Source organism: Lontra canadensis, unplaced genomic scaffold, assembly GCF_010015895.1.
Source record: "Lontra canadensis isolate GAN:19392208 unplaced genomic scaffold, GSC_riverotter_1.0 scaffold3, whole genome shotgun sequence".
NCBI classification, from domain to species: domain Eukaryota; kingdom Metazoa; phylum Chordata; class Mammalia; order Carnivora; family Mustelidae; genus Lontra; species Lontra canadensis.
Window position 1 is genome coordinate 23,000,361 of NW_022630997.1, and position 69,966 is coordinate 23,070,326.

At 38.1% G+C, this 69,966-nt stretch overlaps 2 protein-coding genes across 6 annotated transcripts in view; one reads left to right on the forward strand and one right to left on the reverse strand.

Annotated features, from left to right (window-relative positions):
- The first annotated feature begins 22,699 nt into the window (after positions 1–22,699).
- Positions 22,700–57,597, forward strand: LOC116854357 (protein FRA10AC1). 5 transcript variants are annotated; one of them, XM_032836154.1, is made up of 15 exons: positions 22,700–22,796; positions 22,974–23,041; positions 24,718–24,794; positions 26,119–26,214; positions 26,343–26,388; positions 29,441–29,517; positions 30,774–30,857; positions 31,420–31,504; positions 35,997–36,042; positions 38,485–38,598; positions 39,781–39,823; positions 43,692–43,810; positions 48,473–48,511; positions 53,877–53,955; positions 56,448–57,597. In XM_032836154.1, exons 3-15 carry the CDS (start codon positions 24,718–24,720, stop codon positions 56,488–56,490), a joined length of 948 nt encoding a protein of 315 aa, XP_032692045.1. In that variant the 5' UTR covers positions 22,700–22,796; positions 22,974–23,041; the 3' UTR covers positions 56,491–57,597. The 5 variants fall into 5 exon arrangements, 4 of the variants coding, with proteins under 4 accessions (XP_032692045.1, XP_032692042.1, XP_032692057.1 ...); XM_032836151.1 differs by having other exon boundaries at positions 22,701–22,872; XR_004380152.1 differs by lacking the exon at positions 39,781–39,823 and having other exon boundaries at positions 22,701–22,872; positions 56,448–56,472.
- A 2,932-nt stretch (positions 57,598–60,529) lies between these two features.
- The window catches only part of PDE6C (phosphodiesterase 6C), a 40,958-nt gene continuing 31,521 nt past the window's right edge, over positions 60,530–69,966 (reverse strand). Inside the window, exons 15-21 of the mRNA XM_032836198.1 lie at positions 68,405–68,505; positions 66,526–66,633; positions 66,357–66,420; positions 63,435–63,509; positions 63,237–63,320; positions 62,707–62,863; positions 60,530–60,842 (exon numbers count right to left, since the gene is read on the reverse strand). Of these exons, the coding sequence (XP_032692089.1) occupies positions 60,787–60,842; positions 62,707–62,863; positions 63,237–63,320; positions 63,435–63,509; positions 66,357–66,420; positions 66,526–66,633; positions 68,405–68,505 (645 nt within the window). The 3' untranslated portion in view covers positions 60,530–60,786. The remainder of the gene's footprint in view (positions 60,843–62,706; positions 62,864–63,236; positions 63,321–63,434; positions 63,510–66,356; positions 66,421–66,525; positions 66,634–68,404; positions 68,506–69,966) is intronic.

A 69,966-nucleotide genomic window follows, 5' to 3' on the forward strand; every position in this document is an offset into this window, starting at 1 on the left:
TTACTGGCTGCATGACCTTGGGAAAATGTTTAAACTTCCTTATCCTCAGTTTTCTCACCTATAAAATGGAGATACTAGTACTCATCTCACAGGATCTTTATGAAAAGGAATAGAGATAACTATGTGCAAGCTTAACACACAGCAAGCTCTTATCATTCGGATCTGTCTCTCAGTCTCTGAAGTACACTTACGAGAGCATCCCTCCTGAAGCTGTCAGAATGAGTGAGGGGAGGGGGCGCCTGGGTGGCTCAGTGGGTTAAGCAGCTGCCTTTGGCTCAGGTCATGATCCCAGGGTCCTGGGATGGAGCCGCACATTGGGCTACCTGCTCAATGGAGAACCAGCTTCCCCCTCTCCCTCTGCCTGCCACTCTGCCTACTTGTGCTCTCTGTCAAATCAATCAATCAATCAATCAATCAATCTTAAAAAAAAAAAAAGAATGAGTGAGGAGAGAAATCAGGCCTGGCCATGGGGGAGAACAGCCTGGAGTGGCTGCCTTCCCGACCCAGGCTCTACTCTCAACCCCAGGCCTCTGTGATGGGTTTCCTCTGGCTAGTCTGAGGGTAAATCAGAGGATCCTGAAGAAACACAGTCCAGTGGTGGCCTTCCTTCCTATCCTCACTCTAGAGAGCAACCACATTTCAAAGGGGCTCTCAAATGATGTCATCAATTCCCTGAGACGACTGTTCAGGTTTTCTAGGAAAACCCCACTTTCCCCTTTTGTCACTTTTCTGGACCTACGTTGAAGTGATTTGTGCTGGACATGGGCCCTCCTTTTTTTTTTTTTTTAAGATTTTATTTATTTATTTGACAGCGAGAGAGATCACAAGTAGGCAGAGAGAGAGGAAGAAGCAGGCTCCCTGCTGAGCAGAGAGCCTGATGTGGGGCTCAATCCCAGAACCCTGGGATCATGACCTGAGCCAAAGGCAGAGGCTTTTACCCACTGAGCCACCCAGGTGCCCCAGACATGGGCCCTCCTTAAAGGGACTGTTCATCATCTGATATTTGACTATAATCATGCCACTCAGAACTAAGTAAATGCTGGATTTTTTTTTTTTTTTTTTACTGTGAACAACTGGATCTTATTCTTACTCAGCATAATTATCTAAGTTCATTCATTCAACAAATGTGTGCTAAGTGTGATTTCTAGGTGAGGCACAGCCCAGCACTGGACATTCAGTACAGGGCAAGACCCACAGAGTTCTGCCTTCAGGCATCACATAGTCTAGAGGAGGGGTCAAGAATTAAATAAGAGGAAGCACTTGGGGGCCGAAGGCAGTGTCAGGGGAAAGTCAGGTCGGTGGAGCAGTGATAATAGCACAGAGACTCGACTGAGGTGTCAGGAAAGTTTAAACTAAACCCAGAGGGCTCCATTTCTGTTTTGGTCCATCCTGGCAGCCTCCCCAAGGTCCCCAGATTCCTTGTGGATGTCAGGTGGCTCTCTACTGAGATGGTCCCACTCTAGTACATGTGTCCCTCTGCTCCCAAAGATCTGGGAAAACTCCTCAATCCTTGGCCTCTGAATCCTCCCCACAATTGCCAGGGCTTCTGAGGGATGGTTTCTAGGGTAAACCAGGGAACACAGACCATAATGTGAAACAAGAGAAAAATACGGGAGGAAAAGGTTTTCATGCCTCTGTTAGGAAAGGAAAATCTTTTCTCTTCTAATCTCTTAGATTTTCTACCTGAGCCCTGAAAAATAAACTGACAAAAGGCAGATTAATAAGAGTTTAAAAAAAAAAAAAACAGAATTTAATTATATACTTATGCACAGGACTTCACAAACAAACATGACTTAAGGAGGTGTTAGAATTTGGGGCTCAGGTATCACCTTAACAAACGGTGACACTGTCTGGAAAAGAGGTTAGACAAAGGAAAATGGGTTTGGGGCTTCTGGAATGTGGATAAGTTATAAGAGGAAACAGATGGTAAATAAGAGTTGTTTAGGGGCTCCTGGGTGGCTCAGTCAGTTAGTTGTCTGCCTTTGGCTCAGGTCATGATCCTGGGGTCCTGGAATCAAGCCCCTATATAGCTCAGCAGGGATCCTACTTCTCCCTCTCCCTTCCTTGTGCATGCTCTCTCTCTCTTTGGCTTTCTACTCAAATAAATAAATAAAATCTTAAAAAAAAAAAGGTTTAATAAGGTTTGTTATATAGATAAGAGTGCTCTCAGGTGATAAGAATTGTCCCAGAACATTTCTTTCTCTGGTACTGGAGAGGTAGGCACATTCACAAGTGAAAATTTATATTACATTTACAAAGGGAAATGTGTGCCCTGAATTTAGACAGGAAGGGAAAGGGCAAAGAGGTAATTCTTTTCAGCTCAAAACAAACCTTATTCCAAAGTGGTATATATTGGGGTGACATACTCTGATCTCTTTCACTGGTCCCTGTGTGGTTATTGAGCACTGTGCTAAAAACTTTTCACATATATTTCATTCCATCGTTTTATTCCTCATTATAACTCTGTGAGGCTGGTGTTCTTAGGTTCAGGTCAGGGAACTGAAACACTGTTGCTCCTGAAAGGGGGTATTTAAAAAGAAGTAAGAACTGGGACCCTTGGTAGGAATGGTAAGTCCTCCTCACCTGGGAATATGGGTCCCAGGAAGAGCTCCATCAGCATGAACTGAGTAGAGCAGAGAGGGAAGGTGTGAAGACAGGAGTAAGGGGAGGAGGGTAGCCCCTCAGCTAGTCTCTCTCAACTTACCAGGACCCTTCCAGGCTCTCCTCCCACCAACCCCAGTCACAGTCCAGCTGCCTGCACCCTCCTCTCTTGTACCTGCCTGCTCCCAGGAATTTGGGGGGCTTGGTGGCTGGTTTCCATCACTCTCTCTGGTCCCTAAAATCCAGATCCTCAGGCACTTGACAAAATACAAGGAATACTTCACAGTATTAGCCTTAAACATCAATGTTCAAAAAACAATAATCTATTAGCAGCAGCAGAATTTGATTCCCTCTACAGGCAGAGTAAACCTGAAGCAAAATGTAAAGTTGGTTTTTCATCCTTTTTTGTATTCCTTTTCTCCTTCCCACCTGGCCACACACTAACAGGGCCCTTCAACCTGGGTTTGCTATTCTATCTCCCTGTCTCAGCTACTAGGAAATTATCTGATAGGATATGATGTATGAATGACACTAAGTGGTTCCTCTAAGGCCATTTGTATCAAAATAGGGCACAGCTGCTTTAAGCTAGTGGATTTTGGACTGCATTTTTTGGACTGTGCATTGAATTCCCTAAACTTTCCCTCTCCCTGCCTCTCCTCCCCATAAATACACTTTGACCAGAACAACTCCACGTGTTCACGAAGATTCAGGGTCCCACTGAATTTCATTTGAATGATCAGTTATTTAGGAGATGCCCTGAGCCCAAAGAAATGAAGTTTTAAAAATGGCAGAGGCAATTGTGCTGTTAAGAACTCCGAAGCTACTAAACACATTAAGGGTCCCCATTCTGCTCTTTCCAGCTGTGCAATCTTGTGCACATCACTTGATTTCATGGAGCCGTGGGGTCCACACTTATACCCAGACCTTGTTGGAGAGTTGGAAACAGTAAGAGAGATCCTGTAAAGGGACATGCATTTGTGAAAGGTTGCTGTGAACCATTTTTCAGGCATTGCCAGCATGCGATGGAGAAGTTTGGGGGCCATGGGGGGAACCCCTGAACTCCTCAAATCATGCTGATTAAGTGGCCACCTAGTCACATGACTATTGATTTAACTCTTACTGTAGAAACACTGGCTTCCTCATTGACTTAAACTCCTTGCATTTGTCAAAATTCCTTTAGCCACCCATCTGGTTCTCCAGTGTCTAATAAAAATTTGTAAGTTTTGTGAAAACTCAGCAGGAACACTTTTTATGGAATGTTTTCTCCAGGGGAGCAGATTGTGTTGCCCCTCTGGGTTAGTCCTCAACTGAATTCAGCTCTTGGCCCTGTAGCCCTCATGCAGAAAGGCAAGGAAAGCAGAGCTGAGCTGTGGGGAACAGTGCCAATTGGACTGCCTCATGCTTCTGACTCATTAGCATGTCAACAGAAGCATCTCCTCTCTCCCCATATTTTTTTGCAAGGAAATGTTATTAGTGAAGCAAGGTCCAGGCAGAAGTATTGCACTGACATTGTGATCAGGCTTAAAGACAAAGCAGAGAGAGACATCCACATATGCCTTGGTCACTGGATCAAAGGGAAAAAAATAACATTAGAAAAAAATGGGAAGGGAAAGTCTAGGTTCCCAAAGCGCAAATATCACATGATGATAGATAACTATTACCTACTAAATCTTTGCTGTTCTTGACATTCTGCTTCTACGGAAATTAACTTGTTGAATCTGTGATTGCTATAAAGTCAGGGTAGGCTAATGGCCATCACAAAAACTCCCCAAATCTCAGTGACTTAACAGAGTAGAGGCTGACTGCTTACTCACAGCACACCCTCCTCAGGACCTTGGAGTCCTCCACTGGACTCTGCCTCCCAGCAGCAGATGAGGGGAGAGGGAGAGAGTGCAGGCGGGGAGGTTCTGGAGCAAGGTTTTCTTCAGGTCTAGCCCTGGATGTGGTGTGTATCACTTCAGCCCGCATTCCATTGGTCTGAACTCAATGTCATTGTCCTTTACAGGAGAAAAAGGAGACAAGATCTGGGGACTACACAGCATGTGCCTTAACAACCATGGCATCCTTTCTCAAAGATTTTTTGAGATTCCCTTGTTTAATGACCTCTGCTGTGTTGTGGCTGCAGGGACATCTACCATAGTGTAGATTTGGGGACAGGGAATTAAACCCTACACCATTGCCTCCATTTTGCGCTGGACAGTAGTGACCCCACAATGTCACCTGTTGCTTCATTTCCCTATTCTGTGTTCCAGGCACCTAGACCCGTAAATAACCCTGTAAACTACCCTGTTCTCCAGGCCTTCTCACTCATGATTCCTTTAGCCCAGAGGCGTCTAGAATCACTGGAATGGGCCTAGACATTGGGAGTTTCTTTTATGTATTTGAAAGAGAGACATGGAAAGAGAGAGAGAGAGAGAGAGCACAAGCTGGAGGAAGGGGAGAGGGAGAAGCAGATTCCCAGCTGAGCACAAGAGCCCAACACCTGCACGATCCCAGGACTCTGGGATCATGAAGTGAGCAGAAGGTAGACGCTTTACCGACTGAGCCACCCAGGCACTCTGGGAAATTTTTAAGCTCCTTAGGTGGATCTGTTTTATGGCCAGGAAAAAGAACCAATGAAAAGATTTGTTGAATGAATGTACTCTTTAACCAAACAAGATCGGTAAGATTTTGAGGAGTCCACTCTCATGACCAGGATTATCTCTCTAATTATCCTAGGCTGACATGGGTATCTTTTAAAGGGCTTTTTAACACCTTTAATCTATTCTTCTCATAGATCTAATAGTCCATGTTAGGTGATTGACTGGCCTGGGCCACGTTACCCTAACAATTTGGAAGATTGGCTATTCCCAATGTGCTGTCACAGCTCTCTAGTGCTCCCTGAGTCCATCACCGCTCTATAGGACAATAAAGTGATGGCAGTGGGTTCTGGGTTGTGCCCCAAGTCTAAATGTGGTACACACAGCACCTTTTAAGTTATCTCTGTATTCCAAAGGAGTACCAAGGAGAAGGCCCAGGTTGCCCGTGGGCAGCTCCCTGCCACACAGCACCATCATGTACATAAGACTTGCAGATTTCAAGGCTCTCTACCAGATTGGCACCACTATGATGAGTCACTAGAGGAAAACGATGACAGTGCAAATGGAAAACACTACTGTGAGTGCTGGGCCAGGGACGATGTCTTCATCAAGCCATCAGTTGTGACAGTGGGGGACTTCCCCATAAGGAAGACTGATGATGAGATGTGATGCCCAAAGGGGGGCATCCCCCTGCCCCAGATCCTAACTCGTCCACTTCTTACCCCTCCCTGTGCATGCCTATGGCCCTCCTCCCTGATCCCATTTCTATTTTGTTCACCTTTTCCTTGCCATTGAATTTCGAATGTTGTGCATTATATTTGTTAGAAATCCAAGGAAAACAAAAAACTACTCTGTTGTTGGTGATACTTTCTGCTTTCCTAGGATACCTATCTGCTCTTCTCCTTCTCATCCTTGAAGGTTCTACTCAAACGTTACCTCCTTGAACTCAAACTCAGGGTTTCTAGGCTCTCCAGGAGAGAAGACAGTCAAAACAAGGGTTCTCAGCATGGGGTGAGGCTGATGCTGGACTTGCTGGTCTGGCCACGCAGGCACCCTGGACATGTCTTAAGATAGGCTCTATGTGTGTGAGTGTTTATAAACTGGTCAGTGACTAATGCTGGAAGCACTGATCTGTTTGGTACAGAATCTCTTAGGATTGTCAATGGCTGTCTGTCTTGGTGCTGTAGCAATACCTAAAAAAAACTAAAGGCTCCTTCTACACAACTTCATTTCTTTTGCACCAGTATTAATCTGTACCAACAGCCAATGACAGAGTCCTTAGGTGGATGGACCAGACTTTCTGGCTTCTCCTTCTTGGAGGCCATATTAACTAATTAACAAAGAACAGGTTGCTCTCACTCTTACTGATGTGCCGGGCACACTAGTAAGAAGAGCAGATGGACCCTTGATCAAGAATGAAACCTCAAAATCGTTATGTTTTTCTTTTATTGATGTATAATTGATGTAAGACATTGTATTAGTTTCAGGGGCACCACATAATGACTCAATATGTGTACACATTGGGAAGCAAACACCACAGTAAGTCTAGCTCTGTCCGTTACTATGCAGAGTTAGGAATCTTTACGGTCTAAATCCTAACACAAATGTGGCCTCATTCTGAACCAAAGGCAGAGGAAGCAAGACTACCAATTAAATTGTTGAAACAGAGACCTATAATCTGATACCTCATTTTCTTCCTCATATCTCTGATGTGCAGAACTCCTTCAATGAATGTGCCCTGAGGGCTCGTGACAGGTTGGGCACTCTTGCCAGTGCTGGATGGTGCTGGGTCCGTGGCAGGAAATGGTGTGGGGAGGTCCAGGCCTTCAAGGAACTGCTGGTCTGCAGCCGGAAGGTCTTGCTTCATTCTCAGAATTTCTCTTTTGCAGGTATCTGGCTGTGTTAGGAGGACTTTAAAAGCAGTGTTAACATTTCCCCCTGGAGAACAGAGCAGTAATAATCAGTATAGGAAGAAAGGGATGGTTGCTACTCTGGTACCCATGAACTGAAGGATAAATGTCTTGGTTTCATGTCTGTTTTCTCCACGTGAGAAGCAGTTCGCTTCCCTGATTCCATACCGTTGAGGGTGACTTTTCCATTCTTCTCTCTTGGAAACATAATTTAATGGGAAGCATCTATTGGTGGGCTGCAGGTATGAAGAATTCTAGGATGATGTATTTAATTTCCCCCTTGAAATCAAATCACATTTATTAAGTGTTTTTTATATATAGGAGGCACGGAACAAGGTGCTTCACATACATTATCTCACTTAGTCTCCTGTAAGCCTTCCAGTTGCCCCATGAGTGAGGCATCATTAGCCAGCTTTCACAGAGAAGATAAAAGAGGAAAGAGGAAATGGTAGCTCAGGGCTCTGAAAAGTGCTAATTCACTTCCAGGGGATGAATGCGCTTACTGTCTACTTTCTATTCGATGGATTTCAGTAAGCATGTTTAATATTAATACCTGTCACGTATTTGCATAATCCTTTCAGCTTTTCAAAGCACCATAATGTCTTCCAGATCTTGTTTGATGCTCATGCTAGTTCTGCACTGTTAACAGTCTAGAACTCCTCGATGGCGTTTCTTTTCTAGCCTGAATGTCTGCAGAGAAACTTGCTTTTTCAGCCAATAGAAACCTTGCTTCCAGAAATCAAATCTACATCTTATCTGCTGGGTCTCCCTGGAATGGCGTAGTCGACTGCTTAGCACAAGCAGCAGACATTGGCACTCATAGCGGGGCTGATTGCTATGGTTACATCTGCCCCCAACATTCTCAAAAACTCCAGATTTTAGAAATGTAAGTGCCTTTACTACCCTGCCTTTGTCCAGATCTTCCTGCTACTCAGTTCACCCCAGTTAATGACAGCCAAAGAAAAAAGAAAGAAAAAGAAGGGAAAAGCACATTTGTGGGCTTGTGCACTAAGGTGCATTTATTCTCAAAAAACAAACAAACGAAACCCCCCCCTCAAAACCAGAAACCAGCCTAAATGAAGCAGGGAGGGGTGATGAGAGATGAAACATAAAGCAGGTGCTTACTTAATTGCTGCAGCTGGTGTCAAGCATTTGGCATAATTTTTCTCCTCGTTTTATTGGCACTGGTATTCATTTAACTTCTAGCTGAAGCATCTGAAAGGAGTCTAGGAACCCACTCTGTTCTTGGTTTTACAGAAAAGCAAGCAAAACAGTTTTCTTAAAATATTGTAAGTAAATAACAATCCTAGGATTTTTTTTTTTTTTGGCTTCAAAACGATTCATTGATTATAGAAAGGGAAATTGGCTTGAATGCCATTTTCCATCTTATTTGATTCTGCCCTAATTGCCATGGGTCAAATTTTTAATTTGTTACCAAAGACTTGATTCAACTTGTTCAGACTCATTTGTGTGATATGGATTTCAGAACTGTGTGTGTGAGCTCAAAGCTTTCCAAGGTGTTTTCTTTGGAAAAGCAACTTGTTAGATTCTCCACCTGATGTGGCAACATTCATTTTGCTGTTTGTCTTTTCTCCTTTACATGGTGAAGGGACAAGTCGCAAAAATGTTGGCTGCAAGTTACTTTATGCTCTGTCATTCCACAAATGTTTGTAAGGCGTAAACACGGGGCCAAAACCTTTTGAAGAATAAACGACGTGCCAAAAACAATACAAAGAATCGTGAGGTATACAAAGATAAGGTCTTTTCCTTTCAGCAGATTGGGTCATGGAAAGAAAGGGAAACGAGTACCAGGAATAACATAACGTAGTTCCAAGGGAACTTACAGTAGTGTGCCAAAGAAAAGCACATGCAGACCCGTTACTTCTGATGGCAGATCTAGCTTAAAGGAAAAAATTCTTCTTTTTCCCCTTTCTTAAAGTAATTTGATTTAAAGAATGCTGTTCAATTACTGCATTTAAGGTGATATTTGAATTACTACACATTTACTATAACTTTTTAAAGATTTTATTTATTTGGCAGAGAGATAGAGCCATAGAGCACAAGTGGTGGTTGTGGGGGGAAGCGGTATCAGATGGAGAAGGAGAAGCAGGGTCCCTGTCGAGCAGGGAGCCCAATGCGGCTCAATCCCAGGACCTTGGGATCATGACCTGGGCTGAAGGCAGATGCTTAACCACCTAAACCACCCAGGCCTTCCCCTCCAACACTTACCATAATTTTATTGCCTTCTATTGACTCTAATCTGTATATATGAGATATATATTTGTATATTTTACATATTTTATAATAAGTATGTAATTACATCTTATAGAAATATGTTTATATTTTATATATTCTCTCTATATAATTAATACTTTTTAATTATTTATTATTATTTATTATACTATTTTATTAAATTTTTTTTAATTTTGGAACTTTATCTCAGGTTGCATTTCATGGGGGGGAAGACAGGTTGTAGTGCAGAGAGGCCTTTAAGAGACCTGGTCCTGGTCTTGTTTTCTCCTTCACCACTTGTGTTTAGGATCTGTGAGGGCTTAGCCCAGAACCTTGCCCTAACCTTAGCATAATGCCTCCCATTTTCTCAAAGGAGCCAAGGAAGCTGGAGGCATGAGGGAGTAGCAGAGATCCCAGAAGTGGGACAGGAAGTACAGGACTGGAGGGGAGACATCCCAGAGCTCTGCTCTGTCAGCCTTCTCTTTAAATACCACAGTATCGGGGCTCCTGGGTGGCTCAGTGGGTTAAGCCTCTGCCTTCGGCTCGGGTCATGATCCCAGGGTTCTGGGATCGAGCCCCACATCGGGCTCTCTGCTTGGCAGGGAGCCTGCTTCTCCTTCTCTCTCTGCCTGCTGCTCTGTCTACTTGTGATCTCTCTCTCTGTGTCAAATAAATAAATAAAATCTTAAAAAAAAATACCACAGTATTTGTAGAAGACCACGAGGTCAGGACCACTCACCATTTGTGGGGGGTATGATTCCTCTTAATTACCAGTGGGTATAGCCCTGGCTCTGGAAGATGGGGAGCATGGTCTAGCAAAAAATAGCGGAAAGATCTACAGGGTGGCTAAAGTCTGTGCTGAGCTGTGTCCACAAAGCCTTGGAGACAAAAGAAATGAGTTCTAAAGGATGGATGGAAGGAAACGGGATGGTGTGGAGTGAGTGAGGAATGCCATGTCTCTCTGGGGTTCTTTACTAATGGCACAGCCAGCAATTCATCCAGGCCCTAGTTGACCATATGCCTAGAGATTGCTGCTGGTCCCCCAGCGATCCCCTCCCTTCACACGTGACTGTCCTTCCTCGGACACTCCACTCACCATGTTGCTTCCTAGGCCGTGATTTCTCATGAATCCCTGTTACTTTTCACATCTCATCTCGACTTTTCAGCTCGGGGTTTGTTCTTTTAGCCCGGGAGGCACAGTAATAAAATAGGAGATCTAGCTTCTGATTTGGTCTTTGCAGCTTTCAAACTGTGACTCTGGGCATGTTCTTCAACTTCCCTTGCCTTCATTTACCTGATCTATAAAATGACTGGGGACTCCAAATGTAAATGGTCTCCTAGAACTGTTTGTCCACCATGACCACCCTTGCCAGGGGTGCCCAGATTCTGATTTGCTGGCCCACGCTCCCGATAGCATCTATACTCCCAAGCGGTCTTGGATCACAAGTTTGGGTTTTAAAAATGTCATCGCCCTAGCTTGTCAAGACCATCTCCGGTTATTCTCTGTGGCAATCTTCTACTCCAGACGCATGGGTAGCCTCAAGGACTCTGAACAAACTCAAATGATTCCATCCTAGCTGCTCTGGCTCTGGACCATAGCAACTGCCAGAAAGCAGCTTCTGGTGCTTCACCGCCCTGTGGCTGTCAACTCCCAGATTCAAGCCTGTCTTACCCAAAAGTCCTCGCTGACTAACACTTCCTACCAACGGCCAACTCTTGCTTCCACTGTGGCAAGTATAACAGCCATGTTCTTGGCTCCAGTGGCCTTTGGCAATCTGTTTTAAAATTCCAATCATCCTTCCAAAAGTGCTTCAAAAAAAGAAAAAAAAAAACCCACGATTGTTATTATACCTATGTACAGTGTTGGAGGCTTCCCCCCCCTGCATTGTATCATAGATATTCTCTCTTGTTGTCTCAAAGTCTGCACAAGGTGTAAATGAATGCCTTGGGACTCTGTTAATGTATCCCCTCATGTGGGGCAATTAAGTGTTTAGTTTTTCAATATTATACATACCTCAGTACATGGTGCTTTTGAATTTTTTTTTTGTCACCTCAGATGTGTTGTTATTGTAGGACAGAAATGTTCTTACCTGCTTATAGCATCTTGTGGTTTAGAAATCCCCACACAGGTCTTACTGACACTCTGGCACACATCCAGGACACTTGTCCCAGCCTCCTTCTCTGCTCTTTCAGCCTTCCCATGTGCCCACACTCAACAGATGGCCTGCCCAGGGCACCACATAGCTTGGTTTCAAAGATCCCTGCCTCTTCAGCTCCTGCCTAATCCAGTGGTTCTCCAGCTTCAGGTACACTGGAATCACCTGGAGGGCTTGTTAAAGCAAAGATTGCCCCATCCTCCAGAGTTTCTGAAGTAGTGGTCCGTGGTGGAGCAAGAAAATTGTGTTTCTAGCCAGTTCCTGATGGTATTCATGCTGCTGGGACAGGGTCCACACCTGGCTAACTCGGCCTGTAATTCTTCCCTCTGATGTCAGGGGAAATGGTTTAGCTTCTCTAACTCATACCCACCCAACTATCCATCCTCTGAAACTCCTTCTCATCTTCTCTGAGACTGGACTCCTATTCCCATTTTCTTCCAGTGCCTCCTATATCTGTGCCACTGAAACTGTCCTTACCCAGTCCTTCAAGCTCCCTCCCGTCACTGCCCCTTCAATAGTCACCTTCCTCTTAACAACATTACCCAGTTCTAGTTAGAACTACCAACCCCAGTGGCTTTCCTTCTGCCGCACATTTTTCTGAACTTAAATTTGGTCTTTACTTGCTACTTCTACTTCTTATCCATGTATTTGCTTTCAAATTACCAGAAATTTCCCAAGCTACTCTCTTGAGACTATCTGAAAAATTGAAAATAACCCTTCTTCCCAAATCCCATGGCCTTTATTATATAACAATAGCAATTGATATTCATTGACTTCCAACTGTGTTCCAGGCATTGTGCTAAGCACTGAATATATAGTTTGTATATATAAATATAATCTCATTGTGAAGATTATCCTCATTTCAACCCTATGGGGTAGATATTATTTTATAGATTTAAAAAACTATGCTCTGAGAGGTTAAATAACTTGCACCACAGCTTATGTGAAGGAACCAGAATCACACCCATTTCTGATTCCACATCCCATGTTTTACACATTACTCTAGAACATGCATCAGTATCTCTGAGCACCTATTAAAATGCCAATTCCTGGGTGCCCGGGTGGCTCAGTTGGTTAAGCGACTGCCTTTGGCTTGGGTCATGATCCCAGAGTGCTGGTATTGAGTCCTGCATTGGGCTCCTGGCTCCTGCCTGCTTCTCCCTTTGACCCTCTCTCCTCTCAAGCTGTTTTTCACTTTCTCTCTCTCTCAAATAAATAAATAAAAATCTTAATTGTCAGTTCCTGCTTGAAGAACCAGAGTTCCAAACCAGGTGTGGCTGAGGCCTGGGAATCTGAATTCTTAATAATGCCCCAAGTGATTCTGATGTAAGCGTTCCCAGATCCACACACATTTTGACATAATTGGCCACTTCCTTTCTTTAAACATTTCCTTCGGTTGCTATGATACAACATTTTTTTTTTTTCTGGTTCTGTGGGCTCTGAGTCTGTTGTTCTCCATCTCCTTCTTCCTCTCCTGGCCGTATCAGTGGCCTCAGACTCTGTCCCCCGCCTTCTCTTCTCCCTGCTGTCTGTCCCCGTGCGCCCATCCACTTGCAGCACTCCAACTTGGGCAGATGGTCCCCAATCCAGCCATTCTGGTGCCAGCATCCTGGTGAGAGTCATGGAGCAGCGTGATACGATTTCGGAACAATGGTGAACTATTGCCAGGCTCTGGAGAGAATCGTGAGGCAGATGATACATTGATCTGGGTGCCCCATTACCCGACACGACCCTTGGGTCTCTCCCTTTGCCTGTAAGAGACCTGTGCCTTGCAGCTTTGTCATCAAATCAGTTCAGCAAAAAGCTGATCATTGTACACAGTCACCCTAATGTGTTAATTCTCATTTGCCCCTCATTTACATTTTTAAAGCCTTTTATCTTTTTTGGGGGGTTCAATCATTGTTCACAAGTTGAAGGCATTTCAGGCTTCACTTAGCAGATGGGGGTAGTCAGAGGGAAACTGGGTCAGAAGAAGGAGGACAAGCTGGTTTGGGAGCAACCCTTCTCTTCTCCTTTGCATTTTTTGAAGCTTAGATTCAAAAGGCAACCAGTTCTGCCACTGGGAAGTCAGGACCTGGCCTTTGTTGCCTCCCAAGCACTGGGGCAGGGATAAGCAGTAACTGTAGCTGCTGTGGAAGCTAGAGGCACAGAGGGTGCCTAGAAGCACAGAGGGTGAGGACAGACTGTAGAGTTGGCTGCTCTCTTGGCTTCCTGCCACCCTCCACACTCGGAGTAGCTGGCTCTTCTTCATTTTCAAGTCTCGGCTGAAATGTTCTCTTCACAGCGGCCATCCTGACCACCCTACTTACCCAAATCCTTCTTGGGGATTCTCTACGTTGACAGCTATTTGCCTTCGTTGTGGTTATTAGTTTGTAATTATTTTATTTGTCTATTTATTATTCTTCCTGCCCTATTTGGACAGGAAGGCTCCAGAGGACAGACATCAGTCGGCCCAATCCCCACTGTGCTCAGAGCATAGTGCCGGCTCAGAATCCATAGTAAGTATTTGTAGCAGAAATGGCTGGATGGCTGTACCTCCACCACACGGCACCCCATGAGCAGTGCTTGAGCTAAAATAACTGTCCCCAGGAGCCATCAGAGTGCTGACGGACTAGAGGCAACCTGAGAGCAGCTGGTGCCCCTCACTGGTGGGGGAGTGGTGCCGGGGGTGCTCTGAGAGCGGCATCAGGAAAAATTATGAAAGACACTGAGATAGGCAGAAAAGGGTTACGAGGCTGGCACCCTATTGAGTTATTGGGACTTCGATCATCTTTGAGCTATTTTACAACTTGTTAGGTTGTACAAAACCGATAGCATACAAATGATTCTTACCAATAGAGATGCAAATGCGTTTTGTCAGGTGAAAGCGCAATTGATTATTGCCCTTGGATATTGACCAGTTTTACATCTATTTGTAAATTCCTGTCAGCTTTTCTGATTGCCTTTATGGGTGGGTTCTTTGGATTCTTCTTCGTAACTGATGGTAAACTCCAGCTGGTTGTCTCATGAATTAGGTAAATAAAATCTCTGATATGTTTTTATATCTGTATATTTGTAGTCATGATTTTGGCTTTTAAAAATTATCTTTTTAATTAAAGGGTACTATCAAGAAAGCGATAAGATAGCATGTAGAATGGGAGGAAATATTTGTGAATCACATATCTGATAAGAAATGAATACCTGGATTCCATACAAAACCCAAACTCAACAACAGAAAAAAAACAAAGAATGCAATTCAAAAATGGGCAGAGGACTCCAACAGACAATTCTCCAAAGAAGATACAAAAATGTCCAATATGCACATGAAAAGATACTCAATATCATTAATCATAAGAGAAACAAAATCAAAACTACAATGAGCTACCACTTCACACATACTAGGATGGCCCTAATAATAATAAGTTTTTAAAAAATTTATTTGACACAGAGAGAGAGCACAAGTAAGCAGAGCAGCAGGCAGAGAGAGAGGGAGAAGCAGGCTCTCTGCTGAGCAAAGCCTGATGTGGGGCTCAATCCCAGGACCCTGGGATCATGACCTGAGCCGAAGGCAGCCGCTTAACCAACTGAGCCACCCAGGCACCCCTTAATTTTCAAACATAACAAATATTGATGAGGATGTGGAGAAAGTAAGAATGTAAAATGGTAACTGCTGTGGTGAACAGATTAGTAGTTTCTCAAAAGGTTAACATAGAACTCCCATATGACCCAGTAATTCTACTTCTACATATATATCAAAAGGAATCAAAAGCAGGGACTTGAGCAGATGTTCATACTGTCATTATTCACAATAGCCAAAAGGTAGAAGCAACCCAAGTACCTTGTCAATGGATGAATGAATGAATAACAAAATGTGATATATATGCAACAGATAGTATTCAGCCATTAAAAGGATATAAATTGTGGCACATCAGCATATAGGTGGACCTCTGGGCCATGGCCATGTCTGTTGGTGCAGGTAGAAAAGAGCACCCAGCAGAGCCTCAGGAGTCTGAGAAGGCATAGACTCTGAGGAAAAGGGAAAACTGAGTGTGGTGTGATGGAAGCCAAGACAGACTAGTGACCTTACTGTTGACGTCTTGTAACTCACTGTCCAGTGACTGGGGGCCACTTCAGCTGCTGTCTAATTCTTGTCATGTGAGGGCATCATCCAACAGAGTAATACTTTTGGTTATAAACAGAACCTTGTCAACAACACACCTCATTGTCAGAAATTGTGCTAAATAGTATAGGCTGAGTAAGGAGACCGTCTAATAGGAAACAAATCAGGATGCAGTTAGAAGAAACTTTTATTCAAAGATATTTACAAGGGAGGAAAGGGACTATTGCAACAGCGGGAACCTACAAGTGTCTCAGGGGTCAGGGCACATAAAGGTTGTCTTCTGCAGAGAGGCATGAGCAAGGCTGGAAAGAAGCGAGTGTGGGGAAAATGGAATGAAACAGTGGCATGATCAGATGGTAGATCAGAGAGGATTTTATGCTAAGGCCAGTCTGTTCTCAGGAGGGGCTTGGTGCTGGCTCAGGCTGTGGGTGGGTCAAAGTTCAGGGGCTTGGAAGATGGAAAGAAGCTTACCCAAAGTTTGGTTAATAAGCATTGTGTTCTAATTGATCAGTGGAATAAGCAGTTCAGCTCATCATTTAAGAGGCAAAGAATGGGATTTTGGAAGGTCTGTGTGTAGCTTTGTCACAGGTTAAACAGGGGTTATCTGAGTCTTATCTAAGACTTATGGAAAGAATGGTTCTTCGCAGTAAGCTGTTTTCCAGAACACAAAAATGAGGGGATTCCTTTAATTGTCCTTGTTTTCTAGGTTGTCAGCATGTTCTGGGATGTGAGTTCCTTCCCCCAAGTCTGGGAGTCACCCTGCCTTTCTCAGCCAGCATAGATATTCCTGACCAGGGACTTAGGGACCACTCCTTGCTGTGGCCCAAGCTGTGACATCTCCAAGCCCCCTTTCCTGAGTATTTATTTAACGCTTTGATTCCTTCTCCCTGACTTGCCAGGAGCCTATCTTGTCCCCAAGAGATTAAACCCAAGATAGCTTCATATCTATGTTTCCGAACCACCACCTCCAAAGAGGATAATGGACCACCCCTTAGAAATTGGCATCCTATGGGCTGCTGAATACGCCTCACAGAAGTGTTTTATTCCAAATGCTGTTTTTCTTTGATTTTTAAACTTGAATTAGATGCCAATATTAAAAATCAGCCTACTGAATCTGAAAATCCAGATTTCCAGCCTCTCTGGAAAAATGGATTGCTCAGGTAATTCTGGCCTACATTTCTATTGTAAGCCACCCTACAGCATTTAACAGAATTCCTGACAATAAAGTGTGTCATTGAAAAAGTTCTATTTATGGATCCAAATATGACTTTGGGTGCTGTTGCTCATGCTCATGGCATGAGCTCTCCATCTCCTGTTTACCACTCACTGCTCCTCTGAGCCTATTCAGTCATTTGTGTTATTGTGTGTGTTGAAGTGTTTCTATTTCCTACCACCAGTGATCACTTTCAGTACCTGAACAACTAGTCAAAGAGGTTTTACTTTCAAGAGATTATGTAATTAAGGCATCATTTAGGAAAATTGCTTCTACTTATATATAATTGCCTGAGCACATAATAATGCTGAGATGTGTCCTTAACCATGCCCCAGACCTATTTCAGCAGACATTTTCCTTGACTATACCAGCATTCCTTCTACGTGGGCAACGTGTGTTCATACACTGTGGAATCATGGGATTTGGTCAATTCCTCCTTGGTTTTTGGTTTTGCCTTATAAAAAGAGAGGCTTTTGGTGGTCACTGGTGAATGTGGAAGGCCTGGGAAGTCATACTGTCCTTTCCTTTGGATGCAAAGTCAATGCAGTTTGTAGCATAGAGTTAAATCTGTGATTTAAGCATTTGGAACATAAACACAAAGTCCTCTCTCTCTTAAGCATTTCCAGTCTTCCTATTCTCAGGTCTAGAAGCCTCTCCCTGGCACTCCCACAGCCTTTTGGGTCTCTCCCAATCACTGCCCACAGCGATGAAATCTAATGACTTGTGTCTGTGTCTGTGCCCCCTAGAGATCTTGGGCCTTGATGGGGGAATTATGTATTTTCCATGATGATGGGCCCAGGCCTAGCCAGCCCTTGAGGCAGAATCCAGAGATATGACACCCATCAACCTTCATTAGTCTAGCGAATCTCTCTACTTTGCACGTGCCTGAGCAAGGCATGAAATCTTTAGACACACAGATATTATATGACAAAAAATAAGTGCATCAGTTTTCCGGTGACATTTAGTGTTCCTGGTGTCTGCTTCTCATCTCGTCTGATCTGGCGTCTCCCTATCTCTTAATCACAAGGCTCCTTACCCACGACTGCCTCAGAGAGGAATTTGATAGACATCCTGTCTCCATTCTCGCCTCCTGGGAGCAGGCCTAAAGATGACAATCAATTCATTTGGTAATTGGTATCTTGCTGTCTCTCTACTTAACTTCCCAAAGTCCATCCAACCTCAGTGTTGGTGCTCTGGCAGTTTCCTTTGGGCATTTACACAAGTAAGTGGCTGACCTCTGACCAGCTTGTGAAAGATACCTATTGGACTGTGTCTCTATTCACGGACAGAGCTCTACCATGGAGGCTGCAGGGCTGCCCTCTGCCTGACCCTGACTTGTAAACGTCCGGGAAGCACAGACTGACCTTGCTGAGGATTCTAGGCCTGGGGGCTTTCAGTCCTTTGGGTGCTGACTAAGCACTTACAGAGCCCCCCCCCCAACCCCCACCCCCTGGCTGCCCCCATCTCAGGGCCTAGGAAATTTGTCTTTGACTATGTAGCATTTATATGCCATGATTTCCTAGGAAATCCCACCTCTCTATTGCCCAACCTATTCTGTCATGCCTGACACTCCTTTAATCACTGACACTACCATTAACCCATTAAAGCCAAAATTTTTAAAAACCTCTAGGAATAGTTTGATTTTTTAAAAATGCAAATTTTTTATTGAAGTATAATATTCACACATAAAAGTACGCAAACCAGGGGCACCTGGGTGGCTCAGTCGGTTAAGCATCTGACTTCTGATTTCCGCTCAGGTCCTGATCTCAGAATCATGAGATTGAGCCCCACACCCTGCTCCACAGGGAGTCTGCTTGCTATTCTCTGTCTCCTTTCCCTCTGCCCCTCTCCCCATCCTTTCTCTCTCTCTCTAAAATAAATAAATCCTTAAAAAATGTACACAAAGCATAAGTACAAATGAACCACTCGTACTGAATGCAAGGATCAAGAAACAGAATATTGCCATCTTCCCCAGAAGCCCTCCCCACCACTGCCTTGTACCCCCTTCTTGTTACTTGCTCTTGACCCATCAGGGAAACCATTTATCCTGACTCTATATAGATGAGATTGTAATATGTGTATTCTTTTGCATATGCAATGTTTCTTTTGCTCAGTATTATATTTATGAGATTCATCTCTATGGTCTTCCATTGTGTGAATAAGCTACAATTTACTCAACTATTCTAATGCTGATGGACACTTGGGTTGTTTCTAGTTTTTTATTTATAAATAGTGCAGTTATTTGTAACTAGTGTTCCATAGTTCAGGTCTTTCAATGAACATATGTATAGTCTTATGTTGAAAATACACTGAGGAAAAATAAAAAAACTTAAAATTAAAAAAATTGAAAAAGAAAATACACTGAGGAATAGAATACATGAGACACAGGATATATTCATCAGTGCTAGATCCATCCTTTCCATTTAACCATTCTGGAGCATGTGTAATGGGGTATGTTGTGTTCCTAGTTTCCATTTCTTTGATAACTACTAAAGATGAGCAGTTTGTTTTATATGCATTGGCCATTTGGATATCATTTTTTGGTGAACTATTCATTGGAGACTTTGGCTAAATTTTCTATTAGGTTTTCACCTTTTACTTAAAGGCTTTTAAAGTTCTTCATATAATCTGATAATTTGTGAAATATGCATACTGCAATATTTTCCCTTACTTCGTGAATTAAGTTTTCATTGTTCAATAGCTTTCAGAATGAACAGAAGTCGTTAATTTGTTGCTTTTTTCCTTTATGGTTAGCCCTTTGTGTGTTCTGTCTAGGAAGATTTTTTTTAAGATTTTATTTATTTATTGACAGAGAGATGGAGAGAGCACAAGTAGGCAGAGGGTCAGGCAGAGGGAAAGGGAGAAGCAGGCTCTCCACTGAGCAGGGAGCCCCATGCAGGGCTTGATCCCAGGACCCTGGGATCATGACCTGGGCCGAAGGCAGTTGCTTAACTGACTGAGCCACCTAGGTGCCCTAGGAAGATTTTTTATGCCCTAAGGAAGACATCATCAAATATCATGAAGATGTTTTCCTGTGTTCTTTGAAACTGACTTTTGCGTATGGTGTAAAGTAGGAATCAGTATTTTCTTACATATTATTTAATTGACCCAGAACTATTTATTGAAAAGTCCACCCTTAAAACTATGTCATTAATTATGGGATTATATATGAGTGGATCTGTTTCTGGGTTATATTCAAGCAGCAGTTAATTTTTAAACTTATTCTCAAGAAAGAATGCTTGTAATCTGCTTCTTTCCTCAAGTAGTATTCATTACATACTCCTTATGAACTAGGCATCATGCTAAGCATTTTTGCTACATCATTTAATTTTAAAACTCATTAACCCCCTGTAAGATAGCTACTAGTATAATCTCTGTTTTGTAGATGAAGAAATTAAGACTCGGAGAATGAAAAATTTGCCCAAGATTTCCCACCTAGTAAGTGGAAGACAGTCTGGCTGACTTTGATATGTGTCTCTTTACCATACTATTTCCCAGAGCAGCTTTCTGAGCGGGCGAAAAGAGTATGTATGTTGACAGTGAAAGGTAATGAGGAGGAGTGAGACTAACTTCCCTCACTCCCACCACATCCCTATCATAGTATTTTGTTGCTTTATTTGAGTTATATGGCACATGGCACTGGTGTACATTTAAATTTTCACATTCATTGAAATAATACACTTTATAGATTAGGAACTATAGGCTTATGCCATTTGCTAGGTAGTTGGCATATAATAGAATATATATTTCCAACCTGAGGCTTGAACTCACAACCCCGAAATTAAGAGTCTCATGTTCTACTGACTGAGCTAGCCAGGCGCCCCCACAGAATATATTGCTGTTTTTATACTATAAATTCTTTATTACTTGTTAACCTTTGAGAGTAAGGATTGGCTTTTATATATTTGTAACCCTTATATATTTGCAACTCTACCCAGAGCAAGCACTACAATTAATATTTATGTTTTTATAGTTGTTGAGCTGATTACTAACTTGAGATTTTCTGTTCAGGTAGCTTTTCTATCCTGTACAAATTATTTTTAGTTCAGATTGCATGATTCATCCCTAACATATATTTCCTATTTTTTTTCTCTTTCAATAATTGCTGCCTCAAAGGGAAAAATACAAATCTTTAGCTGAATGATCTGGCACAACAAATCTGAAATTCTTAAAGTGTTAGAACCAGAAGCTACTTTCCACACAATCAATGAGTTAAAAGAGAGGGAGAAATTGATAGATAGAGACACAGAGACAAAAAGCTGAGTCTTGTAGAGAGACAAGCATTCCTAGTTCTAGACCTTCACCAAGTCTGTGGTTTTAAGTTCTGTGCTTTAATTTCTCACGTGCAAAATGGGGCTAATAACAGGGCTTGTTTTTAAGAGTAAAATGAAGAAGTGGACAAAAACATACCAAGAATGGTAGAAAAATGCTATTAAATGTCAAATACTGGTAGAAAGTAAATTGAATACCAGGTACAGATGTATTTTATGTATTTTAGTGATAATAAAATAACTAAATATAGATTTTAGATTTTTACTAAAATAAGGAACTGCTTGACAAAGTAATTCATTATAGTATAAGTATAATGTTAAATTGTGAGTCTTCCTATTACTTCAAATTTTTTGAGTAAATGTCTTTATTGAAGCATAATCTGGAGCCCCTGGGTGGCTCAGTCAGTCTAGCATTGATCTTGATTTCAACTCAGGTCATCAACTCAGGGTCCTGAGCTCAAACCCTGCATCTGGCTCTGTGCCATGTGTGCAACCTGCTCAAGGCTCAGTCTCCTTCCTCCTCTGACCTTCCTTTGCCCACTCAAAAAAAAAAAAAAAAAGAAAAGTATGATCTGATTGTATTTTGAAATAACTGAATTTACACTACTTTGACTTACAGATTTTTAAGATCACATTCACTGCATTGAGTAAAACAGGATTTATCTATAATTTACTGTCAGAAATAGAAGGGGGCCTTGAATATCGTTATCTTCTGTTTAGCGCAGAAGAAGTAAAATGATATGTATGTTAAGTGCCAACGTTTTCTCTGAAATGGGCCCACTGTAAAAGTCAGTGGCGTGCCAGTTCAATTCACCAAATATTTAATTAGCGCTTCTGATTTCCAAGGAACTGTGTAGGGGGCTGAGGAGGCAGCAAGGATGAACAGCATCCTCTGAAGGCAGGCAAGACCTGAACCCAGTAACTAGTCTGCAAAGCAGAATGAGAAACATAGAAAAGGTACAACACAGGGAGAACCTAGTGGAGCTCAAATAATTAAAATTTCCTGCTTACTTTTTCCCCCCCTTTTTCTTCTTTTTTTAAAAGAAATCTTTTGGATCCGTTTTCACATGTGCCAGGTGGTTGTCTGCAGACAATCTGCGACCCTGTGAAATCTCCTATTCCCTCTTCTTCCTTTCCTCCCATATTCCATGAGCTCTTCTGCCACTAGCACTGCATTTGGAATAGTATCTATTGTGTGGGTGGTGAAACGATGGAAAGTTATTTTTGTTCTAATTATGAGAACTGTTTTATGGAGTGGGGGAGGAGAGGCAGATCAGAGACACGCAACGAGGATGCTCCGAAAAGGCGTTACTAAGGTTACTAGAAAGAGGACGGCAGGTGATATTCAGGCGGGGTTTTTTCTAAAACAAAACATTTTCAAACGACGGGCGTGGGCGTAGTGTGAGCAGTGCCACACGACAGTAGATGACGGGCTCCCGAAGGGAAGGAAAAAATTGAGGGCTGCAACTTGAGATAGCAGGGAGCCTCTGCTTCCCCTCCCGGACCTGTTCTCCGTCTTCTTTGTTTCCCGGGGCTGGTTCTGGCGTAGCACAAGGTCGCCGCGCCCGAGTACGGTGTTATTTAAATGTGACACGCGGCCGAGCCAGCCCGGAAGCAGCGGCCAATCGGGATCCGTAGGAAGAGGCGGGGAGCAGGCTGCGGCGGCTGTCTCTGTGGCGAGGCTGCGCGGCCGGCGCGAACCAGACGGGCCCTGCAGCGGCTCACTGAGGCCGGGGTCGTCGCTGCAGCCTCCGGGAAAAAGGAAGAGGACTCTGCAGGGCGTACTTGGCAGAGCAGGGAGGAGGGAAGTGGTGTGTGATAAGAACCTTGAGTGTAGCCGGGGTTGGGGAGAAGGACCTCCAAACTTGTTCCTCTTTTGCTGTTAGTTGATTACTTTTTTTTTTCTTGGTAGGTTCTAGAGACACCCGGCGTCTCTTCTCGAAATTCTCTCGGCCCTTGTCAGTCGATTCGTAGCCCGAAGTGAGTGAGAGCTTCTTAGTGCAGTCACTGATTTTTGATGGGTATGGGAAGAAGGAAGATGCCAGAGAAAAAGGGGGAGGGGGAGCAAGGATAGGAGGTGGTGTCGCGGGTTATGGGAACAACATGACTTTAGTAGTAGTCAGCATTTACAGGATTTTTACCGTACTGGACTCTGTTCTAAAACTCTATATGCTGTAGCTTATTTAACGTCCTATCCTATGAGACCGGTACTCTTATTAGCCTCATTATATAGAAGGGGAAACTGAGGCTCAGGTTAAGGAACATGCACAACGAAAGACATGAAAATTTCAGAGCCAGGATTTGTACTCTGGTAGGCTGATGCCAGAGTATTTCTCTAAGCTCCACACAATGGTTGACTCCCATCAAGATGTAAAGAAAATGACATAAAGGGTGAGAAGCCGGTGTGGCTTGAATAGATGGAATAAGACAGCTGGAGCAAGGAGTTGACATGATAAAGGGTGTGAGATCTGCAGGTGTTGACAGATGTAAGGGAGGCTAGAGTTGGAACTGTGGCCTTCTAACCTTTATCTCTAACCTGGGCTAGGACCTTCCTCTCTAGAATTCTGGGGGACAGGGAAGAGGGTGTACACCCACACACCTAAGTTTGAAAAAGTTCACAGACTTTATTCAGGGTAGCCAGGACTAGGGCTGTCATACCTTGTCTTAGGTCCAGTGCATTAAAGTTTAGGGAGTTCTTTCCTCATTTTCCTGCTGCACTTGTAAATATTACAGTTTAAAATTTTTGATAGGTTGTTTGACCGGGACTAGTTCCTTGTAGCCATATGATTTGCCTATGACATCAAAAGTCAAATCATCCTCTGATTCCCCATTAACATGTGTCCCAAATTCAATATAATGCTGCAGCCAGAGGCTTCCAACACAACGGAGTGACAACTGAGCTCTGTCAGTATTTCTAAGAATTTCAGTTAAAAATATGAGCTGGAACAAGATAAAGTTAACTAGGCCAAAGAGCAAGGTTGTTTACTTTGTGGAAACTAGGTTTAAAAGAAAAAGGAAATCTCAACATATGTTGAAAAAAAAGATAGGAAAGTTTTAATGACTTGATAGTGACTGTTCACAAATACAGTGAATCTAATGGAATATAATCATGTTAACATATTCCAGAGGCAGTTTAGAGTAGTTGAAATCATGAGCTTAAGAATCAGGTAGTTCAGTTTAGCCGTTTATTTACTCTATAGTTGATTTACTTTGTTTGTCCTTGATTTCTTCATCTGTAAAATGGAGATCATAGTTCCTAACTTGCAGAAGTGGAAGCAGTGTTTGTTAAGGACCTGCCATAACATCTGGGACAAAGTTGATAAATACAACTGTTAGTACTCCGAGTCAGAAGTGAAGCATTGCTGAACTTGTGAGCAATCAGACAGCAACTTCTAGATTTCATTTTCAATGAGAATGTCAAAGAGTAGCCTCCTGGTAATTAAGGTGTAAAGTGTTGATTCATTTCTGAAAGTTTAGTCTGTTATTTCAAAGTGAGTGAAAGTTTTAGATGCTGGATAGCCCATGAATGGTGATATACCCACCATGATCCTTTACAATTATTATGGCTTTTCAAGATAACTTATTTTTGAACTATTCTGTTTCCCGAACTATGGGCAACTTAAGTTCTAAGTAACTGACATTATGATCCTTTACAGATGCATGGTCATGGAGGCTATGACTCAGATTTTAGTGATGATGAACATGGTGGAGAATCTAACAAAAGGAAAAAAAGGTAAGTAATTTTTTATTGATTTGTGTTTCATATCCTTTCTAGATTGCAATGAGGTATAAATAAATAATACTGAAAGTTTTTGGATTGTGTTTGCATGTGAAGACAACAATGCTCTACTGAATGAATTTTCGTTTATTAAACTAGAATTAATTGACTTGAGAATTTGAGAACATTTAGGTGAAAAATAAGAAAATAGTGTTTATGCTGTGAAGGGATTTATGGGAAGGGAAGTGGGGGAAAAGGGGAATCAATGAAAACTCTTGGATTTCTCTCTTGCATCTATTTTTCATTCAGCTATTAAGGATTTTACTTGCAAACGTCATAGTGAAGAGAAGGGACTTGGTTGGTGGTCCCTTTGCAAGTATGTGACTTCAAAGTGAGGTTAACATGGAGAGTGATATTGTGATATGGTGCATTTTTATGGTTTTGTAAATGAGCAGTCTGAGTGCTCAAAGGAAGGAGCTCATGGAAATTTTTATTGAATTAGAAGGGGCAAGAACTGTCAGCAAATAAAGCCTGGGCCTTATAAGGAGGTCGCACCTTGATGTTGCTGTGTGAAGGGACATTGTTTTCAGCTTTTAGTGTTTAGAAACTGATTTTATCTGTTAACTTAGGAGTGGTTAACTGATTCATATTAACCAAACTTAGAAAAATTGCTATATTATTTCACACCGAGAGCAATATATTGGGTATACTAAATGGGACTGAACATTTTTGTTGGGTACTCCGTCTTCATGGATGACCAAAAGAACAGAAATAATGACAATAAATTATATTGTATGGTTCTTTACATTTTCAAGATTTTTCATTCAAAAATATTACATTGTCAGACTAGAATTAGAGCAAATCTAGTTGAAAAGTTTCTAATCTAGGGTTCTACCTATCTTCAGAACTAGGGCTGATTATCTGTAGTCTGTCTCACTTATAATCCACCCTTATTTTTTTATATTATTGATTACCAAAAGCTTCATTATCTCTACAAATGGGAAAATTGTGGCACGAAGAGATTAAGTAACTTAAATTTACTTAAGGTTAAGATAGTGCATGGCAGAGTCCAGGTTTGGATACCAGAACGTGGGTGATCTGACACCAGAATCCATTTATTTGTTAGTTTCACTTTCTCCATTTTATAAATAATAAAGTTAAGATAGTAATTAAGCTACTTAAGGAGACATAAAATGTCTCATTAAAGATCTGTGAGTCTTTTTTAAGTTAAGACTTGAATTTTTAAAAACCTGTTCCTGTTACGAAAATATGAAGAAACAGGAAACATCCTTTGAGGAAAAATGAGCTCTTTTAATAATTTTTCTTCTTCACAAACCAGGACAGTTGAAGATGATTTATTGCTCAAAAAGCCATTTCAGAAAGAAAAACATGGAAAAGTGGCCCATAAACAAGTTGCAGCAGAATTGCTGGATAGGTATGTACTTTAGTGTAAATTACTTTTTTTCAGTTTAAGATGTTTTTATAAACTCAGGGACTTGGGGATTTAATTCTGTTAATTAGAATATAGACATTTGAATTTGCTTAAAATTTATCTTTTTACAGGGAAGAAGCAAGAAATAGAAGGTTTCACCTTATAGCTATGGATGCTGTATCCTTTTTATATCTCTAGATTTTTTTAATAAAATATTTTAAAATCTACTTTTTTATTTCATAAAATCTTGTGAAGTCAGGTAGACCTATATTATATTTTTAAAGGTAACTGTTTATTGATATGTAACCTTGTCATTTATACTTTTGAGTACAATTTTCTTTTTTTAATACATAAGGAGGACTCAGAAACAAAAATAATAAAACATATTACTAATGATCTATGAATAGGTTTAGAAAGTCCATGAACCTGCAGATATTTTTCCAACTTATTTTTGCCAAGCTGTCAACATTTCTCATTTTAATACTGGTCTTATCTTTAGTCTCATTTTAACTCTTACTCTCTTACTGCTTGGTTCTTGGCTGTTTAAGGTCTTTGTAAAACTTGTATCTAGAAGTATACGTGTTTGTGGTCTGTCCTCAGGCCTCATTCATCTTTCAGGCGTGCCTTGGGGCTGTCGTTAAGTTATATCTTGCTTCTCTATTATAGCCCTGTCTCATCTCAGCTTTTTGGTAAGGCTGTGGCTCGTTACACTGACTGCTGCCACTGGCCATCCATATTACTATTGGGAATATTGGAGAATGAAAGAGAAGACGAACAAGACCTGACATGTTTCTGGGTATTTATTACTATAGTCAGGATTAAGAGAAGGGGACAATGGCAGTTAGATACATCCCCTAACTGTTGACATCTGTTTTACTTTGTTACCATTTCCTAATCCTTTGCTTTAAGTTATAGAAATTCTCTTACCACCAATTTATTCTTCTTATCTTCTAACTCAATAGCTTAACTTTCCCATGGATCTCATCTGTCACTTGTTCCTTTGGCATTTCAGCATCTCTTGTGCCTTCTATGACACCACTTATTTGGGGGTGTTGGGGTATCTAGTCACAGACTGATGAGGGTGAAAGTGTAGGTCCCTTTTTCTGGCATGGGTGGAGGTGGGGCCATGGTTATTTCTAGAATTTTTCACTGGAGTAGCGTAGGTATTGTCTCTAAGTTACCTGTCTTGTTGGGGTGCCCTCTGTCTTGGTTATTCAGTTAGAGAGAGCAGGCTTTGTTGGGACTTTCCTTGTCTGTGCTTGTTGGCATTTTCAGCTTGCCAGCTTCTTCATTTTCAAGTCTGAATTTATGAGTCAAAAAGAAAACCCGGAGAGCTAACCACCATGTGTAACCATGGGTCTTGAGCTCCCTAGCTGTTATGCCTTCATCTCCTCACCTTTCAGGATCTTCGTATATTTGTTTTAGATACAATTTCCAAGGTTTTTAGTTGTCCTTAGTGGGAAGAACAGGGAGAAGTACACCTTTGTCTACTCTAGTTTCCTGGAAGCAAGGTCCCATTCAGCGCCTGTTTTTGTAAATAAAGCTTTATTGGCACATAACTGTGCTTATTCATTGAGGTGTTATCTGTGCCTACTTTTCATGCTAAAATGACAGAGCTAAGCTGTTGTGACAGGTGCCATATTGCCTGCATATTGACTATTGACAGAAAGAATTTGTTAATCGAAAAGATTGAAGTGACTTGCCATGGACATATGACCAGTTAGAGATAGACCAAGAGCTAGAAAGGATGCAAATCTCTGGATATCTAGCTTTTCTCTTTTTTCCTTTTCTGAAAGGTTAACTGGTTTGTTGCCAGTCTTGGAAGTATCGTATTATGGCTCAATATTCCGTTAGAACGTACTGTGATGAATTAAGTCATTATTTATCTTTGATATAGTAGGGTATAGTCAGGCAGTACTGTGGATGAGGTCAGTTCTGTTATTTGCATGTCCAGCTCTGGAGAGAATACTGTTCAGCTTTTCAAAACAAAAAGTAAGATGCTCATATATCTTGTTATATTGCATTAAAAATAAACATGACTGAATTCTTTTTTTTAAAGATTTTATTTATTTATCTGACAGACAGAGATCACAGGTAGGCAGAGAGGCAAGCAGAGAGAGACGAGAAAGCAGGCTCCCTGCTGAGCAGAGAGCCCAATGCGGGGCTCGATCCCAGGACCCTGGGATCATGACCTTAGTCGAAGGCAGAGGCTTTAACCCACCGAGCCACCCAGGCGCCCCTGAATTCTTAAATATTAAAAGAAAGTATTAAAAAAGAACATCTGAGTTCTTATATTCATAGGTTTTTGAAAGCCTAATGTTAGGATTTAATACTATAAAAGTTGTATCTTCTATTTTAGAGGCTTTATCATTACTGGAATAATTAAATTATATGTTAAGATAATAAAAGGTAAATTATACTTCTTTCTTTATTTATTTTTTAAAGATTTTATTTATTTATTTGTCAGAGTTAGAGAGAGAGAGCACAAGCAGGCAGAGTGGCAGGCAGAGGCAGAGAGAGAAGCAGGCTCCCTGCTGAGCAAGGAGCCCCATGTGGGACTTGATCCCAGGACGCTGGGATCATGACCTGCACTGAAGGCAACAGCTTAACCAACTGAGCCACCCGGGTGTCCCAAATTATACTCCTTTAAATTTTAGACACTATAACTTTTCATATTATGATTAAAGTGAATATTGCTGTGAATCTGTGTGTATTTCAACAATAGAAGCTCTCTTTCTCCCCAGGTAGAACTATATTTTATCACAAGAGTAGTATATGCTTGAAAAATGTTAAAAACAATAGGAACAGTATTAGGTAGAAGGTGAAAGCCCCTCTGCTCTACAGTATTGACTCCTAACAGTTAATATTTACCCTTTTAGATATATTTTTAAAAAGATTTATTTATTTCAGAGAAAGAGAGAGCATGTGAGTGGGGGGAGGGGCAAAGCAAGAGAGGGAGACGAGCAAACTGCACTGGTCATGGAGCCCCACATGGGGCTCAGTCCCAGGACACTGAGATTGTGATCTGAACTGAAACCAGGAATTGGATGTTCAACTGATTGAGCCAGGTGCCCCCTTTTAGATATTTTTTTAATTCATAAGCATATATAGTAGGTTTTGCATATTAAAAAAACTAAGTAGATTTATACTGTTTTTCTTTACTTACTCATTTATCATAGACACAGAACAACTCCTAAGCAAATCAAATCCTTAATTTCTTGCATTTCAGTATCAAAGGCACACAAAATTTGTAAATGACTATATTTTATACTATGGTGGCAAAAAAGAAGACTTCCGGCGATTGGGGTAAGTGTCATGAAGTTCACATAGAACGGGAAGAAAGTGTGGATGTCTTTAAAGACTCACAGCTACCGTGTCTTCAGATTCTGTCCTTCTCTCCAGCTTTCCATTCCAGTTTCCATATAATATCCTGAAGTGGAGAGGCTATCCATAACTTCTTGCCAAGTATCTCATCATGAACCCCATTTCTCTGGCATTTGGCCTCAGGTAGCCTGCTAAGCCAGGTCTGCACTTGGTGATAACAGGTTATGTGACGAACGCTCATGTGCCTGATTATGCAGTAAATTTAAAAAAAAATTTTTGAACAAGGATCTTTGAAATAATTTATTTTTTAGACCTCAGTGTTTGGGATTAGTTTTTAAAAAAAGGTAGGGCAAACAGGAAAAAACCCAACTCTTTCCTATATTTGAGGCTCTTCTATCAGAGCCTCTTGGTTGTGTGTGGGTTTTTTTCCCCTGACTTAATAATTTTCTGAGTTTGGTAAAGCCTTAAAAAACTTTGTATGATCTCATCTACCCCAGATTTATCTCCCCCTCTCAATTTAGCCTGTTTTCCCCAACAATCCTTGTTCTTCCCCCAAACTGTTAGCATCTTAAAATATCATTCCCTCCCCCCATTCTCTTCTGCCCTTACTCAGTCTCTCTAGGAAGCTATAGTAAAATGAGGTATAGAAAACTCTTTACACAGTTTTCAAATGTGATGAAAATGGGGTTATTGACTTTTTTAGATAAAACTTGCTTTCATTATTTTTCCCTTTCCACTTAGTGTTTATTCAAGTTTATTCAGGTTCCTCCTCCTGCCTTTGGTGATTTAGCATCATCTGTATAATTGAAGCCAGCACCATGGGTGAATGGATGCCTTATCCATTTAACTTGCTTCTGGAGCAGCATTCTTTATAAGTGTCTTTTGAAAATATGGAATTCTTTCTCTTTTTTTAAGATTTATTATTTTATTTGAGACATAGAGAGAGAGGGAGAGAGAGGAGGAGCAGGGAGGAGAAGAAGCAAGGAGCCTGATGCATGGCTCAATCCCAGGATGCTGGGACCATGACCTGAGCAGAAGGCAGATGCTTAACAGACCCAGCCACCCAGGTGCCTCAATATAGAAATTGTTTTTATAAGTATATGTACATTCACACGTAAAACTATCTTTATCTTCATGTATTTTTTCTCAAGTGCTAAAAAAACCTCACAGAACTGTTTAACCTCCTAAATTTGACCAATTTTGTGTTTATGTGTAATTGGAATAGTTTTATTTTCCAGGGAAAATGACAAGACAGACATGGATGTTATACGAGAAAATCATAGATTCTTATGGAATGAGGAGGATGAAATGGACATGAATTGGTAATTTTTGCCGTCTAAGATGTAATGCATGAATTGCTTTAGTCCCGTCTCTCCTGCTGTTTCCACGTCTTACATTCAGCCCCGGCATGGAGGAGTTCTGAATGGAGGACATAAAAACATGCCTAGTATTGAGTCTGATTTGGTTCTTTTGGTCATTTTTAGCAGTTTTAACTGACTTCTCATTGCTTGACTTTGTCTTGAAAAGAAAATATATTACACTTTTACCGTATTGTTTGTCGTCCTGTAATATGGTTTTTAAAAATTTTTAAAAATATTTTGGGGAAAAAGTAATACCTGAAAGTGGTTTTAAAAATGTAAACATTGCAAAACGTGAAAAAGAGTAAGGCTCCTCTCCTCTGACTGTCAATCTTCCTGTTTCCTTCCCCGAGAGAGCCACTATTAATAGTTAATGTTCAGGTATTCTATGCACATGTAAGTAATAGGCCTCTTTTAAAACATTAATATTTATATTATATGTGTTGTTTATTTGACATTGCTTTCACGTGGCAGACTGTGGTTGAATTTCTAAATGTAAAAGATTTATGTTTTTTTACGGATCTAGGGAGAAGAAACTTGCAAAGAAATACTATGATAAATTATTCAAGGAATACTGCATAGCAGATCTCAGTAGATACAAAGAAAATAAGGTATGCCTTCCAAATATTTATAGAAAGTTCTTATTTAAGTACCGTATTACTTTTTATTATACTATCACACCCCATATTATTCTTTTAAAGGTGCTAAATGAGCTAGGTTGCCCTGCATCTATGAAGTGTCATTTGGACAGTTTAACTTCTGCAGCTATGAAATTTACAAAGGGCACCTTAGTCAAGGGTGCTTTGTGAGCTGAGGCATGAATAGTCTGAAATTAAACACAAGTGGCTACTGGATCCTGTTTCATCCTAACTCTGGCCTAGAGCCTCTACTGATTATAATGAATGATTTGACACTGCAGAATGATGTCTTGTTTCACAGATGATGTTTGAAATTGATAGGCTTTTTTTTTTTTTTAAATAAATTACCATCTATAAAGAGGCAGATGTACATCTTCTTTTATACCAATGTCTGTGCTAGTAGAATTAACTCTTATCAGTGCTATTTTGTAATGGCAGATTTCCATTCCTGCTTTACATTAGTTACTTTAGTTGATAGTAAAGTGATTTTTATTTCTATCTCAAATTTCACATTCACAGCTAGAGAAAGTAACCTGGAACAGATTATCTCAGTTTGAAATAGGGGAGGGAATGTTGCATAAATCTATGTTTTGGATAGTGTACATTCATATTAAGACAGAGAATCTATTTTAAAAGTTTTTTTAGATTTATTTATTATAAGAATTTCTTTTTCATTTAATTAGTTAAATCTCGAACCATGATTTGTTTCATATTTTTTCCATAATGCTTTTAATATGTGGGTTGCTTCACAATATTCTTATAGATAAGAGTGTCCAGTTTTACAACCTTGTTTACAAACCCATCCCAAAGACTTCCTTGGTTTCTTAAGAGCCATCTCTCCTCTCTGTACTAGTTATTGATCACAACAAATCCAAAAGGCACCACAGCAATTGGAGTTACTTGAAGTTACTACACTGCAAGTCAAGTATGAAATACAAATCTTTCTAGGAACATAATAAACCAGCTTTTTCTATGCTAGCTTATTTGTTGATTGCTGTTCAGTATTTATTAAGGACTGTGAATTAAAACATGACTGCCCTTCAAAAAAATCCCTATAATTTAGTTGAGAGGAGGAAGTACACATAAAACAATAACCAAGTATTTATATTCTCCATTTGAAAACCATATATTATTGGAGATCATACTTTAAAGAGGATAATCTTGAAACAAATTACATTTTCCTATTAGAACATGATGAGTAGTTAGATATGAGGGTAAATCTAAGTAAGAAATCAGAAATAGGAAACGTGGAGTGAGGCAGGTTTTTTTTGTTTTGTTTTGTTTTTAAGGCCCGATTTTTAGGGGTAGTTTTTAAGTTCACAGCAAAATTGAGGGGAGGGTACAAAGATTTCCCATATGCCCTTTACCCCATATATATGAGCGGTATCTTTTCTAAGGTAAAGATGACTATTTTTTTTGGCACACCATGTTTGAGTTAAGAATAGTGCCTTTGATTTCCTTGCTAGGATGCATTTTCTCATAATTTTATTTATACAAAGACAGTGTTTTACTCACTTGTAGTTAATCAGCTCCTTGCTGATTAACCAGTGCCTAATTAGTGCCTAACCAGTGATTAATCAGTGCTGATTATCCAGTGCCTATTACTTGGGGCATTTTTAGTGAATTCCAGCCTCTGTCCCATACACCTGTTCCCTTCCTTACTACTTCTTCCCTTTCATCATTGAGAATTTGGTTGGATTGTTGAATCAGTTAGGATTAGAACCTGCTGCAAGGACTGAAGCACTCCTGAGTAACTGACTTAAATGAGCTAGAAGTTTATTTTTCTTCTGCATAGAAGTCCAAGTAGATGGTCTTGGAGCTTCGTGTTTTCAGGAAGTTAGGATCCATCTGTCTTACTGCTTGCATGTGTGATCTCTCTGTGCTAGCGGGTAGAGTAAGAGAAGGAGGCTTAGCACCAAATCCTGAGTAATTCCAGTGTTTAATCCAACCTATCAGCAGGAAAATGTATGTTGGGCAAGAATATAAAAACACATTGAGGCAAAACCTCTATACAATCTTAAACTAGTAGGACATACTATGTTTGTTTTATTTCTTATCCCCCTGTAAGATTATAACTTTCCTGATAATAGACACTATTTTAATAATCATCTTATATCTTCAGCAGAGTGCCAAGCCCAGTAAGTAGTTGCTTAATAATTATTTGTTGAATAGATTAATGAGTGGAAGGAAAAGTTGAGAAACTATTGCTGTACACATTTGTCTGTGCTTCAGTGGGCATCCCAACATATATGTTGGATGGCAGGCAATCTTAACATACATAAATGGGCTTAAAAGTAGAATAAAACAGAGTTATTTTGAACGTTTTATTTTTTTTCTAGGCTGGGGAGGGAGGTTTTTTTTTGGATTTTAATCAGAGTATTTTCAAATATTTGAGCCCCTAGTTGCATTTAAACTATAAAATTGCCTAATTCAAATAATAAGTGATAAAAATAGACAAAGTTAACCAGGCATTGAACAGTTCATCTGAATTATCTCTCATAATACAACAACCTATTAGACTGGGGTTTTTATACATAAAAAGAAAGTAGACTGAGAAGTTAAGAGACTTTTCAAGGCCACAGAGCTTAATTAATGAATGGTAGAGCTTCTGTTGGGTCTGCATGATTCTAGAACTGAGCTTTTAACCATTATAGTAAACTGAATAGAAAAATGAAATCATTTATTAAAACTACAGAAAATTAGCCCATGAATATGAAAGATCTCAAAAAGGCAGTGAAGAAAAATTATTTTTAGCCAAAAGAACAGTTATGTTTAGGAATCCGGAGGAAAGTTTAGGGCTCCAAAGGGTCCCCTTTCTCTTTTCTCTTCATTACTTTGCCAGTGGGGAAAGAGCCATACATGAATCAATGATTGTGGTTGTTTTCCAATAAAACGTCATAAAAAAGGCAGCAGGCCATGGTTTACTAATCCCTAGGATACTATGTACCAGGTACTATTCTAAATACTTTGTGCTTATTATCCCACTCAAACTTCTTAATCCAAAGAAGTAGGTATTGTATTTTCTCTACATTACATATGAGGAAGCTGAGGCACAAGAACATTAAATACCTCGTCCAGTATTATAAAGCCATTAAGTGGTGCAGCTAAGATGTAAATCCAGACAATCCAACTCTTTTGAACTATAGTATATTGCCTCTTTGCTGTATCATATCCTCTTTTTTTTCTGTCAGTGTCATAAAACAAGATAAATATTTTTTATTAATTTAGGTATCTTGTGGCCTAGCACCTGTACCTTTTAATAGGTAGTTTAAAAGTAAATAAGATTAATTCCTTAATAGGGAAGTTGGTAATTATTCAAATTTTTTTTTAAACACCTGGAATCCTATAAGGAGGAAAAAAAAATCTCTCACAATGAGAATTATGTTTGCTTCTTTTTTTTTTTTAACTTTTTATTTTAATCACCCTGTGTTCATCACAAGTGCACTTCTAATCTGCATCACCTGTTTCACCGCCCCCGTCCGGCCCCCAACCTCCCTGCTGGTAACTATCAGTTCTCTATAGTTAAGAGTCTGTCTTTTGGTTTGTCTTTCTCTTTTTTTTTTTTTCCCTTTGCTCATCTGTTTTGATTCTTAAATTCCACATGTGAGGGAAATCATATGGTATTTTTCTTTCTTTGACTGACTTATTTCACTTAGCATTATACTCTAGCTCCTTCCATGTTGTTGCAAATGGCAAGATTTCATTTTTTGTAGCTAAATAATACTCCATTTTATGAAGAAGAGGTCCTGTAGTGCCCTGTAGTTTAGTGTCACCTGTTCTCCAGGGCTTGGTGCTTCTGGGAGTGTCTCCAATGTATACTACACGCATTCTGCTTTTGTGTCCTGACCACTTTGTCCTTCAGGCCAGTCATCTGCGAAGGTTCTCTTTGCCTGTCATAGGCAGTGTTTTAACTAGGTGGGCTCTGGTCTGCTTGTGAAATGAGACCTGTCACTGCCACTACTAGAACCAAGGCTTGCAAGACTGCTGGGTAGGGAGACATGGTGTGGAAGGGATTTGGGCTAGTTGTCTCGGGGGAGAGGGCCCCCTGTGCTGGGATGGAGGCAAATGTGTCTGGGAAGCAGGGCTTCTCTGGAGCGTGGAGGCCAGCAGGATTTTGTGTGAGCAAGTTAGGTAGTGAGTGTCAGCCCTGTGCTGGTTTCCACAGGTGGCCCTGTGTTTATGCTGAGGGGCAGGGGAGGGAAATGGTGCTGGCCAGTTTCTTTATCCCCAGAGGGGTCTTTCTGTGAACACTGCCTTCGTGGGACATGCTCAGAGATGAGCAGCTAATTTCTGCACCCTGTTCCCCACGCACTCTTCAGATCACTGTTTCTATGCTGTGTGTCCATGGGGTGTTTGCCCTGTCTTTGGTCCAAGAGTGGCCCCGGTGTCCTCTATGTTTAGATGTATATACAATTTCAATAGTGTTTAAATTTATGCTGGTATAAATGTAATTTTTTTCTCATAGTTTGGATTTAGGTGGCGAGTAGAAAAAGAAGTAATTTCAGGAAAAGGTAATTCTTTTTTTAAAGTTTTACTTTTTGGGCGCCTGGGTGGCTCAGTGGGTTAAGCCTCTGTCTTTGACTCAGGTCATGGTCTCAGGGTCCTGGGATTGAGCCCCACATTGGACTCTCTGCTAGGCAGGGAGCCTGCTTCCCCTTCTCTCTCTGCCTGCCTCTCTGCCTACTTGTGATCTCTCTCTCTGTGTCAAATAAATAAAATCTTAAAGTTTTACTTTTTTTTAAGATAAGGTTTTTTGTTATTGAATTGAAGTCATTGAGTAAGATTATTTCTCATGTATACAATAAATGGTTATCTATATAAGTAAAATTAGAGACAGTATATTCATGATTTATGACTAGCAAAGGTCAAAATATAATGCTTTAGTGATGTTTACCTTTAAATTTTTGCTTTTAGAACATTCAATGGAGATTAAGTAGAAAATATTTAAAGAGTTAAAGGAAACTAATAAAGGATGAATACTTGAGTTTTTACTTTTATCAACTTTTGAGATAATGAGTAGGTATTACTGTATTCAGTCTAATCACGTTTTGAATGTAGAGATTAAATATCACTTTGAACTAATAGAATTTTTGAACAGGCTAGTTCTTACTTTGGGATGTCATTGAGATTAACCCTGAATATTTAGTCTTATGGCAAAAGATCAAACATTTGGTAGGCAATCAATAAATGCTTTTTCTGTGCATTGTTGTAATCTACTCATAAATCTCTGAAAAATTAATGTCTCTGTACTGTCTCATGATATAAAAGCTCTTTATTCATAATTGCATTTTAAAGTGTTAATGCTTCTGAAAACTACATAAGAGCATTTAGGAAATAATTTTAAACTAATAACTTAAAGAACTTTTAAACTGAAAATAAAGGTTGTACTTTAAAATGATTAAACATTGATGCCATCATTGTGGATCATTTACATCTTCCATGAATTGGGTATATGAGTGAAGTCTAAAACTCGATCCACAATAAAAAAAAAATTAAGGAGTAGGAATTTTTTTTTTTTTTTTTTTTTAGATGAAGGATCAGCCCTGAAGATACTCTAAAGGAGAAGGAAAAAGAACAAATTTAAAGCTAGTTTTAAGGGTGCCTGGGTAGCTCAGTCATTCAGCGTCTGCCTTCAACTCAGGTCATGATCTCAGGGTCCTGGGATCAAGCCCTGCGTCTGGCTCTCTGCTCAGCAGGAAGCCTCCTTCTCCCTCTCCCACTTCCCCCTGCTTGTATTCCCTCTCTCCCTCTCTCTCTTTCTCTGTCAAATAAATAAGTAAAATCTTTTTAAAAATAAAGCTAGTTTTAACTTTTCTTAGTATGACAGTTTAGTTTGTGTTTTTATCCAAACAATGAAAAATTATGAAATGTCTCACAGTTTTAAAATTTTGTACTTTTATTAAAATGGAATTTTCAGGTGATGGTAAGTAATGCTGCCTTTGAAAAAATTGATGAGCATTCTTTAAGTTCCTATAACTGAAAAAAGAGATAAGTTGGTAAGAGAAAGCTATTGCTCTGATTTAGAATTATTCTTTTGTTGTTGTTGTTACTGAACATGCACAGATTTCATGAACTATTCATTTGGAATGAGTAAAAAAATGCCAATTTAGAAAAGTTATAGGCTGTTTGGACTGATAATTTTCAAAATTCATTTCGATAATTTCTTTTTTATAAAAACTTTAGATTGTTTCTGTTGGTGCAAATTATTGAGATAAAAATTCTTTTTTGTTTGTGCAAATACAAGGTTCATCTGCTGTGAAAGTAAATAGTTGTTGAGTAGTTTATTTTTTTTTTGAGGATATCAGTGTTAGTCCTTTTTTACAGAATGGTTTAATGCAAATACAGTGAACGTGATAATGTGCTGTTGATTTTAGTGTCAGGTAACTCTTAAACTTAGAGCATTGGGTTTGATTACTTAGTCTACTTCATCTCAGAGTGCTTCCATTTTAAAATATGCTTTAAGTGCCATTTTATGCTGGTACTTAAAATAGAAGCCATAATGTTAATACTTAAAATAAGAATTTTAATAAATTTAAAAATTATTATTAAATATTAAAAAGGATTCACCCAGGTGTAAATACGTGTACTATGGAAATGTATTTATTCTTTTAGGGTATTATTGAGTTTATTTTTTTAGTATTTCCATTTTCTAAAGTGTAAGATTTCCTAATCAGGGAGTTGCTGAAACCCTGATCTGTACAGTATATCAATCTCTTGAGCAAGAATTCTGTGATTTATTTTTTTTAATAACCTTTTCTTCACCTCTTTGATCTAATACTTTATATACATTTGTTAAGTATACTATAGTTATTATGCTCAGTTATTTTTTTAATCCTGACTACCTAGAACTAAGAATTTATGTATGTAAAGAGCAAATTTTAGGAGTAATTCCAGATAGTACAGATAAACATTGTCACCAACTGTCATAGCTAATATTCCTTTCTTTATTGCAGGCCAGTTTTTCTGTGGAAATAAATGTTGTGATAAAAAAGATGACTTGAAGAGTTGGGAAGTTAATTTTGGTTATATTGAGCATGGTGAAAAGAGAAATGCACTTGTTAAATTAAGTAAGTTGACTTCAGGTGGAATATAATTGATTTCTTCAAAGTTTATCTAGTAATTTAGATTTAAAAATATATAGACTAATTTAAAATTTAATTGAAAAAATTTAATGTATCTTTCTGGAAGTGCTCTTTTTTCTGAGTTTCCCAAAGTAACAAATAACTTTTGAGACTTCAGTTTTTTTACTCTCAGCATTATGGTGACATTTAGGTGAAAGAGTTCTAATGCCAAATATAAACCTATAATTTGTAAAGTGACGACCTCTTCCTGTTATGGAATATTGGTGAGAATATCATTAGTGCAGAATAAGATGCGGAGTATCAGAAAAGGCAATGTAAAATCTCATGTTACCTGGTAGCCATATTGTTGTGGTGTGGACAATAATTACACTCTTTGTGTCTATAAAGAACAAGTTTTAGGATGGCGTAATTGTTCTTGATGTCAGTCTTAAAAGCTTAGTAAGGTTTATAACCCAGAGTACAGCAGCTTCTCTTGATATGAATGTATTAGAATCTGTTGTTCCTTCTTCCCCCCCCCGCCCCACCATGAATTAAGCTAGTCTTATGTGTCAGCTTCTTCAGGCCATCACGTTAGCAACCTTCTCTGGGTCCTACATAAATGTGCTTCAGAGTTTTCTGCCTACTCCCTATAGGAGTCAAGAATTTCCTCATGTGCTTCTACTTAATGCACACCAATGTGGAAGGTTCCTCCTGGAAGTGTTCATGATAGAAAAGTCAACTGCTGTGAACTGAGATTAAGGCAAAAGAAGAGGCCATAATCGTAGAACCTTTTGAAAAGGTTTTTTCTATTTGAAAACTTTGGAAGCACTTCAGAGGAAGTAACTATAGCCACACTGTTGTTATTAGATATCTTTGATGTGAGACACACATTAACCTATATATGAAACAGAGTTTGCTTTTAGAATAAATTGACGGCACTTTTTTCTAAAGTAATACTAGAATATTTTCAATTCTTCAAGCATTCTGTTACCCTTTTTATTATGCATATGTATTTTTCGAGGTGGAGAGAATCAGATTGCTTTTTTGGATTGTTTTTTCAGATAATCTGTAAAAGGGATATATGGAATAATGAGAATGTATGATATTAAAGGTAGAGTATCAGTATAGTTAATTCAAATTCAGCCTTTCAGTGGTGTCACTTTCTTTTCTTTTTTTTTTTTTTTTTAGGATTATGCCAAGAATGTTCCTTTAAATTAAATTTTCATCACAGGTAGTATTATCCTGTAAAATGCTGTTGTTAATGTTTAGTAGTCTTGGACATAGTCACTTACCTGCACTGAATGTCTAAATGTGGCCTTATGAGGTTGATGGTTTAATTTATTGATTGTATGGAATATCTGGCATTACTGTGTGATACACCAAACACATATCCCAGGGAACTGGAACTTTGCTATGCCTTACTCTAGCCAGCCAGTTTTAAACATGAAGACCTGTGCACTGTGGTAGATAGATGCTAGAATTTTTAGTCTGGAGTCAACGTTCAGAAGCCATAATATTTTTGGAAACTGTATTGTAAAGCAGATCTTCATAAAGTGTTTCTTAATGTCTCATTAATTTTTTTTCTTTAAATTCTTTAAATTTAAATGCAGTTAATTAACATATAATATATTTGTTTCAGGGTACAGTTCTGTTATTCATCAGTCTTATAATAATACCCCAGTGCTAATTACTGCTAATTATCCCCAGTGTCCATCACCCAGTTACCCCACACCCCTCCTCTCTAGCAACCCTTAGTTAGTTTCCCAAGACTAAGAGTCTCTTATGGTTTGTCTCCCTCTTGGCTTTCATCTTGTTTCATTTTTTCCTCTCTTAACCCTATGCTCCTCTGCCTTGTTTCTTAAATTCCACATATGAGTGAGATCATATGATAATTTTCTCTGATTGACTTATTCACTTAGCATAATATCCTCTAGTTCCATCCATGTCATTGCAAATGGCAAGATTTCAATTTTTTGATGGCTGTGTAATATTCCATTTTATATATATATCATATCTTTATCCATTCATCTGTCGATGGATATCTGGGCTCTTCCCATAGTTTCACTATTGTGGACATTGCTGCTGTAAACATTGGGGTACAGGTGGCCCTTCGGATCACTACATTTGTATCTTTGGGGTAAATACCCAGTAGTGCATTTGGTGGGTCATAGGGTAGCTCTGTCTTCAACTTTTTGAGGAACCTCCATACTGTTTTCCAGAGTGGCTGCATCAGCTTGCATTCCCACCAACAGTGTAGGAGGGTTCCCCTTTCTCTGTATCCTCACCAACATCTGTTGTTTAATGACTTGTTAATTTTAGCCATTCTGTCTGGTATGAGGTGGTGTCTCATTGTGCTTTTGATTTGTATTTCCCTGATTCCAAGTGATATTGAGCACTTTTTCATGTGTCTCTTGGCCATTTGGATGTCTTCTTTACAGAAATGTCTGTTCATGTCTTCTGTCCATGTCTTGATTGGATTATTTGTTCTTTGGGTGTTGAGTTTGAGAAGTTCTTTATGGATTTTGAATACTAGCCCTTTATCTGATATGTCATTTGCAAGTATCTTTTCCCATTCTGTCTGGTGTTGTTTGGTTTTGTTGACTGTTTCCTTTGCTGTGCAAAAGCATTTTATCTTGATGAAGTCCCAATAGTTCATTTTTGCTTTTGTTTCCCTTGCCTTTGGAAATGTGTCTAGCAAGAAGTTGCTGTGGCTGAGGTCAAAGAGGTTGCTGGCTGTGTTCTCATCAAGGATTTTGATGGATTCCTGTCTCACATTTAGGTCTTTCATGTATTTTGAGTCTATTTTTGTGTATGGTGTAAGGAAATGGTCCAGTTTCATTCTTCTCCATGTGGTTCCTATTTTCCTAACACCATTTATTGAAGAGACTGTCTTTTTTTTCCACTGGATATTCTTTCCTGCTTTTTTGAAGATTAGTTGGCCGTAGATAGAATTGAGGGTCCATTTTTGGGCTCTCCATTCTGTACCATTGATCTATGTGTCTGTTTTTCTGCCAGTACCATACTGTCCTGATGATCATAGCTATTAATAGAGCTTGAAGTCTGGAGTTGTGATGCCACCAGCTTTGGTTTTCTTTTTCAACATTCCTTTGGCTCTTTGGGGTCTTTTCTGGTTCCATATAAATTTTAGGATTATTTGTTCCAGTTCTGTGAAAAAAGTTGATGGTATTTTGATAGAGATTGCATTGAATGTGTAGATTGCTCTAGGTAGCATAGACATTTTCACAATATTTATTCTTCCAGTCCATGAGCATGGAACACTTTTCCATTTCTTTGTGCCTTCCTTAACTTCTTTCATGAGTACTTTATAGTTTTCTGAGTACATATTCTTTGCCTCTTTGACTAGATTTATTCCTAAGTATCTCATGGGGTTGGGTGCAATTATAAATGGGGTTAACTCCTTAATTTCTCTTTCCTCTTTCTTGCTGTTGGTATATAGAAATTCAACTGATTTCTGCGCATTGATTTTATATCCTGCCACTTTACTGAATTCCTGTATGAGTTCTAGCAATTTTGGGGTGGGATCTTTTGGGTTTTCCATATAGAGTATCACTTATATCTCATTTAAACCGTGTTTTCTTTGGAGCTTGTCATTCTTACAAAGTATTATATACCTTTATTCTCATTTCAGATGTTAAAATCAGGCCCTTGTCAAGTGCTAGGATATGTCTTTCATGTTGGATGGGGGAGGAATTTCAATGTTCTGCAATATGCACTATATATAAATAAGATCATGGGCTTTGAAACAAGACCCTGTGTATTCCTCTCAGCTTCTCCACTCATTAGTTGTCTTCTTTGGGCAAGGTACTTAACCTCTGTGAGAGTCAATTTTATCACCTCTAAAATTGAGGATGTCGAGGTTATCATGGGGATTAATGAAAGTGCATGTAAAGTGCTTGATGTAGTGCCTGGCATATGGGAAGTTAAGCATAATGGGGTCTCTGGCATTGAAGATGTTCAGACAAAATCCGTGACCTGCCGTTGTTGTGATGGTCTGGTTTCAAGGCCTGAATAACAGTTGAAAGTCTAACAGTGAGATTCTGCAACTTTATAAAATGTATATGTCAGTATATTAATTTTAAAATCAGCTATATTATAAATGTGCTTTATCTAGTATTTTAGTTATTAAAAATAAATATTAAGTAATGAAAAATTTTTTAATTCTTAAAATAAGCAGAATTTTAAAGATTACTTGAATAGCCTAACTTTCATTTCCCATCTCCATCAGTGATCCTGAAAGGTACCAAAAGATTTTTTTTGACCTTGACTTTTGAGCTCTACTTCAAAATTGAATTGATTCTTATGAGAGGCAGAAAGCGGTTACTGCCTTAAATAGTCTTACAACATTTGTTATAAGTACCTTAAGTTAGAAGATCTGATGAGGAAGTTTCTTGAAACTCAGGCTCTTTGTTTTCTCTTCATTCTCCTTCATGGTCCTAGTTTCAGCATTATCACTTTTTCCTATCTAGTATTTCCTTTCTTAACCAGTTAAAATCAATTGTTTGCCAGCCATGGTACTGGCAGTCTTATAAACCTGGCCCAAAAGAGATAAAGCTACAGCAGTAAAAGGACAAATGGTCTAAAGTAGACATTTAAGTAAGCCCCTCTATCTCCATTCCTTCATGCCTTTACTGTATTCTTTTATTCTTAACAGAAGTGGTGGTTTAGAGCTGTTACAGCATTTCTTCTTATTTTCAAAGTATGGTTTTTTTCAAAGTATAGGTAGCTATGAATTTAAATGGAGAGAAATGATGTTTGTTTTTGTAATTTTAAAAAAAGTGGCTAAATGACAGAAAATAAAAAGGAGGAAATGAGTAAAACTATGATTTATATTTACTAAGGTTTGTGTATGGAACTTAAAAAGATGATTTCTCTCAGTTTTAGGCTTCATTATCTTACAGAATTGTCTTTAATTAATATACTCACATAAGATATTTACAGACTTATTTAAGGCTTCCTTATGTTAATTGCATTGTAAAAATAAGTTACTTTAACTGATTTGACTTTTGCTCATTGGTTCTTATTTTTCATAAAGGTCAGTTAAAAAAGTTAACTTTAATTTTATATTGTTTAACATAAAGGAGAAAAGAAGTCAAGTCAAAAAAAAGAAGGGATAAAACCAAAGAAGATTGTGAAGAGTCATCACGTAAAAAATCCAGATTATCTTCTGCAGAAGAGACCTCTAAGAAAAAGGAAAAAGGTACGAGGGAATTAAAATACATCTATTCACATTTTTTAACATACAGTGTAATCTGCTATATGTGTCAAATGTAGAATTTAATTGGTGAGTACATTTAGCTTTCTATTTTATACTAGTTGAAAGGGAGATGCCTGGGTGGCTCAGTTGGTTAAGCATACAACTTTTGATTTTGGCTCAGGTCATGGTCTTGGGGTTGTGAGATTGAGCCCTAAGCCAGGCTCTGTGCTGGGCGTGGAGCCTGCTTAAGATTTTCTCTCTCCATCTCCCTCTGCCCCCCACCTCCTGCTTGCTTTTTCTCTCCTCTCTCTCTCAAATAAAAAAATAAATAAACCTTATAAGAGTTGAAACTGGTTGGGGAATTTATAAGATTTTTTTTTTTAAGAGAAGGGGGCAGGGGCAGAGGAGAGAGAGAGAATCTTGAGCAGGCTCTGGAGCCCAGCACAGAGCCTGACTCTGGGCTTGATCTCAGGATCCCAGGATCCTGACCTGAGCCAAAATCAAGAGTTGGATGTTTAAAAGACTGAGTCACCCAGGTGCCCCCTGATTGGGGAATTTAGATATGAATTTATAGCAACTCAAGAGTTTCAAGAACAATATTGATTTTAATGCATTTTGGGCAGATGGTAATAATATTGTAAATAACACTCATTACCTTGAGCAAGTCCCTGAACTTCTTCAGTTTTACATCCCTCATATAAATAGGGGGATGTGAATATCTGGCTTCTGTACTGTTTGAGCTTATTGTGGAGAACCAAATAAGAATGTGAAAAGCATTTTGAACACTGTTAAACAGTACATAATCTATAAGTCAGTGTAAACTTAGAAGAGTGGGATTTAATTACCATGACCTATGTGATTTTCTCACTAGCTTATGAGCTTCTTGAAATCATGGAGCTTGGTATATATATGTCCTCAGAACCCATCGTGGTCCTGTGCACATACACTTAGTAAATAATTGTTAAATTCAGATCCATCAGTCAGTTACTTACTTCTTCCTCAGTAGTGCTGAAACTTTAAGCTGTAATCTCTTCATGTGTAAAATGGTTAAGCTAGTAGTTCCTAGCTCATAGGATTGTTCAGAAGGTGAAAGGAGATAATAGATAGAAACAGTTTGCATGGTGCTTGGTGCATAGTTAGCTATTATGAAGGTTATTGCTAGTTTCTTTTTCAGTCCGTAATAGAGTCAAATTAGCTATAACTTCAAGTGAATTGAATTTATGTCGATAATGATAGATTACATTAGAGTCAGCCACATGTTAACACAGTACTTGGACAGGAGAGGGCTCCCTTGCTCCAGCTGTGAAGATTATTAGCTAGGTTTCATTCTTACATGTACTTTTTTCTGGTGAATCATAATATATTCAAGCATATAGTATCAACAAGTTTTCAACTTGGTGAAACTGATAGATGGTGAGAGGAAAATATTATTCTTGTTTATAATGGTATTTGAGAAATGATATTTGAAGTAGAATATTTTATTGTGTCTAAATCATTTCCCAACTCCAAAATAAATGTTAATTAATAAATGTGAAAATTCCATTTGAGTTTGAAAAATTTTTGTTTTAAAAATGTTTGATGTATCATACTTGAGAGTTTTGTTGTATTCATTATTATATTATGTAATATTGTCTAAATCATAGTATGGTACCATATTAATCATTATATATTCCAAATTAAAGAATAATTCCTACCTTGGAAAGGCTTGTTTAGCACCTTCAAAGCAGACAGGTAGCTGGATATTCAAGATCTGGTATGGGGTTGGAACCCTCAGATTATGCATACATACGCATGTGATCTTCCTTATAGATGTTTTCCCTGTGAACACTACAATAGATGACACCTCTGTCAAGCTAAGAACTAATCAGATATCTGGAAATTATCCTTGATGTCTTCTTATTTCTCATTATTTATGTTTAATTTGTCACCAAATCATGTCAGTTTTACCCTCAGAGTATATATTTCTCGAGTGCTCTCCACCCTCATTCAAACCACCATGTTTTCTCATGTTTCTCATGTTTTCTAGACTACTGCTCTGTTCTCCTTACTAGTTCTGCCACTGTCTTGTCATTGCACCTACCCTCCCCTTAATGCACTTTCAATAAAGGAGTGATTGCCTGTTGTTCTTAGGATATTACTGAAATCTGCACAAAGCCCAGGTGCTCTATGCGATCCTTCATACAACACTTGTTTCTGACTATGCTCCACTTCACTTTCATACTCCATGCTCACAGCTTTTCAGTTTCTAGAAAATGTCAAACTTCTTCCCATTTAGGTACTATGTAGATGCTACTTCCTCTCTTTCTAACCTCCTCTCCCCACTGCCAGTTCCCATCGTAACTCATCCTCCAGGTCTAAGTTTAAATATTTCTGATCCTTTCTTGATTCCATCCCTGACCATGAATTTAAAAATTAGTAATTCTAATTTAGTATTCCCAGCACCCCACTAGCACATGTAAGGTATAAGCACTAAAAAATGAAGAAATGAAAGACTTTGAAAATTGTTTCAGGACTTCAGGGATAGAGACAAAGCATATTTGTATCTGGGATCATCTGGAACTAACTTGATTTTGATGTGATTCCTTATAGCCAGGCCACCTTAATTTGTCCCAAACTTGAATAATAATTATTAATAAATACTTAATTTTTATCTGCATTTGAACTGTTGACAGTACTTCTCAAAACAATCTACTTTCTTGATTTTCTTCCTATTTCTCTGGCCTTTCCTCTGCCTGTTGGTTATAGGTGTTCCTCAGTCTTACCCTTAAATGTTGGAATTGCCCAAGGCTCTTACTGAACTTCTCTTCATTCTCTATCTTCTCCCTATATGATCCCACCTACTCCTATGGTGTCAGTTTACAAACAAACAAAAAGTAAGTGGGTGGATGGATGAATGATTGGATAGCTAAATGGCCGAATGAATGGATAGAGAGAAAATGTAAGAAAGACCAATAGCTTGACTTTGAGGACCAGTCTGCTTTCGCAGGTCTGAGCACAACAAGGTACTTTGGTAGAGCGTCTTGGCAGAAAGTTGAAGATCTTATCCCTCCCACCACTGCCACAGCATCCCCAAGCTCGCTTCCTTGGGAAGACCTTTCCTGACAGCCTTCACCCACTTTCTCCAGGCAAAGTTAGGTCCCTATTACATATTCCAGTAGCACTCTGCACTTCTCCTTTAGAGATACATATCAATCACCCTTGGAAAAGTTTGTTTATTTTCTATTAAGGAAGGGACTGTGTGATTTAATTAATTCTTTATCTCCAGTTTCTAAGCACCATGCTTTCTTCACATAGTAGGCATTCGATAGATGTTTAGATGAGTGAGTGAATCAGTGAAACAGTGGTTTCTCAACATTGAAAGGAACATCAGAGACCCATCCTAGGATCATGACTAAAAAGATATTCTGTGACTTTGCTTTTCAAAGTATAGTCTGCTGGCATTCTCATCACTTGGGAATATGTTAGAAATATACAATCTCAGACCCTTCCCCAACTGTACTGTAAGTCAGGATGATTCATACGCATCGTAAAGTTTGAGATGTACTGCTCTATATTAGGTACTTGTTCTGCTTTTGCTTCAACACCTCCAGGGAAGAGGACCTTACTACCATCCAAAATATTCTTTTACTTTTCAGTTAGTTGTAATTGCTAGCAGGTGTCTTAAACTAATCTAGCCCCAATCTACAATTTCTTCCCTTTGGTTCCAGTTATGTCCTTAGGCCTCCAAAGTAAGCCTAACCCGTTTTTTACCTGTAGACATTTGTAACGGGTATCATGTTCCTCAGATGACAGGAAAAAATTTGTCACATCGTAGCTATATTTTTATTTGCTTTCTGATGAGTAGGAAATCGGAGGGAAGAAACAACAAGCCAGAAACAAAGCAAAAAAGAAATTATAATCCAAAGCTGCAGTCCAGGCCTTGGCTACCTGTGGAGTCTTGACCCTGTGGTTCTGACACCCTCTTCACTGGGCCTGAAAGGGGCCATGTAGGTATCAGCTTTGGTTTATGAGACCTCCTATCCAAGGAGAGGAATTGTTACTCTCCATCTGTTAGCTGTAATTTTTTTTCAATTTATCAGTCTTGGAAATTATTTCCCTTGTAGTCTTATTACGGGAGACTCTGTAGAGTGATGATTTTTTTTAAAATTACGTTAGTAGATTTTTAGTACTTTTTTCTTTCTGTTTCTCTGGATAACTTGTAGAACTGAAACTTTGTTTTATGAAGTAATATTTTGTGTGAATTTTAGTTACTAAGAATTCTCATCTGTATTTGAAAAAGTATTGTGAAAAATGAGTATTTATTTATAAACTGCTTTCTGATGTTGAACAGCTATAGATAAAATATGGTTATATTGCAGCTATTCTATGAGTTTTTTTTAAAGCAACCTGAGATTTTTTTTCTTTTTTTTACGGGTGTTCATATTTTTTAAGCTTTGTGCTTTGTATTCTAGGCATAAAATAACCTCTGCCTTGAAGAACCTAACATTTTAACTAGAGAGATAAGTCTGAGGAACATGAAAGATTAGAAGACAGTGAGGTGTTTTTCTGTAAGACTATTAAGTAAACTAGAAACTTAGGAAGTCTTAGGAAGAATTCTGGTTACAGCTAGAACTGTTACACGATTGCAAAATGATTTTTAACAAAACAATGCTGTTTTCTTTTCAGGGCATTCATCCTCAAAGAAATCAGAAAATTCTGTAAACAGTAAGTATCTAGTATTTCTTTAATAAAAATGCATAGATTAAAGTTATTCACAGTTTGGGTTTCCCGTCAATTGTGACTTGCTCTGATATATCATTTTTTGATTTTGTACCATGTAGAAAAAATCATAGAAAAAAATAGCAAAAGTGTATGATTTCTTCCCCAATTTTGAACATTTTAAACTTTCTTATTTTAAAATAGAAGAGCATAAAATTTTCTTCAGTTAAATACAATGGATACACAGTTTAATTTCACTTCTTAGAATATGAAGGAACAAAAGTAAAAGGATGAGGTTGGAATGGAAAAAGAATTGGGGAAGTGGATTAAGATTTAAGAAATGTTTCTTGTATTGTATATTGAGTAATCTCTGTTATTTGGTGATTTTGACTGATCAAATGAAATATGTGGTTTATATATGGAAAGTAAGATGTTGGCAACTGGTTACTAGTGGTTAGTTTTTTAATAAGTACTGTGGTTTTCACCAGATTATATCAAGTCAGTTTAGGTTTTATTGAATATTTGCCATAGATTTTATTATTTTTTTCCTGCAACATTCCAAAAAACATTCAAGTGACTTATAGATACAATAAAATAAGGTTTATAAAAGTAAAATCAGGATAATGGAAAAATAAGATAGAAGAGCAAAGTAAAGTTTGAAGTAAAATTAACACAGACAGACGTTTACTAAAAAGTCCTGCGTAATTACAAAGGTAGATCACACATTTGTCACTGTTCTTATAAACAACCAAACCAAGGGAAACCGCCGGCAGAAATTTTAATTGAACCCATAAGATCATATGCAGGTTATTCATCTCTTTTCCAGGCGGAGTTCTGAGAGCAGACTCTCCTGTGTATTCATAAAAGGGACATCCACCTGTGATATAACAAACAGTAGCCTTGCATCTCAATAGTAACACAGTGTCAGATTTCTTAAAGACCTTTCTGTAGGGTTAGGGCTAACAATGAGGTGTGACTCAGTAGCCTAATTCATTTTATAATATCTGGACTTATTTTATGACATTTCTAGGCTTAGAAATTTGTAAACTTAAAAATTAATATTTTTACCGATATAAAGTAATATATATTTACTCTGGCAAACTCAAGGAAAAAAAAATTAGTAATTACTCCAAATCCCACCATTCAAAGAGAAACATTATTAGCATTTTCTTTTACTTTTTTTTTTTTTTAAGATTTTATTTATTTGACAGAGATCACAAGCAGGCAGAGAGGCAGGCAGAGAGAGAGGAAGGGAAGCAGGGCTTGATCCCAGGACTCCAGGATCATGACCTGAGCCAAAGGCAGAGGCTTTAACACACTGAGCCAGGCGCCCCAGTTAGCATTTTAATATAATTCTTAAGGAGAATTTTTAAGGGGTCAGTAATCCGAAATTTTGCACTATGAAAAAATAGAAAAAGAAAAGTTTTAAAATATTTTTGTTTAAAGATTTAATAGAGAGGGAGTTGTCAGTGGAGGCATTCCTCTAGTTTAGGAATACAACATATTCCTTATGAATTATTTTGCTCATATCAGTTTTATTTTCAGCATATTTGAAGTGTCCTAAGCACTGATACTTTGTTTCTTCCCTTGTGAATCCTAATTGATGTATAGCTCTTTTTCCTAAATTAGGTGAAGTGTAGTGACAGTTTCTAGGATATAGCTGGGCATGAGACCAATAGACTCAGGCTATCTGGGCTGAAGTAGTATATATATACTATCTTTCATTTGTACCTAGATAATGTTCAGTTACCCTTTTACCACCATTTAACATTGGATTACTAAAAACAAATCTATGAAGAAAAACCCAGTTTCTGTGAGGAAAAAGAATTTTAACTTGGATTTGTTGATTATCTACTCTATCAGCCAAAGTGGCAATGATTTACTTGTATTACCTCATTTAATCTTAATGATGGGAATATAATATCCCATTTTGCAGAACAGGAGAACCAAGACCAAGAGAATTTACATAAATTACCAAAGTTCTATTAGTTGGTTAATAGCAGAGCTGGGATGAAACACAGATTTATAACTCCACAATGTCTGTGCCCCTTTACCTATATCATCAATAACTGTTCAGTGAGTCAAATGTAAGTACACTCTTCAAACCCCAGTTTTGGCAGATACATTGTATAAATCTACATTAAATGATTTGATCTTTCTGCGTCTCAGCTCTATATGTAAAATAGGTATAAAGAGACTTAACTTTGTATTATTGTCAGAGCCAAATGAGACAATATATATGTAAAGCATGTGTCCAACACAAAGTAAGTTCTTGTTAACCTGTAGCTATTATTATTGTTATAGAAAGGGGAAAAAAAAACAGCCATTAAACAGATTCTGTGTTTTGTTCTCTAGAATTGGTCAGATCAAAAATTAAGTTTAAGTTTAACCTGTCCATTTGTTACCATAATTGGAGACTTGCCACTTCTTCAGTAAGCCCAAGTTATTTAGGCATCCTATAATATCTAGAAAAACCAAGATGACATATCTGCTTTCATTATTCAAATGTATGGGGAAAATTATACACAGTTTGCATTTTAGAATTTGCATTATAAAAGGAACACTGAAAACTTAAAAGCAGATTAAGAATGGAATAACCAAGGCATTGACAGACAGAACTTGAAATTGTGTCATAGGAAGAAGGTTGAAGGAAATATAGATGTTTAGTTTGAAAAAAAGTGAAGGGATAAGAGGGAAGGGGTAAGGAGGTAGACATGGAAACTGTAGATGTTTGTACGACTGCTTTTGTGTAGGAGACTTATTTTTGATGACTATTTGGCAGAATGAGAGTCTCTGGATAAAAATTGCCCAGGGACAGATTTTTGCCTCATTTTTAAGGAAAAACTTGTCAATTAGAACTATCTGAAGAAAGGAACAGAGGACTCGGCTACTTCATGAAGTAGTGAAGTGTTAAGCGTAGATTGGACAGCAACTTGTCAAGGGAGATGTTGCAGTATGAGATTGAATCATTGGATAAGGGCTAGATCAAAGACCTGCAAGATCCCACAGAGAGTCAGTGTTGTACATTCTGATCCGTAGTTGCTAGTAACGGCTGTGTAGTTTTGACACTGATACCAGAGCTCGCATTTGTATTGCTTATTCTTCTCACTGTGTTTTCCTTAGCAGTGTCCCTACCATCTCAGGCCCGTCGTGGCAGTTACCATAGGAATGGTTTCTAGTTACTGCTGTTCTCAGGGAACTAGAATGGTACAGATTCAGAGTTGAACTTAAAGGTCATGTAGTCCAGTCTTCTAGATTTGATTCTCTAACAATATTTGGCTGCTTTTTAAGCATGTGATCTTTGAAAGAAGGTTACTTTATAATATTCTAAACTGATTCGACCTTTTAGTAAAACTCACTTGTCTAGTATCAGAAAACTGGTATAGGAAAGCTGGCATGTGGGAAGTACTCTTGAAAGGGAAGAGAGGGCAGGTGTTTGTAAGGTCTTTTAAAATTAGCTGCCCACTTTCAAAGATCTTGTAAGTTTTGTTCTTTGACATCATTAAGAGGGTAACACCATAATGTTAACTATCAGGCCTAATTAGTTTTTTCCGTGGTTTCTTGATCTCATGTTAGTGAGTTTTCATAAAAGCAAGAGTAGAATGCTTTTATTTTCTCTTCTCACACATTCAGTTTGAGACACTGGCAGTTTCCGTGCTCGTTGTCATTGAGTGGGAATCTGGTTCCCCAAGGCTTTATAATTTTATCATCTTTTATTGTCTTTATATGTAGATCGTTACAAATACAACCCCTGGGGCGCCTGGGTGGCTCACTCGGTTGTGTCAACTCTTGATTTCAGTGCAGGTCATGATCTCAGGGTTGTGAGATCAAGCCCCATGTCAGGCTCTGCACTGGGCATGGAGCCTGTTTAAGTTTCTCCCCCTTTCCTTCTGCCCGCCCCCACCCAAATATAACCCTTCTCTTTTTTTTTTTCCCCTGCCATTTTTGTTATAATTTGTGCCAGAATAGACACAGTTAGGACCAAAGTTCAGACATGCATATTGATTAAAGGTTCAAAGTCTAACAGGTAAAAGGCTAAAAGCACTGTGGGCAATCAATGCTGTTTTATTTTTGCATGTGTTTAACTAAGGGACATTCTGTATTGATAGGCTGAATTTGTTTCACTTCTTTTTGAGACTAACTTATTAGGAACTATTTGCTAATATAATTACTTTATGGCATATACTTTTATTGCCTTATATTTTTCAGTATTTGATAATTTTTAGTTCACTAATAATAGGGTGATTTTTGAAACATGTTGATTTTGTTATATTTTAAAAATAGAAATTTCTTTTATTGTTTTGACTGATTTTTAAAAGCAATACTTCATCATTGTTTAAAATACAAAAAATTTGGAAATGTTTTACATAGAAAGTGAAAGTATCCCAGGCCACAGGTGATATAATTACTGTTAAGTTTTGTTTGTCCTTACAAACTTACAGTATATATACACATATGTAATCATAAATGAGATTATACCATGCATACTTTCTGTAATTTTAAAAATTTTGAAACAGCACGACATTTTTCCATGGTAATACTATAGATATGCTAAGGTTTTTTTAATAGCTATATTATATTAATTTAACCAATCCTTGATCCCTAATTGGTAGGGATATAGGTTTTCTTTTATTGTTGTTGTTGTTATGTAATGAACATCTTTGTACATGTATCTCAGGTGCTTATTTATTCTAAGTAAATAATTAAATTCTTAAAAGCAGCATTGCTGGTCAAAGGTTATGTAAATTTTAAACTGATCTGTATTGCTAGATTTTCCTCAAGAATGAAGTTCACAGAATTTTTACTCCTAACAAGTATGAATATGTCTGTTTCTTTATTGAAACCAGCTTCTTCTAATTAATTTAATCAGCATCAGATTTTTGAAAGCATCTGACAATATTTATTCATAATTTAACTAACTAGTTCTATGTACTAGTTCAGTTCTTGAATTCTTGATCCTAATGTAAATATACTCTACCTTAACCTACATGTCTTTTATATGCCAACAGAAAGAAAAAACTAAATCAAAGGCAATTATATTGCAAGAGATCATTCCTTTATGAGTTAGTACTGGAATTACCACAGTGAAAGTGGAAGTGCCACTTTCAGTAGAAGTTCCACTGAAGTTCCCTCAGTGTAACTTAGGGAACTTTCCCATGAGACTTTCCTTGGTTTTTTTGCTGAGACTCTTTGGTATAGCTCAGCTTATTTATTTATTTTTAAGAAGAATTTATTGGTCTGAAAGAGTGAATTACATTTTCAGAGCCATAAAAGTGAAACTAAACTGAAGTTAATTTAATTGCATTGGTGGGTAATTCAAAATATGTTTTAAATATAACACATTTAAAAAAAATCTCTTTTAAATGAATAGGAAATTCTGATGAAGAGGAAGGTACTTCAGAATCTGAACTTTGGAAGGGCCCCCTACCAGAAACGGATGAAAAATCACAGTGAGTCCTGATATTACTAGATAATGCATACCTTTTGCATCAGTAAGGAAGCTACAACCACAGCCATTCTTGATAACAATTAATGAAAAAGCTCTTCATCAAGAATGTCTGTTTAATGCCAAGGACTACCTAGCCTGGTAAGATCAGAGTTTATTCCTAGTCATTGTTTGTGGCCACAAACTGCTAACTCAATCCAGCTTCCTCTCAGTGAGTAAATCCTACTTCAGCTTTCCTTGCCAAATGACCATCCGGTCTTTACTTAGGATCCTTTAGAGAAGGGCTGTTCCCTAGTTCCACAGCCTATTCTTGATATTCTGATTACCATAAATGTGTACAGGGAGCCCCTTGAAGCTGTCTGTGTATGGGTAAAAGTTTACTTGCCAACAACCACCTTAGCCTCCCGAAGACAGGATAACTCAGTGTGTACATTGTTATCTGTCTTGAGTTGGAAGAGCCATCTGGATGTGGGCCGGAATTTTATCACTCTTGTCATATACTGGGATGTTCAGCACTTGAGCTTTATCTGTAACAAGGCGATAAAATAATACCTACTGCAGAGTTTATTGTGAAGAGTTAATGAAATAAAAATTTGTAAAGCACTTGGTACAATACCTATAATTATAAGTGCTCAATAAATTTTAGTCTCATTTTGTTAGTCTTTAGGCATATTGGCTCAAAATGGAAAGATACCTGTGGAATCAATCATAATTCACTAATTTAAGCTACTTATGAAACATCTTGCTAATTATATGTTCTCAGTGTAGTAGAATTCAGGTGTTTTAGAAAGAGGCTTTTTATTTTTTATTTTATTTTATTTTTTAAAGATTTTATTTATTTATTTGACAGATCACAAGTAGGCAGAGAGGCAGGCAGAGAGAGAGAGGAGGAACCAGGCTCCCTGCCGAGCAGAGAGCCCGATGTGGGGCTCGATCCCAAGTCCCTGGGATCATGACCTGAGCCGAAGGCAGAGGCTTTAACCCACTGAGCCACCCAGGCATCCCCAGAAAGAGGCTTTTTAAACAAGAGCACTTTTTTTCTGTGAACTTAACTTTTTTTTTTCTAGCCAAGTAAAGAATTCCTAAATGTATGGTCAATATAGATCAGATTATAAGAAAGCTGTTACTGTAAATAAAATACTGCTATCCTAGTTAAACTATGGACTAAACTTCTAATGGTATAACTTCCCATGAAGAGCTTTATAGCTGAAATTGACAGATTGGCTCACCTTTTAAGGCAGTAAAGATACTTGAGTAAATCCTAAGAAGACTGTCATCATCCAGAACTTTTTGTGACCTTATAAGTACTTGACAGTGATCAAGTACTGAGCACCTAAGCCTACACAGAGATTCAGTTAATTTCCTATATTTAAATTCTTCCTACAGTTTAAAAAATTTAACTGTATATTGCTGGCATGTGGGAGGAAAAGTATGGGGGATATCAAATTACAGATAATTCTTAAATCAACTTTATCTGATTCTGTAGTAATTTTTAAAAAATTTGAACATGGGTATAATGGCTTTATGTATTCACAGTTATTTAAAACCAAATAATGGAGTCCCATTGTGAATCCCTGATCTACAAGAACTTTTTCTGAAGAGACTGGTAGACTGGATTTTACTTTCCAGCTTGATTCCCTTGTCCCAGAAGGGAGAAAGGCAAATGTGTGTGTGTGTGTGTATAATCATTTAATCCTCACAGCACCTCTGTGAGGAAATAAAATGTTCTCCTTTGTACAAACATGGAGACTGAGCCCAGAGAAGTTAAGTAACCTGCTAATATAAGCTAATAAGTGACAGAGCTAGAACTTAAACATTGTCTGACTTGAAATCCTGTGGTATTTTTCTGTATCACTCTGGTTCCAAGTGCTAATATTTATTTAGTACTTGATAGTTTTCATTTTATTTTACCATATTATAATACAATTTAATATGTCCTTTCAGATTTTGATTCATTGTTTTACACATGATATTTACTGCTACGAATATATATTTACTATTCCCATAGCAATAAAGACCTACAGCCTAAGCAGATTTTCCCCATTCCTGGGAGTAAGACTTGTATTTTTCCTGAAAATAGTTTTCTTTTTCATTCATTTCTTGGTCAGACTATAATTTGAAATGAGAAAGAACAGAGAATTCTGTCAACCAAAAAAGTAAAGAGAAGTAGTAACGTTTCATAACAGTTATGAAGCACGACTCTTCACAAATAAAGTAACATTTTACTTTAAAGTAAAATCTTAGGTAATAAATACATTTAGGGTGTGGGGGCAACATACAAAACATTTCACATTTAATCAATCTGGGTATACTTATGATTATTCCAAAAGCTGAGGATTATTTGATGGCTGAATCATGAAATATATCAATGTATAGAAAAATCAGCAAATGAGTTAAAATACTTTATTTTCATTAATCACCTATAATGTGTCACCTAGTAATTTTTTTCTGTAATTGTTGATCTTAATCAATACATATACTTTTTCCTTTAAATAGAGAAGAAGAATTTGATGACTATTTCCAAGATTTATTTCTGTGAGATGGAAGAGAGAAGCCCACATTCCTTACTGTGAAAGTACACTTTGAAACTCTTCACAAAAATTTTATCTACAAGTTGCAGCTTGAGTGGTTTATCTTCAGAAATAAAAATCCAACTACTCTCAAGATGTCAGCTGCTTTGGAAGTTTTTCAGTTCTATTGGAGACATGTTTCCTCATCCCTTATATATCTTTTTAGATGCTTATTTACAGCCACTCCATCTGTAGCTGCTAGAGGATAAAGCTAGTACACTGTATGGAGAGTTCATTGTTCCTGTATTTTGTAGGGGTTTTTGTTGTTGTTTTTATTTATTCATATTTATCTTCCCTTGCCTGAATTAATTTAAATTATTAGAATTATTGGTGTCTCACAAAAATTATAAAATAGAGTAAATATGTCTTCACCTTCTTTCCTTTGATACACGGGTACCCCTCCTTTTAAGCACCTACTTTCCCATTACCACCTGGTTCTAGCTGTCTCTTTTTTTCTTACTTTTCTCTTGCTTCCTTCTCACCTATACTACTTATGGGAGCTTGTTATTATCAGATTTGACTTCCCAGTGTGTGAGTAGTTTATTATAAAGTAAATTAATACTATGAGGCAGCAGGAACAGCAAATGAGGTCACAGAAGTCTACAACAGTAGATTAGGTTCACAAAAGTTGACTCTCCAACAGAGAGATTCTATAATAAGATAATTTAACTAATAATAGTATATGCTGGAGCTTATCTCAGATGTAGTCACACAAATACGGATATACTTATATGCCAGGATATAGTATAAAATGGAACTTCTTAATTTGCTGATCATCCCCCTTAGAGTCGATGAATGTGCTTTAGGAGATCTAAGCACTCCTAGAATCTGAGTGTAAACTTCTGTGATTATGTGTATTTATGGGGGGAAAAGGTCCATAGTTTTCATCAAATTTTCAAATGTATTGATTTTTTAAAAAAAGGTTTTAACCCATTTTTGTAAAGTGCAACGAGATGGATAGGAAGATGCATGATTTAGTGAAGAGAGGACCTGTAGAAAGCAATCACAGCATTTCAATTATTTTGTTAATATAAGTATTTTAAATGACATTTAGACATGGAATGATTGGCATTAAATTGCAGAATAAGTAGTTTAGTGTCTTATTTTTAAGTGGTTAGTAACTGATTTTCCTTTTATTCAATAGTTGTTATTCATTAATTCAAATATTTATCAGGCTTCTGTTATATGTGAGGCACTATGCTAGATGTTGCTACAAAGGAACTATCTAGGAAATAATTACACAGTGATTTCTAAGCCATCAAAAACAGTAAATCAGTATTGGTTTGTTAATGTTGAACATTGTTTTTAAATCCCCTTATTAAAGAAATTGTATTTTTTTTTAATCTCACTACTTACAGTGAATAAAAAGGAATCTTGGTTTCTAAGGAGAAAGTGTTGAAATGTCTGACAGCAAACTGATATTAGTATATATGTAGCTAAAATATGTTTATGATTAAAAAAAATTCATAGTTTAGTGATCATCAGAAAATAAAATTCCTATAAATGATAAGTAGGAAAACTAGACTCTCAAAATAAGTTCATGTATTTGGTGTTAGAAGTATGGTTTATAGACATCAGGTTCATTAGTAAATTTTAGATCATTATATATAATCACAACACTTAATCCATTCATACATAATCGAAGTCATATATTTGTTTTGTTTTGTATTTTTCTTGAAGTTATATTTTTAAGGAGCTTTTGAAAAGGCCACAAGATGATGAGTTTAAAGATTAATTCTCCGACAGACCTCTCTCATATTTGGCTATAGTGCAGTCAGTAGTGTTCAGTGGACCACTGTTTGGGATATGAAGTTAATGCCTTCTTCTACTTGCTCTTTAGCAAAGTTCCTATTTTTGCAGACCTTCAATGGCAATACATCTCTGCTCCTCAACTTGCTTTCTAGTGAATGAGGAGGGGATGTTGTTTGAGCTGATAATTTGGGGTCCAAAATTACATAAAACTAAAGAAAGAGTTCCTTTTTTTTTTTTTTTTAAGATTTTATTTATGTATTAGAACATGAGCAGGGGGAGGGACAGAGGGAGAAACAGACTCCCCTGCAGGCAGGGCTAAGTTGGGGCTTTCTGAGATGATGACTTGAACTGAAGGCAGATACTTAACCGACTGAGCCAGCCAGGTGCCCCTAAAGGAAGAGTTTCTTAGGCAGTTTCTAAAATAATCCTAAAAGTAGAGTTTCAAAATTATTTTAAGTAATGAAAGTAAGGTGTACATGTTATCACTTACTCAAGGTGATGACTTATTATTGTCTATACAACACTCATGCAGTGTATATAATAAATGAGTTTTTTCCCCCCCTAAAGATACTTTATTAACTTACAGGCACTCTTCATTTATACCTGTTTGTTATGACATTTATTCAAAATATCATTCATTTGTATTCACTGAGAACCTACCTTGTACCAGGCACTACTCTCTCTCTAGGTAACAGGATAGAGTTAGGAACAAAACAGAAGAAAGTAGACAAAAATCTTTCCTCTCATAGACCTTACATTCTAATGTGAAAGTAGCAATCCTATGATTCTAAATCTTATAATTTTTACTTGTAAACGTACAACAAATGGTGATTTTTTTTCCCCCTTGGCCTTAACATTGAAAAATATTTTCTGTATAACAAAACATTGGAGGTTCATAGTCTATCAATTTGATTTATTAAAATTTAGATACCTTTTGGTAAGAAAAATCTGTGGCAGAATTTATGGCATAATTTTTATTTGGTCAATGATTTTAGATAAGTAAAGGAAGAAATCCTAAATTTCTCTGATGTCTAAACATGCACCATGTAGTAGTAGTAGTTGATTGTCCTTAGTTTCTCTTGACAAAAGAGTATTTAGAATGCTTGGTAGATGGTTTTAGTAATCTCTCTTTTTTTTTTTTAATAACCTCTGTTGAAGTGCCGCTAAACTGCTTTTGATAGTAAAATTCTTGCATAATCAAATCACATGCTTCTTAATAATGCATAACATTTATTAGCTGATTTAATTTACATTAGGATTACCCCGGGAATATTTTATAAGCTGATTATTCTTTCAATGAGAAGAATAGAATATTGGGGTGCCTAGGTGGCTCAGTGGGTTAAAGCCTCTGCCTTCAGCTCAGGTCATGATCCCAGGGTCCTGGGATCGAGCCCCACATCGGGCTCTCTGCTCTGTGGAGAGCCTGCTTCCTCTTCTCTCTGCCTGCCTCCCTGCCTGCTTGGGATCTCTCTCTCTGTCAAATAAATAAATAAAATCTTAAAAAAAAAAAAAAAGAATAGAATATTAAAAAATATTCTTAGTTATACATAAAATAATTGCTTTTAGACTTGGGGAGAGGGATGGGCATAGGGCAAAGACATATAAACTGCCAAAAGCAGTGTGGTCTTTACCCTTCCATTATCAAGGTTAAAAAGTAGAGGAAAGATGATAAGCATTTCAGATGGAATAACATTTGACATCCTATTACTTGTTTTGTGTATAGTACTTACAGATGTTATAAATTCTAAATTGTATTTGCTCTTAAGATGCATAGATGAGAGATTTTTAGTTTAGGAAGGAATCTCAGATACGAATCACAATTGTTATGTGCTGAATTGTGTCTCCCCGCCCCCCAAATTCATGTTGAAATTCAACCCCCCAGGACCTCAGAATATGACTATAATTGGAGATAGGGTATTTAAAGAGTTAATTAGAGTAAAATGAGATCATAGGAATGGGCCCTGATCCAGTATGATTGTGTCCTTATAAGAAGAGGAGATTAGGACACAGACGTACAAAAGAAAAGACTATGTGAGGGTAGAAGGAGAGATGATGATTATCTACAAGCCAGGGGGGAAGCCTCATAAGAAACCAACCCTGACAACACCTTGATCTTGGACTCCTAGCCTCCAGAACCGTAAGAAAATAAATTTCTGTGGTTTATGCCACACAGGCTGGTATTTTGTTATGGTAGTTCTAGCAAATGAATACTATTAATAAGAACCTTTAAAAAAAGAATTGGTGACTGGTTTCAGGATTATATATTTTTAATGTAAAACAAATTGGCACCAAGAATGCGCCTATTTTCATCTTCTGTTTTGCACTTTTGTTGAACTTTATTTTACCCTCAGGGTTTTCAGGCTATCAATATATTTCCTTTTGGTGGCCGCAAGGGTAGCGTATCTGAAGATCCTGATACTCTGTTAGTTGATGGTGTGCTGAATGAAGTTTGTTTCTTCTGTTTTTCTTCAAAAGTAGAAACGATATTTGAAATTTTGACCAGTCGGATTATATTACAACATGAGGCATGTTTTCGACTTTTTGTCATCACCGCCACCTCCTACATCTTCTGTGGGTAGTAAAAATGAGAAAAAGCGGTAGCATTGGGAATCCATGGGCACGCAGTGTTTATTCTAAAACTCTGATGATGTTAGTATCAACTTCATAGCTAGTTAATAGTTGTTAACTTAGAACAAGTACTAAGGGTTTGACCATTTAAAAAAAACTTGAATTCATGTTCAGAGTTGACCCATCTGAAAAACAGAATCTTATAAATGATTAACCAATTAACATCTGTTTCTCAAGCAAACCACTGAACTGCACAATCTGGGCATCTGAGTTGTTGCTTTGTGCCAGGCACAAAGCTTGTTGCCTGAAAATACAAAATAATGTTTTTAGTTCACAGAGACTTGCCAGGGTAGCAGGAAGAAAGTTCAGAAGTAATTTTTTATGCAAATAAAGATAGAAGATTTATATCTGATACACTGAATACGAACAGAAAATGTCAGGAGCCACTTAAAGAATCTGATAGCCTGTTCATCATAAAATTGAGATAGGGATTAAATTTAATTGTACTAAGAAATACCTTTGCTTTCCACTTGCATAGTAGAATTTACCCCTTTTGTTATCTTTTTGAAGTGAAAATCAGGTTCTTGCTTTCCCATCTAAATCCCTTTAAAGACTTCCCTTTGCTCCTCTAGAGGACAAATCCTCAAGCAAGGCCTTTAAGGCAGCATTATCCTGCCCAATTGCCTTACCAGCTCTACCTGGTACTTAGCCCAGCTTGCTCTCTAGACTCTGGCTACACCAGCTTTTAGATTCTTCAGTCGCACCAAGCTTATTTCCACTTCAAGGCCTTCGTGCATATTCTGTTCCTTTGCTTCCTCCCCACCCTCTCCCCCTTTCTTGGCTTAGCCAAAGCCTCCAGTCTTCAGAGTTTAGCATAAGCATCCTTCTTCAGGAAAGTCTTACCCCATGCTTCCTCTGATAGTTATAATCAATTGTTCATGATGATAGATAATCAGTTCATTTATTGGTTTAATGTCTACCTCCCCAACCACAGGGTAAGCTCTGTGTGATAAGGACCCCAACTTTCCCCAGGCCCTGCCTAACCCAGGGCCTTGTACAGAATAGACCCCCAATAAATACATTGGTGAATGGGTATCAAGAAGTCAAACTCCTAACTTTTATTCTGTTGAAGGACATCCTTAACCTTTTAAGCAAACCACTTTCTCCCTCCATGATTTGTTGGTTACAGGAATAAAATTTCCTACAAAACCTTTGAAGTGCTGAACCCTCAAGACAAAATGCAAAGTGGTGACATTAGCATTCCCATTTCAAGATGACATTTGAGTCATCTGATAAACTCATAGTTGATCCCAGCAGAGTAATTTCAGGAGTAGAAGTTTCATCAGGAAAAACCACTATCTGGGGACATTTGAGGCACAGCCAGTCTTGAAATACCTGCCAAGTCATCCCATTCAGCAGGCCAGCTCTGCTTTCATGTGGGGCTTCCTTAAGTCTAGAAGGGAGGCTGGAGGTCTGTAAAATCTCATATAGAGAAGAATATTGAGCTCAGAGGTTAAGCAAGTTGCCCAAAGTAATAGCTAACATGTAATGTTAGTACTAAATTTGTTTTCTCACTTAACCCTGATCCCACTGATTCTATGGCTTTCATATTTCTAAAATCTCAGTATTCTGTGGAGGTGATTAGGAGCCACATACCAGAGTGGATGAAGAAGGCTAGCCCCAACCCCTACTTCAGCTGAACCAGTCAATTTTCAATCTGAAAAGCACTAATCAATTTATTATATATAATTACTTGAAAAGCAAGTTTCCTGTTTACATTTACTTTTTATGGTTTTGTCATGTGAAATTAAGCTCAGCCTGACTCCTGGTTACTTTACAACAAGCAAAAACAGATTCCATCTAACCTTTTGTGGTCGTGTTTCCTTCTTCTTGCTTTTTCATCTCCTCTTCAAGCACCTTCATCTTTGCATCATACTCATCAGCTAGGGATTTCCACTCTACTCTGTTGTTCTGAAGACCATTCAGCATTGGTGTGATTTCTTTATGAAACCGTGAGAACTCCTAGAGAGAATTGTAGGTCAGAAACTATTTAAATCATGTAGTTGATTTTCAGTACTTTTCACATGCAGAGAAGGAGCTATAAGGAGTTGTATCAGTGCTCAGAGCTGCTAGGATGAGTTTAACTAACCGTGTGCTGTGGAAACAGGGAAGACAGGTACTGTCTTCTAAGTGTGTCTGGTCTGTTCAGGTGCTCCCGAGTTCTAGTTTTTCTTCCACCCCTAAATGAGATTAAGGTAATTCTTCAAGCTACTTTGCAGAAACCAGGATACCCCTAATGGCTTTCCATGTGAGTGACTTTTGATTTTGGTAACACTTTGAAAGAAAAATCCTCATCCCCAGATGATTATATATTTCACTCAATTTGTTTACTTACCTTATATACAAAAGTACAGACAAAATCAATAAATCCAACTTGAAGTTTGGGTAGTTCATCTTTTTTGTTTCTGTCCATCATAGGCTGGAAAGAGAAATAAATCCTTTAAGGATAGTTTTCTAAGACTCTATGTACAAAAGAGACTGATTTGTATCGATAATTTGTAATAGAAGTGCATTTTTATGTCAAGGTCTTTACAATAGGCTGTTGCTGCAGCACAGTCCTCTCCAGATCTCCTTGTTCCCAAAATTCATTTGCAACCAGAAGTGCCACCTGCAAATAAAAATAAGACTTGATTCGTGAAACTCATTCATAGAGAATTTGCATTTTATTAGTATGAGTGACATTTAAGGGTAGCATTTATATTAATGCTTGAGGCATTGTCACATCATGTACTCTTTGGTTTTAGAAAGATGGTATCTGGGTGGCTCAGTTAGTTAAACGTCCAGATTCTCGATTTCGGCTCAGGTCATGATCTCGGTCGTGGGATCGAGCCCCATGTTGGGCTCCACACTCAGCGGGAAGTTGGCTTGAGATTCTCTCTCTCCCTCTTTCTCTCCCTCTGCCCTTTCCCCTGCTCACATGTGCTCTTTCTCTCTCAAATAAATAAATCTTTAAAAAAAAAAAAAGATTAAAAGATGTCATCTACAGATTATATTGAAATGGAAGGGGAAATTTCTCCTGTCACTTCAGCATTCTAGGCCCATTCTGGAAATACCTATCTCCATTTGCTATTGCCACTACATCTCAACAATAAAAAGGGGAGATGGGAGGATATTTAATTCCATTACATTTTGCTTCAAGCTCTGCAGCTTCCCACACATTGTCATCTTGTCCTGCTTATCTGTTAGCTTCTAGCATATATCTGGGTGTACACACATGCACGCAGATGAGCACCAAGATTTACTTGATAACGGTGAGGATATTTGAGGGTAAATTTATATAGCTTTTAAAAACCCGATATCAAGTTTAATGAACACCTACTATCTTCCTTATATTGGCATGAACCAGGCTTGCCAGGAGGAATCAGATGTGACCTGTTTCTTTAAGATGCCTCTAGTCTCACAGAGACAGTCATGTAAATCATATGGGTAAGGGCTGTAACAGTAGTAGTATGAAGTGTTGGGGATCAGGAGAAGGAAGTAAAGAGGAGTTTCATAAAGGAGCTTGCATTTATGTTGTATCAAGGATGAATAGTAGTTTTTCAGATAAAGAGGAGGGGAAGACTATCTGCAGAGATAAAATTGAGCATCTAGAGCTTAGAGTGAGAGACAGTGAATGGGAGAGAGTGCCAGGAAATAATCTGATGAGTGTGAGTTAAGGACAGGTAGTGACAGACCATGTAAGCTTTGCTAGGAAGTTTGATTCTCTACACCAGCGATTCTTTTTTTTTTTTTAAAGCTTTTATTTCTTTCTTTATTTGACAGAGAGAGATCACAAGTAGGCAGAGAGGCAGCAGAGGGAGAGAGAGGGAAGCAGGCTCCCCACTGAGCAGAGAGCCCAATGCGGGCCTTGATCCCAGAACCCTGAGGTCATGACTCGAGCCGAAGGCAGAGGCTTAACCCACTGAGCCACACAGGCGCCCCTAGACCAGTGATTCTTATTCTTGGAGCCCTAGTGCACCAAAGAGCACTAGCAGCCCCAGCAGGTAGGGGCCAAAAAAGATTGCAGCTAAAGTAACCTTGCTTTTTTCTTTTATATAAAGTGATTTTGTACAACTTTTTGTGGGGGGTTGAGGGGGAGGACTTTACTTCTTTTTTATTATTTATTTATTTGTTTTTTTAAAGATTTTATTTTTATTTATTTGACAGAGAGAGAGAGAGAGATCACAAGTAGGCAGAGCAGCAGGCAGAGAGAGGGTGAAGCAGGCTCCCCACTGAGGGGAGAGCCTGATGTGGTGCTCAGTCCCAGGACCCTGAGATCATGACCTGAACCAAAGGCAGAGACTTAACCCACTAACCCACCAGGCCCCTTTACTTCTTTTTAATAAGAAAGCTTGAATACCTCTGGCCGGGAGGGGGTGGGGGGTGGTTAGTAGGCTTTTAAGTAGAGGAGAGGCTGAGCAGAGGTCTCAGTATAAATAATCCCAGCAGCAGCTCGGAGGAAGGCTCAGTAGTGAAGGAGGAGGAAGGATCACTTAGGAGGATCCTACCACACCATCTTGCTGATGAAAGAGGGTAGAAGTCTGATCTGAGGCTATAGCCAGCATGACAGACAGGAATGGGGAGGGGAATTCATGCAAGGCCCTAGGTTTCTGGCATGAGTGATTGTGCAGATAAAGAATAAAGAGTAAATAAAGAAGGAAGAACAGGCACATCAGGGTGGAAGGAGCACATGTGTTTGGTTTTGGAATTTGACGGTTCCAATTACTCTATCCTTATTCATATAACCCACAATTACAGTTGAACCCAGTGAATTCTGGCCTCTCTTCCCCCTAGGGTTTTTCCTAGAAGTCACTGAGGGAAAAAGAGAAGTTTCTTTCATCCAGTTAGAAAGAAATCAAGTAATAAACTAGTGACTCCTGACTCTCATTGCCCGAGGTTGGCAAAGCACTGCGGAAGGCACCCTTAAGCACGAACTTACTATAGACAGTGCCTTTTAATTACTGACAACACAAGAAGAGGTTGTAGGAGCAAAACCACCCTTGATAGAGGAAAGCACTATGATTCTTTTCTTGTGCCAATTTATCTCCTCTATTAAAAACTCAGACATTCCCTAAATAATTGTATATAAAGTTTTTGCAGTCTGTTCAATGATAAGGAATTCTTTGCAGAAAGCATTTTCTAAAGTCCCTTCTCTTTGCCTTGGGGCCTAACCAAATGACCTGTTGTCTTACTGACACTTGTGAATTCTTGAAAGCTAGTTGTCTGCCTTCATTAGCAGAAATTCAACAGGGAACATTTTATTTTTGTCCTAACTTCCTAAGTTTCTTTTATCTTTTTAAATATAAACCAATTGTTTGTTCCAGGATAATGAAAAGTAATCGCTTACAAAATATATAGTCCCATAATTGCTACCTATAGCAAATTCCAAGATTGCCAGAATATTCCTTTTCTCTCTTACATATGATCTAGATAACATCTGTGCATGTGACAGAAGAGGAGACATAACCGTACTCGCCTGACTTTGTACCTCCCAGGGTTTGGTTATAGCTGACAAGTCACATGCAGTCATCATCATTGCCCTTAGGAGAAAACAACAATTGTTAAAATAGAAAGATATACAAAATAAGTGGTTTATTGTTTTGTTTTGCTTTTGCCAAAAAAGGAATAAAATTCTGACTACTCACATGATAACCTCTTTTTTGGTTGGATCAATGGTTACATATTTGATGGCCTCTTCTTCAGTTTCCATTTTTTCACAGGCATCAACAATTTTTTGAAACATGGTTCTCTTCCTAAAAAAGATACAGCTGTGCAACAATCTTAGCATATAAGACCAGAGATAAAAAGTATCTTTAATATGTGCTTTTCAGATTTCATGTTCCCACTTTCCATCAGATGTCCACATAGTGGATCTAAGGGGTCGGGGAGAAGAGAACAGGGAATGGCTATTAACCTTGGCATAGAAAGAGTTTAAGAGAGAAAAACCACAAGCCACAAAAGGGGGAAAAAAAACCACTGGTAAGTTTGAATACATTAGTAACAAAGGAGATCATAACATAAACATAAAGGCCAGAGGCTGTGTTGAGATAAGATGATGATAAAAAATTCATAAAACCAACAAAGAACCTAAAATACATGAAAAGATGCTCAGCCTCACTGGTAAAAAAAAAAAAAAAAAAAAGGAAATACAAATTTGAATAGCAGTAAGATGCCATCTCACACTCAAACTGACAAGATAAATAAGTGAATAGATGTGTGACCAGATCAAAGGTAGTCCAGATATAGGATAACAGGAACTCTTGCACACTGCTGGTGGGAATTTAAATTAGGGAAACTACTCAGGAGTGCAGTTTTGCAATGTAGTATTAAGACTGAAGATTTACAAACTACAGCAATCTCAGTTCTAAGTATGTACATTAGAGAAACTCACACGCATACAAGGATATACAATACAGCATTGTCAACAACAATGAAATGTTGGAAATGATCTAAATGTCCATGTGTAGAAGAATGGCTGAATTCATTATGATACCTTCATAAAGTTGAATATACAGTTAAAACTAATAAACTGGATCTTCATCTATCACTGAAGTAAATCTTTAAAACATAACGTTACATGAAAAAGCAAGTTGTAGAAAAGTGTGTACAGTAAGATACCATTTATGGACAATTTAAAAACACAATTAACAATATAAAAACATGGAAAGGACAAGTACACATCAACATCAGAATGATGGTATCTGAGATGGTAGGGGCTTTTCATGGTGGGATGGGATGCCTTGAGTGCATGACTTTTTTTTCCACAAAAAAAGATCTCAGATGGGTGTGGAAAAAATCTTAGTATTTGCTGAATCCCGGTTATGGATATTTGGATATGAATTATGTTATTCTAAGTATCTGTCTTCATCTTCGAACTAATAACTAAATTTTTAATTAAGAAGGATCAGAGAGCCACAATTTGATACTAACCATCTAAGTCATTAAAGAGATAGATACTACAACTAGTTCACCTTGTTCTAATCCATTTTCACTAACAACTTTATAGTTCACTGACAAGAAAATGGGCAGAAGCTTGGAGTGTCTGGTCTCTTTGGTTATTATTACTATGAACAGGCTAGTACTCTGCTGTATGTGACTCAGAATTATCCGAGTTTTATCAATGTGCATTAGTATCACCAAGGTTTCTTAGCTCCCAGATTGCAGCAGAATCAAATGTCTGATCCCGCAACTCTAAACCTCAGCCCATGGACCACGATGAACCCACCCGGACAAGCATCACCTCCTAAGGCTTTGTGGCGTCACCCTTCTGGCAATGCACCAACCTTGCTGTACATTCTTCAATTCAAATTTCTTCAGAGAACAAACCATTGACATTAGGGGGTTAGTTTTCTAAAATGTGTTTTCAGATGTCTAGTAAATTATGAAGTACTGGGAGGGTATTCTACTGGTGATCCCAAAGGAAAGCGAATAAATATGTGTGTGAAGAAATGCCTTTTAACTTGAATGCAATGGGTCATTTATGTAAGGCAGAAGCACGCAGAGTATAAGGAAGTTCGTACTTACTTAAAATACAAAGCCAGGTCAGTTGCTATTATTGCAACTTCAAACAAATGAATAACTGTTTCAAACTGGCGTTTATTTAGGTTCTGGAAGATATTCAAACTCTGTAAGATAAAAATTCACATAAATGGGTTTATTAGTTTTAAAAAATCACAATAAAGTACAATCATTAATTTGCTTTTGATTCAACAAACCAACAAAACTATGCCTAACAAAATAAAGATAATTAGCATAGAAGAAAAACTAAGTCTTTCACTTTTTTTCTTTCAGCTTTCTCCCTTGGACTGTTACCCCTCTACATTGAGTAAGGTAATTTAAAGTATAAAAATAGATATTAGCAAACACTCATGTAATCAGTGTATAAGTTTGGGAAGAAAATAATAGTGCTTTTTCCCAGAATCAATTATCAATATAATAGATTTAAATTTTGCTTGTATTAATTGAGGAGCTTTAATAAAGAATATCTGGTACAGCCAATTGTTGGATATGCTGAATTATCCACCAGATAATTTTAGAGTAATCACAGAAATTGTTGGAAAACTTTCAGAAACTACAAGTTAAACTAGTACCCATGTATTTACTAGGGGAAAAAATCCTCTCCAAGTTGTTCTTAAAATGTTTTCCTGAAATTATGTCTTACAATTTAACTAGACCTTTCTTCAAAGAGCTTCCCACTAATTATCTCCTCATAAATGGATCAGCTTCATAGTGTTCTAGAAAATGAGAGCAAATTTGGGAGGGGTTTTTAAAAGCTCTTGTATTCCAAAATGTATCATTTTGATGATTACATGGTTTTAAACAACAAACTACATCTAGTTAATAATATTGTAACAATATGTATCATTTTGCAAAAGCTTTCATATTCCAAATCCATCATTTTAGGAATACAGGCCAAAGGACATGGATAGTGGCTTTGTCAAATGAAGTTGATGGTTATGAAATAGGCATATAGACCTGAATCACATTTTTATCTTTTTTCTCACTCATTTTCTTTGTAAAGATTTTATTTATTTGACAGAGAGAGAGAGATACAATCAGGAGGAGCAGCAGGCAGAGGGAGAGGGAGAGGGAGAAGCAGACTCCCTGCTGCGCAGAGAGCCCTACAGCATGGGCCTTGATCCCAGGACCCTGGGATCATGACCTGAGCGGAAGGCAGACGCGTAACTGACTGAGCCATCCAGGTGCCCCTTCTCACTAATTTTTCACTTTCCTCTAAAAACATGGGAAAGTCTCCTAATTGAAAAACCCTGTCTTAATTCTTTATTCTTTTTATTTTCTCTATTCTTTCATATCTAAGGATCTTTAAAAAAGAGCTTCTAAGTGGTTTCTTTATAATCTATGGATATAGATTTATATAAAAGATCCTGCTTCTGTTTTATATTAGTGGCTAGAAAGCCCTTGACCAAATTTGGGGCCCATGTCTTATACTTCTCACTGTAGACATTTGGGGCCTTTACTATTTCTTTCTTTTCTTTTCTTTCCTTTTTTTCTTTTCTTTTCTTTTCTTTCTTTTCTTTCTTTCTTTCTTTCTTTCTTTCTTTCTTTCTTTCTTTCTTTCTTTCTTT

Excerpts from the sequence above, each read along its gene's own strand:
- LOC116854357 (XM_032836154.1), top strand. The coding sequence starts at position 24,718 with ATGCATGGTCATGGAGGCTATGACTCAGATTTTAGTGATGATGAACAT. Across the intron at positions 29,518-30,773 it reads GAAGACTTCCGGCGATTGGG|GGAAAATGACAAGACAGACA; the intron begins GTAAGTGTCATG and ends TTTATTTTCCAG. Across the intron at positions 36,043-38,484 it reads AGAAGTAATTTCAGGAAAAG|GCCAGTTTTTCTGTGGAAAT; the intron begins GTAATTCTTTTT and ends TCTTTATTGCAG.